A 72,089-nucleotide genomic window follows, 5' to 3' on the forward strand; every position below is an offset into this window, starting at 1 on the left:
AGACGGAATGGGTGTGTTAAGCAAAGCCAGTCCATATTTGGTTTCCCCAATGTGAAAGAAACTGCATAGTGAGCATCAAATACAGTACATTACAGTGAAAGAAGTATATGTTTCCATTTCACCTGAGTGTATGGAGCATTGGGATGGGAGGAGTTAAAAGGGCAGGTGCTACATCTCTGTTAGGTGGGGAGGAGGTTTTTGGGGTTACTGAGGGTTTGTGGAGGGAACAGTCCCTATGGGAGAGGAGAGGCAAATGTACTTGGTGATGATATCATGCAGGAGGTGGCAGAAATGGCAGAGGATGGTCCGTTGAATGTGGAAGATGGTGGGGTCAAGGGTGAAGACAAGCGGAACCCTATCAGGGTTCTAAGTGATTCCAGTTACAGAAAAGAGAGTATAGATTGGAAGTGTAGGTAGGACACATACAGGCTCCCATAGCAACATCTTCATTTGGAGGAGGTGAGTGGAGTGGAGGGAGATGTTGTTCAACGTAAGAACAAGTTCAGCCAGGCCGGGGAGGGTAGTAGTGGATGGGGTCTGGCTGGACTTACATTCATGGAGGAAGCAGAGGGCCCTATAGTGAGGGATGGTGGTCAAGACGTCCAGAAGATGATGGACGTCCAGAATGTAGAACCTACTCAAGTGTCAGTGAAACTTCTCAAATAATTATACCTTTACAATTGGCAGCTGATTTTGACATACACAGAAAGACAGAAAATAACTGTTTTATTTATTGTTTCTATGAACAGTTGTGTAAGCATGTATACTCATAAGTTGCATGATGATCTTGAGAAACACCTTTAATTGTTGGTAACCGAGGAGACAGCTTCATAATGTTCTTCTTTGGCTATTGACACGACCATCAGAATTAGGCTAATGATTACTATTGGGGTGTAAATTACTGGTTGTTCATACATACCCAAAGAGGGATTCTAAGAGTAAAAATTAGGACAGGTTTGATGTTTTTGCTTCCTATTGAAAGTTTCATAAAATAGGGTTAAATTGCATTATGTGTGTCAATATTTTACATGATGATAAAAAGCCTTTTAGGGAATATCTAAGAGTGAAACGAAGGAGGATTTATTTTCCATCAATTTGAAGAGTGGGGTGAGATTTTGACTTTGGCTGTAAGGTTAGGCCAAGGGTATCCAGATTCCTTTGTTGGATGCATATCCTAGAGACTTTGGGCCATGTATAAACAAAGAAATAAACTGTATGCGTGATGAAATGAATGAAAGTTGCTGTAGTCCCAGGGGCTGCAAAACAACTGGTGGTGAGTTTAACCTGAGGGTCACCACACCTCAGGCAGGGCCTTCATGAATTACCTCAGCTGGTGTGGGCATTGAAGCCACACTGTTGGCGTTACTCTGCATCGCAAACCAACTGAGCTAATCGACCCCCTAATATCAAGTGTGTCTATTACATTTGTAAAGCTCTGCTGACACTAATAAGAACTGAAATCTTGGACAGAAAGTAAAGTAAATGTCATCAAAGGTGCTGCTCACCTTTTGCCCCTTCTCCTGCTGACTGAATTATGTTTCTTCTTCATTGCTGCTCACTGATAATATTTCTTTTGCTTTTGTCTTTTTGAAAATCTTCGTCAGCCTGGAGTCTCGCTCATTGATGGAAAACACCATTCCTTCACTGACAGATTTAGCAACTAAATCTCGGACATTTTTTTCCATCTGCTTGGCCACGAAGTTCAAAACTATAAAGTTTGAAAAGGTAAAGCTAATTCCAGAAAATCTACACCTTGAGCATGCAAATAGAAAATGAGTGGCTCGGGGACAAATAGCTGGATTGGCCCTTTGGCCATAATTTGGATATCATAAGTCCTTGTTTGCTCTGGTGTGGTCGTGTTTTGCAAAGTTGGACTTTATCAAACTCTTCCACGTATACAACAGGGTTTTACAAGCAGTCAGAAGACTGATTAGGAAGTCTTAACTCTGATGGTGTGGGCCTCTCTTCACTGCAACCTCTAGGGTGCCTTCAGGTTGTCTTTTAAAAATGTGCATTCTTTGTACTTTGTCCAAAATGGAAGGATATTGTTTCCAATGAGAATTACTTTTGGGCAAATCCAAGGGAGATGTATCACTGTGCTTGTTTCTCTAGTAACTTTAGCAGATGTTATTTGTGTTCGCTTGTAAATTTGATAAAGCAGCTCGAGGATATTTCTCCAGGGGCTGCTAATCTCAACAGTATTGCTGTTTGGTGTTACAGTAGCTGCATTGTGTGTATGGTGAGGAACTTACCGTTGTGAGTTTTTCATGTTTTATACTGTATTAAAGAAATCTGACAGTCTTAATTAAAAAGTGCATGCATTTTATATTGGGATTGCATGGCAGTGTTAATTTTAGTTCAATGGGAAATCTTAACAAGAATTCTTTAGGTTAAGCTGCTCAGTCTGTCTATGAAACATACTCAGGCATCTTACCAGCTCCAGCCAGTTATGAAATTGTTAACTTCATGTCAATGTTTTTTTTAAAACTGTGGCAGATTTGTCTGCATCAACCAATATATCTACAAAAAAGCAATTTTCATAGCTACTTTAAAAATCATCAACAAGCATGGTCCAAAAATTAATTTGCAAAAATGAAATAATCACATGACCAATTGCAAGTTTTTTTATTTACCTGATGTGTTGCATCGCAAGAAAATATACCAGATGATAGTTTGTTTAAGTGATCCATTTGCAGACCCCAGTACCAGGTTGCAGATCGTGGTAATACATCTCCTAACAAGAGGCAGAGAATGTCACAAATGGAACATGTAACATTTCTGAAACAGTTCATTGAAAAGTGGGTTAAGTGAACTGAAATTGGGATTGTCCCATTCAAACTGATAACCTTATGTAACGCTCAACTGAATAATACTTCTAACAAGATTAATGAGCCCTATTAATCTTAAATGTTACTTGCAGTTCTTCACTGGGTTTGGATCTGTATCCGTACATCTACTGCCACCTACAGTGACTTATCTCGATTTGCTATGCAATCAAACTCATTGCCACGTTGCTATGGCTGTGGTAAATAATATATAGTCAAACCACAAGCTGGCAGACAATTAGATGGATGTGGATTATGTGTGCCTTTCCTTGGACTGTCCTTTAAAGCTGAACTACCAAATGATCCTTGAAAAGCAATCTAATTAACAAAGACAAGCAAAATGACTTTTATTGACTACCTAACTTCCCTTCCTGGTTCTCATGTTAGCTAATATTATTAATGGATCTCTCTCCACTGGTTCTCTCCCCTTCTCCTTCATATCCTCCATCATCACCCCTCTCCTCAAAAAGGAACCTACAGCCCCATCCTCCTGCCAACCTACTTCCCCATCTCCAAACTCCCTTTCCCCTCCTAAGTCCTTGCATATGTTGTCGCCACCCAAGTTCGTGCGCGTCTTTCCTGGAACTTCATGTCTGCATCTCTCCAATCTGGTTTCTGACTCTGCCACCATATTGAAACTGCTCTTATCAAAATCTCAAATGATTTCCTATATGACTGGGACAAAGGTAAGCTCCTTGTCCTTCTCGACCTGCCTGTTTCCTCTAATGTGGTTGATCACACCATCCTCCTCCAACACCTCTCCACTATCGTCCAGTAATCTGGGACTGCGCTAGCCTGGTTCTATTCTTATCCATCGGTTTTAAAATTCTCATCCTTGTTTTTAAATCCCTCCATGGCCTCAATTCTCCCTACCTTTGCAATCTCCTCCAGTCCCAGAACCCACCGAGATATTGGAGTGCCTCTAGCTCTGACCTGCACCCTGACTTTAATTGTTCCACCCTTGGTGGTTGTTTTTCATCTGCCTGGACCCTAAGCTCTGGAATTCCCTCTCTAAATCTTTCCACATCTCTACCTCACTTTCCACCTTTAAGATACTCTTTAAAACCTACCTCTTTGACCAAACTTTTGGTCATCTACCCTAATATTTCCTAATGTAGCTTAGTATCTTGCCTAAATACAAGTTGTTGTTATAAACAGGTGCGTGCAATGCTTATCATTTTTTTGATGACATTTGTTACATGTGGATGCCATTATAGTGGAATGCTTTGACCAGACAGCCCACTGATTTAAGCATTGACCATCCAAATGTCAGGAAATGGAAGCTATCAGAAGTTTTTCTATTCTTCTTTTCCCAGTAACCAAGAAGCTACATCTAGCATTTGACCATACAAAGGAGTGGTGGGAGATTTTGACGGTACGGTTGAATAGCTTATTAGTCAAGTGGAAGACCGAATGGGATAAAGCGAAGAAACTATTAAGGTTAGTGTTTGAGCTTAGCCTTTTTAAGAACATGCCCAAGAACTTAGATATGTATTAGACTGACCTTTACAGGCATTACTGAGAATTACTTTCAAAAGTCTCATTCTCCCATCAGCTTTGTGTTCGTCTTCCAGCTCCAGTATTGAAACTTTGTCAGGAATCTCCTTTATGCTTTGTTATATCTCAAATCTGAACATGCTGTGATGTATAGGATGATTATCACTCATACTGCACAGTGAAACGATTGGAATCGTGTTTGCTTTAACCAATTTATTTCAATATTTATTTCATCTTAAAGCAGTACAGTTACTGTTTCAGAGGAAAAGAAAGCACTTTAATTAAAGAAGAAAAAGCCCTTTAAAGGCACAGTTGTGGTTAGACTGTTCGGTCAAGAGAATCATAGGGCAGAATTTTTCGGATACTTGGGTTTCCCGCCCCACCATTGAAATAGTCGGTGGGGAACACACACCCACTCCTGACAGCAGCCAGTTAACACCCTGTGGAGGGGGAATTGGCTGGAGGCGGGCCTTCTGCCCAAATCTAGGGAGGAACTCCTGCCTCATATAGCTGCTGACCAATCAGATTGACTGGCAGATCTCTAGCCCCAGCAGCACCACCAGGAGACGTGGCCACTACTGGGACCACGTCCAGTCCCAGTGAAGAAGAGCAAGAATTCGAATGGAAGGTGAGGACTGTAGGTCTCTTGGCGAGGTCAGGGCAAGAGGCCTTTATAAGGGGGTGTATGCTAAAGGGACTGCAGACCAGGTGGTTCCAAACAGGGGGAGGAGGTACTGCGGGGCAGAGGAAGACCTTGTGTGGGATCTTGAATCGAGAAAGAGGACTGTGAGGCTCTCCCTCTCTTCTCATCTGGGGCCTGAGCAGGTTTGCCTGGGGGAATAACTTCCCTCCCTACCACCCCCAATATCCCTGACCTCCTCCTGCCACCGGAAAATTGTGGCTGTTGGGAAGCATCCCTTAAGTGGCGATCAATGGCCACATCAGGGCCTCAACTGGTGTGAGGCCGGGCATGCCACTGTAGGCCTTGCCCGTCCCTCGTAAAATCCCAGCCAGTTTGGGGTGGGTGGGTATAGCTGGCAGTAAGGACACCTGCAGAATTTTACATGACCCCTGGCTGCAACTGCCCATAGGATTGTAGAAATTTAAAGTACAGAAGGGGAACATTCAGCTCGTCATGCCTGTGCCAGTTGAAAATTAGACATCCAGCCGAATCCCACTTTGCAGCTCTTGGTTCATAGCCTTGTAGGTTATGATGCCCTAAATGCATATCCAAGTATTTTTTATATGTTATGCCTCTACCACCCTATCAGGCAATGAATTCCAGATCCCTATCAATCTCTGGGTGAAAACATTCCTTCTTGAATGCTCTATAAGCCTCCTACCTCTTACGTTAACTCTATACCCCCTGTGTATGGATCCTTCAACCAAGGGGAACAGGGCCTTCCTAAGCAGTCTATATAGACCCCTCATGCTTTCTTTCACTTCTGTTAGGTCTCCCCTCTGTCTCCACTATTCCAAAGAAAACAACTCTAGCCTATCCAATCTTTCCTCATAACTACAAATCTCCAGTCCAAGCAACACCCTCATAAATCTTCTCTGTATCCTCTTGAGTGCAATCGCCATCTTTCCTATAGTGCGGTGAGCAGAAATGTATGTAGTAGTCCAAATGTGGCCTGACTAGTATATTATTCAGTTCCAGGCCTGCATAACCTTCCAGCTCTTATATTCTATGCCTAGGCAAGGATCTCATATGCCTTCTTGACCCCTTATCTATCTGTCCAGCCACCTTCAGGGTCCAGGTCCCTTTGTTCCTCTACACATCTCGGGATCTTCTACTTATTGTTTATTCTCTTACCTTGTTAGCCTTCCCCTGTTACCTCACACTTCTTTCGACCAAACTCCATTTGCCACTGTTCAGCCAACCTGAGTGTCCATTTATAGCTTCCTGCGGTCTATAGTCATGTTAAGTAAGAAAGCATGGAACATGAAAAGAACACACCTCAGTGGACCATACCAAATCTGCATTGTCATAGGTCCTTGATATTTTCTCTCAGTCTCTCAATGGAAGTAAATAATCAGAGATAAAACTTACAACAGGAACATAGGAATACAGGGACAGGAGTAGGTCATTATAAGGTTAGAAGACACAATTCAATCCTTGACTAAAGATACAAGCTGCAAAAAACATTTTAAGAAGAATTAGGACTCATACTGCTCTGTATAGTATTAGACTCTGTGTGCCATATTTATTCACATTAACCCGAATAGGGTTTTGTCTTTACTTCCTATTTATAGTAATTAACTGTTGTTGTATTACCACGTGTTATTGGGAGTTTTTGTTACAAATCTAGTCCATAATACTTATCATTGCGAACAGTGCACACAGAGTTGGGAGAATCTGCTGAACAATGTTGGTGGGAATTTGGTGAGACTGGGAATTTGATGCAGAGCAGGAAGGAAGTACTGAGTATTTTAATGTGAGATGTAATAGTAAACAAGTAAATATAAATAATTAGAGTAATTAAGTTCCAAGGGGATAAGATTTAAATTAACTAAGTGGAGGACACCAATATTAAAGGTATCCAAATTCAATTCAATGGAAATTTGTTAAAAATAAATTATTGAAGAATAAATTGAAGTAATGGCATATGAAATAATACAAATATTTAAATATAAGTAGAATGATGGAACAGCTGAGAATTGACACCTGCAGTTCCTGTGCGATATGGGATCTTTGGGATGCTTCATGTGTCCAGTATAACCTTCTGTGCAGTAAGTGTCTCAAGTTGCCTGAACTCAAAATCAGGCTTTCTGAGCTTGAGAAAAGGCTGGACTCATTGCAGGGCATATGGGAATTTCACAATTTCCTGGAGTGCACATTCCAGGAAGTGGTCACCCTGCAGCTGTATAGATTTCAGGACAATAGTGCATGGCCATTTGGCAGGGTAGGAGGAGGCAGGCAATGTAGGAATTCGCTGGGAGAGTGGCACTCTCAAACCAGTTTTCAGTGCTGAATATTAGTGAGGGTGATGACACCTCAGAGGGGCTGCTATATAGATATACCATGGCACAATGGGGTGAATGACTGTACATGGGGGCACAGTGGTCATAGGGGGTTTGATTATTAGGGGATAGACCAGCATTTCTGAAACCATCAATGTGAATCCCACGTGATTTGTTGCTTCCTTGGTGCTAGGGTAAAGGACATCTCTGAAGGGGTGCTGAACATTTTGAGCAGGAAAGGGGAACAGCCAAAGTCACAATCCATGTGAGAACTAATGACATAGGAAGGAAAAGGGTTCAGGCCCTCTCGTCAGAGCTTTAGAAGCTCAGGGGGAAATTAAAGAGCAGGATCTTAAAGGCAGTAATCTCTGTATTATTCCCAGTGACACGTTTTAGTGAGTACAGAAATTGTAGGAAAAGACAGGTTAATGTATGCCTGAAGAAAAAGTACCGGAGGGCCCTGCTCTTCAAGGTGGACACATTGCATCTCAACCAGAGTTGGGATCAATGTGCTCCATGGGAAATTTAACTCATACTTTGAGGGAGATTTTAAACTAATTTGGCAGGTGGTGAGAAGATGAATCGTTTGAATGAAGAAATAAAGTTCACAGAAGACTATGGGAGACAAATGGCACCAGAGTAACAAATAGCTCAGAAATAGGAGGATCCAGGCAGGGAGAAAGATGGGGTTAGAGTGCATCTTTGTAATGCATTATTCAGCATGGTAAATACCGTTGATGACGTGCAGGCACAAATCACTTCATAAAACTATGATAAAATGGCAGAAAATGTTATAATTTGACCTGACTCAAATAAAGGGAGGATTGGGAATTAATTGACTAAATTTTTGCGTTAATAGCAGTGAGGCTAACAGTGCTTATGGCTATTATAGAATAAATGGGGCAGCAACTTCTGGAGCACCCACATATACAGTTCAAAGCAGAAATCCAGAAATTGCAGGCTGAGTTAACCTGCTCCTCCATTGGCAGCACTATAACATTACCATGGACAAAATAAACTTTAATTCGTTAACAATGGGTTAATCATGGAGAGCTAGCATGGATTTGTTAAAAGTAAACCATGCCTAACTAACCTGATTGAATTCTTTGATGAAGTAATGGAGAAGGTTAATCAAGGAAATGTATTAAACAATGAGGAGGATAGTAACAAACCTCAAGAGGCCAGACATACAGCAAATGAAATTCAACACAGAGAGGAATGATGTGATGCGTTTTGGTATGAAGATCGAAGAGAGGCTTTGTGAACTAGGTGGTACAATTTTAAAGGCAGGGCTGCTGAAACAGATCAACATAGCTATGTATATACACAAATCTTTGAAGATGGCAGGACAAGTTGAGAAGGCTGTTAAAAAAGCATATGGGATCCTTAATAAAAACAGAAAATGCTGGAAAAACTCAGCAGGTCTGGCAGTATCCGTGGAGAGAGGAACAGAGGGCGGGATTTTCTGCACCCGCCCGCCGCTGGGATCTTCCAGTCTTGCCGCAAGTCAACGGACTTCTGGCTGGGGTACCGCCTCACCCGTGGCAGGTCCCACACACGATGGGGCCGGAACATCCTGGCCAGAGTTAGCGTTTTGAGTCCAGTATGACTCTGCTTTGGATTTCCAGCATCTGCAGTATTTTGCTTTCATTATATGGGATCCTTAGCTTTATTCATAGAGACATGGAGTACAAAAGCAAAGAAGGCATGGTAAAACTTAATTAAACGTTGGCTTAGCTTCAGCTGGAGCATTTTGTTCAGTTCTGGGCACCTTAGGAAGATGTCGAGATGTTGGAGAGAGTGTACAGAAGAGACGTACAGAATGATATCATAAATGAGGAATCTCATTTATGTGGAGACACTGGAGAAGCAGAGATTTTTCTCCTGAGAGCAGAGAAAGTTTAAGAGAAAATCTTATGGAGATGTTCAGGATCCTGAATGGTTTTGATAGAGAAAGTAATGAAAAGGAGTTTCCAGCAACAGAAAGGTTATTAACTAGAGGACACAAATTAAAGGGATTTGCAAAAGAACAAGAGTCAGCATGAGAAAATATTTCTTTTCACAGTGAGTTGTTGTGAGGTGGAATGCACTGTCTGAAAGGTTGCTGGAAACAAATTTAAACGGGAAGCAGCCTAAGACTGGGTTTGAATGCATATGTGTTAATGCACTCAGCATAGTAAATAAGTAATTTTCAAAAGAGAATTGTATAAGTGCTCAAAGGGGAAAAGTTGGATAGCTCAACTAATGAGCCAGCGCAAAAGAAAAGGTTCCTTCTGTGCTTTATCACTCCAGGGTTCTCAAGATCCAAACTATATGACCTTTCCCTTTTTTGAATGAGAACTAATTCAATGTAATCATCATATTTTTAAGACACCGCATCATTTTTCTTGCCCTTTGAACCTTTGCAACGCTTAAAAAAGTTTTACAAATGAAGTGAACATGCAATTCTCCAAATCATCCTTTATCAATAAATGATACTAAATAAGTTGGTTAGACTTGGAATCTATTGCCACAAAAATGTATCTTGTATCTTGTTAATTTTTTTGTGACAAGGCTTATATTAATACTACTTGAACATTTGTATACCACATGCAAACCTTTTTCTCTTCTTGCCCTTTGTTAAGGAGCACCTGTCATGACTAGTTTATATTTTCTGTACCAGTAAAGATTAATTGATATTTTTACTCAAAAACATGATAAAGCATTCTCCAATCTGCCTTATGCTGTTCCCTTGATCATATATTGTTTGATCTTGTTGGCAAATTTGCGGATATTATTAGAGCTATCAAAGATCAGATTAATATTAAAGGAACATAGGAAATAAGTGCGGGAGTAGGCCATTCAGCCCCTTGAGCCTGCTTTGCCATTTAACTAGATCATGGCTGTTCTACCTCAATGCCATTTTCCCGCACTATCTTCATACCCTCTGGGCTGGAGAATCCCAAAGATTCACCACCCTCTGACTGAAGAAGTTCCTCCTCATTTCAGTCCTAAATGGCCTACCTCTTATTCTGAGACTGTGCCCCTTGGTTCTAGACCCCCCCAGTAAGGGGAAACATCCTTCCTGCATCTACTCTTTGAAACCCTTTAAGGGTTTTGTAAGCTTCAATGATATCACCTCACATTCTTCTGAACTCTATAGAATATAGGCCCAATTCCCTTAATCTTTTCTCATAGTACAATCCGACCATCCCAGGAATCAGTATAGTGAAACTTTGTCGCACTCCCTCTATGGCAAGTACCTCCTTCCTTAGGTAACGACACCAAAACTTTGCACAATACTCCAGGTGCAGTCTCACCAAGGTTCTATGTAATTGCAGCAAGACACCTTCACTCCTGTACTCAAACCTTCTTGCAATAAAGGCCAACGTACCTAATTGCTTGCTGCACAAGCATGCTACCTTTCAGTGACTTTTGAACAAGGAAACCCAGATCCCTTTGAACAGCATCATTTCCCAATCTCTCCCCATTTAAGAAATACACTGCATTTCTGTTTTCCATACCAAAGTGGCTAACTTCACATTTTTTCACATTACATTCCATCTGCCATGTTCTTGCCAACTCACCAAACCCATCTAAATTCCCTTGAAGCCTCTTTGCATCCTCCTCACAGCTCATATTGCAACCTAGTTTTGTGTCATCAGCAGATTTGGAAATATTACATTTGGCTGCCACATCCAAATCATTGATATACCTTGTGAATAGCAGGGGCCTCCTCGCGATATCCCACTAGTAACAGCCTGCCAAACCAAGAAAGACCTCTTTATTCCTACTTTCTGTTTGCAGTCTGTTAACCAATTTTCAATCCTTGCCAGTATATTACCCCCAATCCCATGTGCCGTTTTGCTTACTAACTTCTTGTGTTGGACCTTATTGGAAATGTTCTGAAAATCCAAATATACCACATTCACTGGTTCTCGCTTATCTGTTCTGCTAGTTACATCCTTAAAAAACTCCAACAGGTTTGTTAAACATAAATTCTCTTTCATAAATCCATGCTGACTCTGCCCAATCCTACTATTATTTTCTAAGTGTCCGGTTATCGCATCTTTATGATATATTCTAGCATTTTCCCTACTACTGATGTCAGGCTAATAGGCCAGTAGTTACCTGTTTTTTCTGTCCATCCTTTCTTAAACAGTGGGGTTACATTTGTTACCTCCCAATCAGCAGGAACCATTCCAGAATCAATAGAATTTTGGAAGATGACCACTAATGCATCCATTGACCTCACAGCCACCTCTTTCAATGCTCTGGCATGAAGATCATCGTGTTCTGGGGATTTATCAACTTTCAGTCCCATTAATTTCTCCAGTACTACTTTTTAACTAATACTTATTTCCTTCAGTTCCTCATTCTCACTAGTCCCTTGGTTCTCTAGTGTTTCTGAGAGATTTTTTCTATCTGCCTCAGTGAAATGTATAACACAGCAGATAATGTGTGCCAGGCAGATCAAATCCACGAGGGAAACTTGATCACGCTATCACAACAGTTTTGTAATTTGTATTTATTTTGAGACGTGTGCCCTGAATTGAAAAGTAATAAGTCCACCAAGGCTCCAGAGATTATTTTAAAAACTAAATTAGACATTTATTAACACAAGAAAAGATTTCAAGCACATACATAGGTCTACAAATTACTACTATAAAAACTCCTAAAACCCTAATTGATCTGGCTTCCAGCTACACCCCCATTAAGGCAACAGTAAAAAAAAGATAGAATTTAAACAGATCCATAAGTTAAACACAATACCTTGGACAGTAGAATTCAAAGTGGCTTTTCCCAGCTTCGGTTTCTGTAGTCAGCAGGCTTACTGCAGAAGTACAGGAGGCTTCTCAAACTTCTGTTAGATTGTACAATCCCTTCCTCCTGACACATAGCGTCATTCTCCTTTAAACACACTTCTCTATTTTAATGTAAGTTCCATTGTTTCCACATGTCTTTGGAACTCTACCTTTTTCATAATATAAATCTTTCATTTTGCCACAATATATTGTCAATAACCCTTGAGAAAAATAAACATATTCCTTAATTTGCTTGTCTGGCTATTTGTAAACAAACTGAGATCCCTTTGAAAACCAAATCCCTTTTTCATCTATCTACAAATACAAATTCCCATTGCACCTTACATGCTAAGACCACAACCATGTTTAGACTCATTAACATATTAAGGACACTTCTACACCTTACTCTTTTTGATATTTCAACTTGCAATCTGTTTGGCTACAAGATGTAATTAAATTACACACACAGAAACTATCCAAATCCCACTATTAACCTACTTTTACAATAAATCACAATAATATTATGAGAATCACTATATTTCCGTGACAGAAGACAGACACAAAGCAGCCTTATTCACTAATAAAAATTCTCCTATCTCTGCCTGTAATAGGCCCACATTTGTCTTTGCTAATCATTTCCTTTTTACATGCCATTAGAATCTATTACACTTTGTCTTTATGTTTTTCGCTAGTTTACTTTCATATTCTATTTTTTCTTTATCAGTTGCTTGCGCCTCCTTTGCTCAATTCTAAAATGTTCCCAATTCTCAGGTTTATTACTCTTTTTGGCAACATTAAAAGCATTTTCCTTTGATCTAATACAATCTTTAACTTCTCTTGTTAGCCATTGTTAGATCATCTTTCCTGTTGGGTTTTCGTGCTTCAAATGAATGTAAATTTGTTGTAAATTATATATTAATTGTCTAAATGCTAACCATTGCCTGTCTACCATGGTACATTTTACTGTTGTTTCCCAATCTACCACAGCCAACTTGCCTCTCATAACTTCCTAATTTCTCTTATTTAGATATAAGACCCTAGTTTCAGATTGAACTACATTACATTCAACTTAATGTAAAATTCTACCATATTATGGTCACTCTTCGCCAAAGGCTGCTTGACAATGAGATTATTAATGAACCCTTTCTCACTGTAAAATGCCCCAGATCTAAAATACCCCATTCTCTAGTTGGTTCCTGAACATACTGTTCTAGAAAACAAAATCGTATATATTTGAGGAACTCATCCTCCACAGCATTAATGCTAGTTAGGTTTACCCAGTCTACAAGTAGATTGAAGTCCTCCATGATTACTGCATTACCCTTGTTACATGCACCTCTAATTTCCTGATGTATACCATGTCCTACTACTGTTTGGTGGCCTATAAACAACTTCTAATAATGCTTGCTGCCCCATGCTGTTTCTTAGTTCCACTGAAACTGATTTTAGATCTTGATCTTCCAATCCAAGATCCTCTTTCACTAATATACTAATCCTATCCTTTATTAACAGCGCTACCCCACCTCTCTTTCCATTTTTTGCCTATCCTTCCTAAATGTCAAATACCCTTGACCATTAGGTTTCTAGCCTTGGTCACCCTGCAGCCATATCTCCATTATGGCTATCAGATCATACCTGCTTATTTCTATTTGTGCTGTCAATTCATCTACCTTGTTGCTAATGCTGTGTGCATTCAGATAAAATGCCTTTAATCTGTCTTTTTATTATTTTTGCAACTATTAGCCTTATCTGCTGGTGCACCCTTAAGTTTGTGTGCTCTGTCCCTCCCTGCTACACTCTGATTATCATTTCCTTTATTGTTGTCTTGCTCTCTGGCCTTGTCCTCGCTCTTCAATTTATCACATCTTCCCTCACTTGATCCTTCACCCTCATTCTTTAATTTAAATCCCTTTCTACCACCCTAGTTATATAACTCTCCAGAACTCTGGTCCCCTCCAATTTGCTTGTGGCTCAGGTAATAATCCAGAGATCATTACCTTTGAGGTCTTACTTTTTAATTTAGCTCATAGCTGCTCATAGTCTCTAAGCAGAATCTCTTTCCTAGTCTTAACTATGTAATTGGTACCTACTTGGAGCATGACAACTAGATCCTCCCCTTCCAACTACAAGTTCCTCTCCAGCCCAGAGCATTTTTTAAATTTGTTTCTGGGATGTAGGTGTCACTAGCTAGGCCAGCATTTATTGCCCATCCCCAATTGCCCTTGTTAAGAGAGTATTGAAGAGTCAACCACATTGCTGTGGGTGTGGAGTAACATGTAGGTCAGACCAGGTAAGGACAGCAGATTTCCTTCCCTAAAAGACATTCATGAATCAGATGGGTTTTTAATAACAGAGGGCAATGGTTTCACGGTCATCATCAGACTTTTAATTCCAGATGTTTATTGAATTCAAATTTCAGCATCTACCATGGTGAGATTTGCACATGGCTCTGCAGAACATTAATCTGGGTCTCTGGAATACTAGCCCAGTGCCAATACCACCATGCCACCACCTTCCTGGCATTGGCACTGGGCAGACAACACAGCCTCCAGGACTCTTGCTCTTGGCTATAGAGAAGTGTCTCTATCCTCCTGAATATACTGTCTTCTACTATGTCTACATTCCTATTAACTCACCTGACTGGAATGGCTTCCTGTATCACGGTGCCATGGTCAATGTGCTCATCTACTCTGCAGCCCCTGTTTTTGCCCATACAGGCTGCAAGAGCCTCTAATGTATTGGACAATTACAAGGGCAGAGGCCCCTCTACTTCAACCTTTGCGATCCCTATACCTGCTTCACTCGCAGTCACACCCTCCTGTCCTTGACCATGGACCAAATCCGACAACCTTATCCTAAGGGGTGTGCCGCCTCCTGGAACAGCATTTCCAGGTAAATTTCCCCCTCCCTGATGTGTTGCAGTGTCTGCAGCTCTGCCTTCAGCATAATGACTCCAAGCCAAAGATCCTCCAGCCACAGACACTTACTGCAGGTGTATTTTCTTTGGATCGTACAGGTGTCCACGCACTCCCACATTCTGTAACTGCCACACATCATCTGCCCTGCAATCTTTATAGCCTTTAATTAATTAATTATTTTACTGATTAAATTTGAATTAATGACTCTAGTCCTGCCTGTGCTTATATTCTTATTATTTCAATAAATGTTCTACTTACCCCTATTGAAATTCCATAGTTAAGATAAATAGGAAAAACTCACCAGCCAATCTAATAAGCTTTCCTACTATTAGTAGACCTTACTGCTACTAATAAAACCTCACAATTGCTAAAATAAGTCAAGTTTTGAAAGATAAATAAGAAAAATACTCACCAGTCAATCAATTTCCTGTTTTCTTGTGATGTAACAATTTGATTTTTCTCAGAATGCAGTCAGTCTGCTCTGGATCCCTAGATTGAATTGGACTGGACTGGATAGCTCTTCTAAGTGCTGCTGTCTGTCTCGGATCCCTCTTTCTCCCGCTCTTTGAGGTGCTGCTCTGGGTCCTCCTCCCTCCTGCATTCATCGAATCATTCATATTAAAATAGAAAGGGAAATGGCAATATGACGATTTGGGTGCGACAATGCTACGATTAAGATAAATGCAAAATACTGCAAATACTGCTCTTAAGAAGGGTCGTATGGACTCAAAATGTTAACTCTGTTTCTCTCCCCACAGATACAGCTAGAGCTGCTGAGTTTTTCCAGAATTTTCTGTTTTTGTTGTTAATGCTATGATTAAGATGGCTAAAATATTTTTATTTGTATCTTGTGAAACAATTATAATTCTGAATTGCATATAACTGTGATATGAACTAATTTATATAATGTATAAGGTATTATTTGCTAGAAGTTTACTGTGCTTATAAATGGAAACAGGTAAACTGACAATTATGTATTGAATTGTTTAATAGAACCTGCCAATTTGCACAGAATATCCAACATACTGAATAGTAGAATTGTAAATGAGCCATTGCCCTGTGTGTGGGCTTCTTTTGAAGAATTTATTTGGTAGCTAGAAAGGAAACAAAATCCTATGTTAATTTTTCAAATACATATATTATCTAATGAATGTTAATGATGCAAGCTTTCACCTAAAATTAAGTTAATTAAGTACCTTTAAATTAGGATCGTGGCTTCACAATCTAATAGCTGTGTTCCTCCACTTGTATGATTTTGGATTTTTAGTTTAATATTGCTTATCTTATGCCCTTTGTTATCCATAAAACCCAAGAAACCATGTACTCATTCTAACACTTAGAAACATACGAACATACAAAAATACATATGAACGTACAAATTAGGAGCAGCAGTATATCACTTGGCCTCGGGCCTGCTCCACCATTTAGTAAGATCATGGCTGTTCTGATTGTAACTTCAACTCCACATCCTCGCGTACCCCCGATAAACTTTCACCCTCTTACATATCGAGAATCTATCTAGCTCTGCTTTAAAAATATTCAAAGACTGCTTCCACTGCCTTTTGAGGAAGGGAGTTCCAAAGACTGACGACCCTCTGAGAGAAAAATGTTTATTCTCATCTCTGTCTTAAATGAGTGACCCCTTATTTTTAAACTGTGACCCATAGTTCTAGATTCTCCCATCCTCTCCACATCCACCCTGTTAAGACCCCTCAGGATCTTAAAGGTTTCAATCTAGTAATCTCTTACTCTTTTAAACTCCAGTGGATACAAGCCTTGTCTGTCCATCCTTTCCTCATAAGACAACCCGCCCATTCTTGGTATTAGTCTGGTAAACCTTCTCTGAACTGCTTCTATTGCATTTACATCCTTCCTTAAATAAGGAGATCAACATTGTACATAGCACTTCAGATGTGGTCTTACCCATGCCCTGTATAACTGAAGCATAACCTCTCTGCTTTTATATTCAATTTCTCTTGCAATAACAATAACGTTCTATCAGCTTTCCGAATTAATTGCTGTAGCTGCATACTAGCCTTTTGTGATTCATGCACTAGGATACCCAGATCCTTCTGAATCTCAGAGCTTTGTAAACTCTCACCATTTAGGTAATATGTTTCTTCTTTATTCTTCCTGCCAAAATGGGCAATTTCACATTTGCCCACATTATACTCCATTTGCCAGATCTTTGCCCACTCACTTAGCCTATCTATGTCCCTTTGTGGCCTCCTTATGTCTTCTTCACAACATACTTTCCTACATATCTTTGTGTCATCAGCAAACTTAGCAACCATACCTTACGTCCCTTCATCCAAGTCATTTATATAAATTGTAAAAAGTTGAGGCCCCAGTGGCACACCCCTCATTACATTCTGCCATCCAGAAGAAGACCCATTTATGCCAACTCTCTGTTTTCTGTTAGCCAGCCAATCTTCTATTCATGCCAACATGTTACCCTCTACACCATGAGCTTTAATTTTCCACAATAACCTTTGATGTGGCACCTTATTAAATGCCTTCCGGAAATCTAAGTACACTACATCCAACGGTTCCGCATTATCCACAGCACATATGCCTCCTTCAAAGCACTCCAATAAATTGGTTAAACATCATTTCCCTTTCACAAAACCATGTTGACTCTGCCTGATTGTCTTGAAGTTTTCTAAGTGCTCTGCTATAACATCTTAAATAATAGCTTCTAACATCTTCCCATGACAGATGTTAAGCTAACTGACTTATAGTTTCCTGCTTTCTGTCTCCCTCCATTTTTGAATAAAGGAGTTACATTTGCTATTTTCCAATCTAATGGAATGTTTCCCGAATCTAGTGAATTTTGGAAAATTAAAACAATGCATCAACTATCTCACTAGCCACTTCATTTAAGATCCTAGCATCAAGTCCACCAGGACCCAGGGATTTATCAGTCCGCAGCTCCAACAAGTTGCTCAACACCACTCCCCTGGTGATTGTAATTTTCCTGAGTTCCTCCCACCATTTCCTGTTTTACAGCTATTTCTTGAATGTTTCTTGTGTCACCTATAGCGGAGACCGATGCAAAATACCTGTTCAATTCATCTGCCATCTCCTTACTTTCCATTATTATTTCTGCAGACTCACTCTCTATAGGACCAACTCTCGCTTTGTTAACTCTTTTCTTATTTAAATATCTATAGAAACTGTAAGGGGAGAATTTTCTCCCTGTCAGGTGGGCCGACTGGGAACGGGCACAGCGGACACAGAGCTGATCACCGCCCGCGATTGGATGCGTGCTGCCATTTTACGTGGGTGGGCCAATTAAGGCCTGCCCAACGTGGTGCGCACCCGGCAGCGCTCAGTGCTACCTGTGCGGGAGGGGGAGGAGGGAGAGTTGGAGCATGGAGCTGCCTCAGGGAGATTAAGTTGAATTTGACAGTTCAGAATAAAAAAAGTTAAAAATCATTTACACATGTTCCCTCATGTGACAGCATCACATGAGCTGGGACATATTTATCAAATGTTTAAACATGTTTTATTAATGTAATAAACACTTCATGAAACCTCATTCCGCCCATGGTTGAGGTTTCATGAAAAATGCAAAGGTCGCCTGGGCTCCTCGCCTGCCCCCCGCCAACCTTAAGGTTGGACGGGCAGTGCTGACAATTACTTTAATTAGTTTATTAATGGCCTTAACAGGTCTTTGACAGTTCGGCGGGTGTGCAGCTGACTCCGGTGCGCGCCCGCTGACCTAAAGATTGGAATGACGTGCGGTGAGGTCGGGACGTTTGTCCGATGTCACCGTGCATCAATTTAGGCGTTTCTGCCCTTACAATCCGTCTTTATATTACTAGCTAGCTTTCTGGCGTACTCTAATTTTTCCCTCCGTATTAATTTTTTTGTCATTCTTTGCTGTTCTTTCTCTCTGTCCAAACTCTTGAGCTGCCACCCATCTTTGCGCAATTGTGTGCCTTTTCTTCAAGTTTGATACTGTCTATAACGTTTTTAGTTAACCACAGATGGTGAGTCCTTCCCTTGGAATTTTTCTTTCTCGTTGCAATGTATCTATTCTTTATATCCTGAAATATCCCCTTAAATGTCGGCCACTGCACAGCTATTGACCCATCCCTTAACCTCATTTGCCATAATGGGGCCTGATGCTGCCTTGCAGAAGAGAGGATGCACCACATCAGAGGGCTAGGAGTCTCAACATATAAAAATGTGGCCAAACAGCCAAATAGAAGGTAAAGCACATGATCTGGCCAAGATCCCTCAGCTCCTGAAATTTTCCAACATCAAAAACAAATTTAGCTTCTGCCCACTTTGACCCAAAAGCTGTGCACTGACGTTCCTGATTCAGCGATTTCAACTTTGATAATTCCCTTCTCACCCTGCCCAGTGCATTAACAAGCCCAATTAAATGGGCTGTTAGTTGAAGGCAAGGAGGTTTCCTATTCCCTTCTCTTCTGCCCTCGCTTTGAAACTTGTGTTGTATTCCAGAGGTGGTGAGATCCAGTGCTGCTCTTCAGGAATGCAGTTATCAAATTGCACCCGCACCCTTTCCCAACCCCACTGGCAAAACCTTGATATTGATGGTCCATCTGAAAGAGGCCATTTCCAATAATACAGCCCTTCCTCAGTCCTGCATTGAAGTGCAAACCTGAATAATGTGATCAAGTCCTACAATGGGGCTTGTGCTGGTCATGCATTCAAATTCAGTCACAAGTTGTATTTGCCTGTTGTCAGAGGTTTCCTTCACTCAGTATTGATGAATTGCTATTTGTATTTGAAAGGTACCTCATCCGCTTTCTTTGTTTCAGGATCTGCAGAGGTATTCACAAGCCACCAGGTCACAGATCAAAGGTAGGCCTACGCCTAGGGTAGTGATTTGATTGATGGTTTTTTGAAAGAAGGTAATACAGTTACTGGCTGGCTAGACTTTCCTTGATTGACTACTTGGGAACCAAGGCTTCCTCTCAGACTTGATCATAGTGAGGCTTGAGGTGAGTCATTGACCCTCATAGCTAAGATCTGCAAGGCCAATTTATTTTAAATCTGTGGCTTCTTAGCCACTGAGGAAGGCTCAGTGTTTGGATTTCTGTTTAATGGTGCATCTTTAGAGAGAAAACAACTTGTTACTTTGTTGTTTTATATATCAAGGAGTGTAGTGAAATATATAGCTTCCTGTTTTTTTTTCATGCATCTCTCCTTAAAACCACTGTTGCTTCAAAGCCTGTGCCTCAGCCAGAGAGTTTCTCCAGTCTAAAAAATAATTCACAGTATAGCCGGTATATTTTAGCAGCTGGTGTAAAGAATAAGGGTTCTCTATGATCCCTCAGTAACACTATGGCTGACTGGGTAGGAGGAGGTGCACTGCAGATATTTATGGAGTCACTGGTGCTGCTGAAACTGAGATAATATTGAGCATAATAATTAAAAATGCATAATTCAGTCTTAAACTCCTTGTGGTTATTACATAGAGTTTCTAGTTATTCAGTAAATTGACACTATTTTCTTTATGTTTCTCCTACAGTAGATTGACAGAAAATTTTCCAAATACATTAACAACGTCGAAAGTAGCGTACTTCAAGAGAAAATATGCAGAAGAAGAAGACTTACATAAAGTTTACAATGGGTACTTTCCAAAAGTAAGCACTTTTGGTCATTAAACAAAAAGCAATGAATACTCTAACTTTGGACACTTTTGCATTGTTACTTTAAACATCTGAGTGTTTTTTATTTAGAACCTGATCTTTCCAGAAGATCGAACATGTATTCTACGGCTTTCACTAGAAAAACTAAAGATTCTTGAAGACCCTGAAATCTATCTTCGAAGGGCTGTTTTAATAAACAACTTATTGAGGAAAATCCACATAGAAACAGAGAAAGAAGTGTATAACTATGCTGAAGAGTTTAATAAGGCCTCAAAGCACCTCTATTCTGATGCACAGAAAAGAATGAAGTGTATGATCAAGGATTGTAATGGATGTTCCCAATCTTTGTATTATGAAGAGATTGGTTCATACTCCATTGTGCCTTTTTCTTCAAATAATGTCATCTATGGACTTGGTTACCCAAATGACCATTTGGGAAAAAGTACTTCCTAAAATGAAATTCCAGCAGGATGATGAACTGTTACGTTTATACCTCTCTCACTCTGTGTTTGGCAGAGATAGTGCTTTGTAAACTGACACTCATTCACAGAAAAATAACAATGAATCTGCTTACAAGGCCCAATGGATATCCTCTGGTTTGGAAAATTGGTGACTTCATAAATCTAAAATGAGGGCACTTATGTTAAATTTTGGTTTTGATCAGATCTGCTTGGGACATTATGTATGTAATGTGTAGTGTGTTTTTTGTTGCCGAGTATGAGCTAAGTAGAGATTATTTTTAATAGGAACAGTGCAAAATGGTGATTTATTGGTGTTTCTTTGTATTTTTATTTTGTTACCTGTTTTTGTCATTGTTTTTTCTATTTCACCCCTTCCTTTAGTTAGGTAGGAGGAGGAGATGGAAGCTTCACTGCCACCTTCAATGCTGCTTCTGGAGGTTGGGTCCTGCCAGCTTTTTTCTGTCCCTGATGTTGCAGTGTCCAGTGACGTTCCTTGGAACCAATACATCTTACCTAAATAGGGGTAAGTATGCTTAGATAACCATTGAGGCTGCCATTTTGAACAATAACCTCCAAAGGGGTTTGGATGCTCTGTTTCTGGAGCTTTTTGGGTCATCATTAAAACAGCATTATATAGTGAATGTGGTTCAATGAATACTTCACAAAAAAAACTTTTTCGCTGAGAGGCGATTGCTTGGGAAGCTATGTCTGTGCAGAAATCGTGACATATATTATAATGCTAATTCACACAAGCATTCAACAATGTACAATAGTTTTTTTGTGCTTAGACAAAATCTCCAAAACAAGATTATAAAAAAGCAAAAATAGGTTTATTTTTTGAATGATCAGGCTTGGAAAGTGAAATAAGATCCAAAGACGGGAGAGTACATAGTGAAGAGAAAGAATTAAATCTACTGTGCAGAATTTTTGTGTAGGGTGGAACAGCTGGATAGGTACATCATTTGACTCCAAAGTCCTTATTAAAAGGAATTCAATCAACATTAATTGAGTCATTGGTAAGACACTGATTTGTCATCATTTGGCATCCTGTAACAAACTCCATTGACCTTTGTACCTTATCATGCTGAGTTTTTTAAAATTTTGATCTTGGATGGATTTCTTTTATCAACAAGCTTATTTTTTTAAATTGTACCTTTTAAGATAATAAAAGCTTAAACGTGTGTCCTGGGATCAGCTGGCATCCTGTACTATATCAGCTGTAATGTGGAACAGAGCCAAGCTGCATTTGTACCTGATACAATGCAGAAACAATAGCAGTTTAGGTACACTTGTGCACTACCAGGGACTGAATAGAATTTAAGAGAAAACAATAAGTACATTTGTCAGAATGTGCATTTTATTAAAATAGAAACTTAAACACTCGGATGAGCTGCAGCTTATATTGTAGTGCAGTGGCAGTACTATAACTGTGCCAGGTGTAGCTGTAGCTTGGTTGTGTAACACATTAGAACTGCTACATGATTAAGTGGTTTAAAAGGCACAGTTTAACAACCAGATGTGCTGATTGTACAGGTATTGCTAAAAAAATTCCATTAGCTTCTATGCTTTATGTTCATCCGAGTGCATTTCAACAGCAATTAACTGTTCTTATATTTGACATGAACTTGCCAATTTCACCAGCAATCTCACCTATCCCAAAATGTTTGGATAACAGATCCATAACTCATCACAAACTATAATCACTGGCAAACACATGTCTCTGAAATTCTGCATGTTTTCTCTGTAGCATAACCTGGAAAAGACCACAAAATACTTGGAGACCAATTCTATGAAGATTTTCTTTTTTGCTGACCTTGTCAATGAGTTCACTTTATGATACTGTTGCTGCATGCTCTGGTTAGCTGGGTGCTAGAGGGTATTCATTCCACTGCTCTGGTCCTTGGCTCAAGTCAGGAGTAAATGTGGCACAACCCCATCTGTGTTTTTCCATTCATTAAAGTTAACGGATTGATAATCAGGGGTTGGGAATGCATAACTTTGCAATTGGCTTATAGGAGCCAAGGATTGATCAAGCAGAGTTTGTACCCTTAGAGTTTTACATTGATTTGCAACTTTTGAATATTTTGCTTTTTGCAATTAGACAGTATTGTATAAACTTTGGCATGAATCTCCCAATGTTATATCCTTCCCTTTTGCTTCTTCACCTAAATGCTACAAATGTTGGGTTCCGCAGTGCTGGCAGTCCGCTGCTACTTCACGCAGTTGGTTATTCCTTGTGAATGAGACTAGACAGTGACTTTTGGCAGTATCACAGTCAGTCCAATCCCTGTCTTCATCCATTATGTATTTTCCAGCAGTGGTCATTAGATAACAATCAGGACTGGGAACCCTAGCTGAATTTCTTTCTATTTCCCTGGGCCAAAGGTACCAAGGTCATTTGTGGCACTTGTACTGAGGCCCTGAGGCTTTTTTTCTTAAAAGCCTGCACTTGTTTTAATCATTTACTTGATGTCAATGCATGATAGCTTCATGAAATCATTTGCATTGCTTGTGAACAACAACATTGTGTTAAATGATGTAAGGCTGTTCTAGCTTCTCTCTCTCCTTAGTCAATGATCCTCCTTTAAAGAAACAAAAAATTTCCATTTATTTGGTGCCTTTCAAGGCCTCAGGAGGTCTCAAAGCACTTTAGAGCCAATTAAGTACTTTTTTGAAATGTAGTGACAATTGTAATTTGTAATTAAAACTACTTTAGATTTTTCTAAATTAGTCTCCTTATCAGATTCAATGCAATGAAATAAGCTGCGGTTAAAATTAATTACAAATAAATAAACTGGGACATAAGAGACATTGGAGGAGAAATTCAACTCATGGCCATCCATTTGCCTCCGAATATCAGGCAGTCACGAGTCAGAAATCAGGAGAGTGGGGTTCACCTTGATAACCCCATTCATGCCCAAGGCCCATCTGATGCCATATTCAGGCCATCCTTTAAATAGGCATTTGGCCTGCCCACCTGAAACAGGCTGAATGCACCTTAACTATGCAAATCAAAGTCCTCTGCAGGTTGTAGGACCATGAAGAAAAATTCAGGTAACAAATGGGTGGAGCTCCTTTCACACAAGCTTATCCTAGCTGTACAATGTCTTGAGTGGCCTAATCAACCAATTGGGCGGGCTGCATTAAGATGTCCATTTGGTGCCTGCAGTCTGCTGCTTCCATTTAGTGAGGACAGACACGAATTTGGTTTGGTCCTTAGGCACGTATGGAATGAGCTGCTCAGTTTGGATGCAAGCTGAATTTCTACCTGCAATTATTTTAATAAACTTTCAAGTTAGGCCTATGCAAAAATGCCAAATTTACATTTTGAGGCACCATTTTGCCCCAGCTTTTTTCTTGAACCACTGTTGTCAATCTGTACAATTCTCCAAATGTACATCATACCACAGGGATCATTAGTGTTTGTTACATGCTGTGTGCATTTTAAAAGCCCATTTAGTTCTCAGAAGATAAATAATCTGACCAGAACTAAACATCCAATGGGATCATTATTGCAATAGCATTGGGAATCTATTCACATTTCATTTTTGTTCCATCATCTGAATGTGTCTTAGTCTCAGGTTTGTGTCTGAAGGCAAAAATTCTTTCAGGAGTTTTCATTCTAAGAAAATGGACAATCTGTAGGCACATGTGTTGCACTCTTCAGCACTAAAGCTTCTGAAGTTCCTCATGGCTTAGTTACTTTCGTTTTCAGTTACTACTAGTTTTAAATTCCCATCTTAAGGTATAATTCAAATTCACTCGCAATTCTGCCAATTCATTTTATAAATGATTAATACAGCATTATGCAAACCAGTATTCAAGCCCTAAATCAAGATTTAAACTAGTGATTTGCTAGACCTCCAACCCCTGTAAGCTGGTATTGGATTTGTCTAGTCTTGTATAACTATACAAGATTAGTACAACCACACAAACACATTTGTGCAATTAACTTTATGTGGACCTATTGCCAGCAAAACATGATGGGTCAAAGGATTGATTGCTTTGCTGACATCTCCATAACTTAGTCACATCTTTTTCATTATAATAAATATTTCTCCGTCTCATTGTAATCTAATTGTGTGTTTCTCATAAAGGTCATCAAATAGTTGTAGTAACGCATCATAATACACCCATTCTGTAGATCAGAGTTCCAATGGATCTGCTGCATTGTAGACTTCAGTTTGACATGGATATTTGCTTTATAGCATGTTGCAAGCAGTGGGTTGGTGTTACAGTCCTGGTTCTACACTGTTGTTTGGTCAGAAAGAGCCAAAGCTCTTTGGATGAATGGTCCATTTTCTGGTCTCCAACTGCTACTTACATTTTTTAAGTGAAAGGATAGTTAGCTCATTAAAGGTTTAAAAAGTTGGAAATTTTCAAGTTTATTCCCCACCAGGTGGTGTTACTTTAGTCACTATGAAACAGAAGTAGTGTGAGACAATCTCCTTATGAAGCACTACTTCTGTTAAACTGACTTGGGTAACAAACACTGCACAAATACAAATTCTCTGGAATGGATAAAGCCATAAAAGAGCAAAGAGATAATGAATCTTTAAGGCAATGATTAGACCACTGTTATGGCACTTTATGCAGTTTGGATACTCCAGTAAACATTAAAGGCATAGAGAGCACACACAGTGTAGAGTGACCACGGTATCCCATTTGGGGAACTACAAAGATTGGGACTGTTTCCAAAGTAGCAGAGCAGTTGAAGAGATTTAATTGAGATCTTTTTTAAATTATGTAGGGATTTGATAAAATGAATAGGAAAAGATTATTTTCTCTAGTTGGTTATTCAGTGGTGTGGGGTCATCAACTTTAAACGGTTGTAATAAGGGAAGGTAATGTTTCCTTTTAAGCAGCTGGACAGCTTTGCCATAGGAAATAGTTGAGAAAGAGACCATTATGTCTTGCTGAGAAAATGGAGAACTATTTCAAGCAAAGGAAGAATACGAAAATGGGAAGGAGCTAGGCAATGACATTAGTTTTGACTTACCCCAGATGGTATAAACTCAATGGGCTAAATGTCTCCGTTTCCTGCTGTAAGCTTTTATGGTTCAGAAACTATTATTTCTGAAGTAAAATCTGCAACATATATGGTCCACTAGTCTTAGCTATTGTTTCAGGTTGGTAGACTTGTTAGTAAAATCTGGCTTCATTTGTTACATTTCTTTTTACACTCCGACATGCATTTTGAACCTGCCTTCTCTTAGATAATTTTACTGGGCCCTACATTCTAATATGGTCCTATTTTACCTTGTTTAATAATGACGCTTTAAAAAGTACTGCTTGTGTTTCCGCACTCTGGATATGAATGCTGCATGTTAATCGGTGCAAAGTTCATGATCACCTTTCACCATTTTACTTCAGAATCATGTGAAGAAGAACAGATGTAGGATAAGTATGGATAAAGAAGACTATTTAGCCTATCCTAATTCAGCCATCCAGAAAAATTCAACGACCCCATCACAGAATCCAAATAGTTTTCAATGTTTCCAGGTTTTTGCCTCCGCCACGCTATCTTAATGTCCCATTCTATGTGTTGCTTACTCCTTGTTACATTCTTACATTAACTCTAAGTTTACATTTTGCAACTTTGAACCCTTGCCCCCTTATCTTTGACATATATTGAAATAGCACATTGGGTTTACCTTTCATATTCCTTTCTGATGTCATCTAATCACAGAATGGCCTTGATAGTTACTGCAGGATAATCCGAGCCCCTCAGCTGTACAGGGAAATTGAGGTGAGTGGTAATTATGGAGCTCTATAATGGGGGTTGGGGCGAGAAGGTGGGAAATAAAGCAAGTCAGCCATTTTTTCCAGAAGTGTTTCTATGAAATAGTCATTTGGATTCTTCAGCCTTTGACATTTCACTGAAATCAGCTACTTTGCAATTATTAGCTTGAAATGAGAGCATTTGATCTCAGCAAAATATTTTAAAGACACAAAGTCTACAATTAATGCAATTTCTTCAGAATATTTTTAAATTGTAAACCCAGATTTCAAAAATCAATTCAATTCATGAACATAATGTGATGTACTGGGCATCTGCATAAGGTGCTACCCCTTCATGTCTTGCCTCTTCGTTACAAGTTAATTCCAAGTACATATATGTTGTATGTGTATGAAACCAATGTGCACATTACCACCAGGTTAAGTGCTGAATAACATTATTTCATGATGAAAAACTTTCTCTAAGCATTTACTATCGCCAGCGTGCTTTTTGTTACCTGCTGTGCATGGCCTACAATGCATATGCTCTTCAGATATGGTAATGTTCAGTACTTTTGTAAAGTAAATGTGCCTTAATGTAATCAATGTGATCAGAATTGGTTGTTATTTATGTAAAATGTGCAGAGTGGTATAACTATGTGGTAATGACATATATAAACTGTTTCATTAGTTGCTCCTGTGTTAGTTTTTATTTTCATATATCACAGAATCACGGAATTGTTACGGCATAGAAGGAGGCCATTCGGTCCATTGTGTCTCGACTGGCTCTCTGAGCATTTTAACTTAGTGCCAATCGCCTGTCTTTTCCTCTGCACATTGTTTCTATTTAGATAATCATCCAACGCCCTCTTGAATGCCTCAATTGAACCGGCCTCCACCACACGTCCAGGCAGTGTATTCCAAACCCTAACTACTCGGTGTATGAAAAAAAATTCTCACCTCGCATTTGCTTCTTTTGCAAAACACTTTAAAACTGTGCCTTCTGGTTTTCTATCCGTTTATGATATGGGAACAATTTCTCCCGATCTACTCTGTCCAGGCCCTTCATTATTTTGAAAGCTTCTATCAAGTCTCCTCTCACCCTTCTCCTCTCCAAGGAAAACAGCCCCATCTGGTCTAACCAGTGTCTTATATAAGTTCATCATAACCTCCCTGCTCTTGTACTCTATGCCTGTATTAATGAAGCCTAGAATACTGTATGCTTTAGAAACAGCTCTCTCTACCTGTCCTGCTACCTTTAATGACTTATGTACATACACACCCAGGTCTCTCTGCTCCTGCACACCCTTTAGAAAAGTATCCTTTATTTTATACTGTCTCTCCATATTCTTTGTACCAAAGTGTATCACCTCACACTTCTCCGCATTGAACTTCATCTGTCACCTATCTGCTCACTCCACCAATGTGTCAATGTCATTTTGAAGTTCTACACTGTCCTCCTCACAGTTTATAATTCTCCTAAGTTTTGTGTCTTCTGAAAACTTTGAAATTTCCCCCTGCTCACCATGATCTAGATCATTTATATTTATCAGGAAGAGCAAGGGTCCCAATACCGACCACTGGGGAACTCCACCTCAAACCTACCCATTAACCATTACTCTCTGTTTCCAATCTCTCAGTCAATTTTGTATCCATGTTGCTACTGCCCCTTTTATTCCGTGACCTATAACTTTTCTCACAAGTCTGTTGTGTGGCATTGCATTGAACGCCTTTTGGAAGTCCATATACACCACATCAACAGCCTTGCCTTCATCAACTATCTCTGTTACCTCTTCAAAAAACTCCAGCAAATTAGTTTGACAGGACTTTCCTTTAACAAATCCATGCTGACTCTTCCAAATCAATCCAAATTTTTCCATGTGACTATTAATTCTATCCCGAATAATTGTTTCTAGAAGTTTCCCCACCACTGAAGTTAAAGTGACTAGTCTGTAATTACAGAGCAGATCCTTACAACCTTTTTGAACAAGGGCATAATGTTTGCAATTCTCCAATTCTCCGGCACCTCCCCTGAATCCAGGGAACATTGAAAGATTATTGCCAGTGCCTCTCAATTTCCACTCTCATTTTCTTCAATATTCTTGGATGTATCTCATCCGGTCCCGGTGCCTTATCAACTTTAAGTACTGACAGCTTATCCAATATCTCTTCCTGCTCAGTCTGCTCTGTGCCAGTTGACTATTCTTACTCTGGATTGACAAATATCTTTTTCCACCATCATCCTAAACCTTATGATACACTGTCCCCTAAATATCCCCCTATTGTCACTTGATCTACTTGGCCCACCTCATTCCCAAGAACTAGGTCTAGCAGTGCTTCCTTTTTTGTTGGACTGGACACATACTGCTTTAGGAAATTCTCCTGAACACAACCTAGAAATGCTCGTCCCTCACTGCCCCTTACACTACCACTATCCCAGTCTGTATGCAGGCAATTAAAGTCCCCCATTATAACTACCCTATGATGTTTACACCTCTCTGTAATTTCCTTGCAGATTTGTTCCTTTGTATCCTTCCTTATATTGTGAAGTGTTATTGAGGAGAGGTAGCTATCCTGGGGTAATTATAGAATTTAATGTACTATGATGTGTTCTATAAAAAAAACTTATGTTTCAGTGTCAGGGTCTACCCTGGAACTTAAATAATACATTTCAATCTACATTAAACTTGATTCTTAACAGCTCAGATGCAACATATTGTTGTAAGAAATACAATTGTTCTTGACACACTGTCTGAGGAGATACATCCTGTTGAGGCATTTTTAGGAGGTGTATTCATCTCAGGATCTCTTGCCATCCTCTTTCTTTCTTGTGAAAAAGCTGATGAGCTCTTGCTCTAGTGTCCTCCCCATCCCTTGGTTGGCAATGGTAGGTAATGTGGAGCTGGAGTCCATCTCTTGCTGCTCAATGGTGTAACACATGGAGCCACAGTGCTCCACTTGAATTTGAAGCTTATGAACTGAAATTTTACATTGGGGGTGGTGGCTCCGCCCCTTGCATAAAGTCAGGGAGGAGCCCACCTCTGCTTAGCTGGCTTGCCCTGTAGCCATTAAATAGCTGACAGACCTTTAATTGGCTAGAGGCAGGATGTGCACTCCTCACCAAGAGGAAGTCTCGTCTATCAGAGCTGCCACCTAATTTGGAGGGCCAGCAACTCTCATGCCCCATCAGTGCTATTGGGAGAAGTGGCCACTGTTGAGACTGCAGCAAGGCCAAGAGCATTGGAGCTGGCATGTAAGGTAAATCTGGGGTCTCACCAGGCTGGCAGGCCCGGCAATGGTGGAGGGGGTGACGGCATGAGGGTATGGTTAGAAAGGAAGGATGGGGGGGGAATGCGGAGGGGTGGTGGGGAGCTGGCTTGCAGTTTGGGAAAGCCTCCGATTGGCATGGAGTGCCCATCAAGGAGCCATGCCCACCCCACAGCCTAGCATGAAGGCTCACCAGGTTTTACCTGGTGACCAGGTATCAGCCTCTCCCGCCATGGGTAAAATTCTTGTTGTGATGGCCATTAATTGACTAACTTAAGGGCCTTGACTGACGAACATGCAGCCTCATACCTCCCCCACCACTGGTAAAGTACCCGTGGGGCGGGTGGGCAGGTGACAGGCACAGTGCTGCTGGCCTGACACCCAATTTTATGTCCCCTGCCTGCCATTCCACACCCAGCGGGAGCATAAAATTCAGTCCCTCAGGTGGGACTTGGAGTGTCAGGAAGAAATAATAATTTTCATATGTTATTTGTAATTTATTGTAAAGTAGAGTAATAGTGGGGTCTGTGTGTGCACGTGTGTGTGTGTGCGTGACTTAATTGAACTAAAGACAGCCGGTCTGGAGGCTTTCATGTGTCAGAAGAGAAGCTAGGTTTGAAATGTTAAATAGGTAAACATGGGCCAGAATTTTGACCTTGATGGGTGAGCGGGCCCCACCGGCTCGGCGGCGGGTGGGCAGCCAAACTCCACCACTGAAACGGGGCCGGCTGCCACTTTACGTGGGCGGGCCAATTAAGGCCCATCTAACGGCCTGGCCGACAGGAAGCACTATGCGCTTCCTGTGTGGGAGGTGGAGGGAATCCCCAACTGTCAATGTGCGCACTTTCACGCATGCACACGAAAGAGCGCACTGCTCCCTGAGACTAAGTGCTGTCTCAGGGAGAGCGCTGAATGTTTAAAAAAAACTTTAAAAATAGAGAAAGAAAAACATTATTAACATGTCTCCCTCATGTGACACTGTCACACGAGATGGGACATGTTAATAAATATGAGTGAAACTTTAATAAACATTTTAAAAACTGAGATGAAACCTCAGCCCGCCAGTGGATGAGGTTTTATCTTTTTTCAGAAGCCCGCTGGGGCTCCTGGCCTGCCCGCCAGCCTTAAAGTTGGACAGGCAGGTCTTTCAATGAGCTTAATGATCCTGTCAATGGCCTCAATTGGCCATTGACAGGTCAGCGGGCGAACAGCTGATTTCGCTGTCTGCCCGCCTACCCAAAAATTTAAATGGACCAAGATGACGTCGGGAGTTCCTCCCGATGTCATCCCGTGTCATTTTCCCGTCGGTGAGTGGGCCCCGCCCCCAAAGCGCTGATGGGAAAATTCTGGCCATTGTTGAAGTTGTGTAATGTGAGGTGTAAAGGGAACATTTGCATTTTTAAATAAACCAGGGTAGCGTGACTTCCAAAGAAGGGGTGAAATGTTACATTTAGCCAGGAGAAGTTAAGAAACAGTGTGTTTATTTTTCCCTAAAGGTTATTGGTAAAATTGATATTATGATAGATTTTTATTATTAGAGAGGTAAAGTCCAAAGACATAGTGAAATGATGCAAATTTGCATTCAAAGGGTAAAATATGTATAAAGGAGAGAAGGCTGTGTGCAAGGGAAGACATTTTAAGATCTAATACAAATGTGAAAAACCTCCAGCAGCTAAACATCAAGCTGCTGTCTACAAGGAACCAAAGCTGAGGAAAACTCACTTTGAATTTGACTGTTCAGGGTATCATGTTACTTTGCCTGGGCCTTTTAAAATCTATGTGTCTTACTGTTGCCTTAACGTGGTGTAACTGGGAGTTAGGTTGACTAGGGGAGCTAGGGGTTATCGCAGTAGTAATTTATAAACCTACGTATGTGCTTAAAATTTTTTTTTTATTAATAAAGGTCTAATATAGTTTTGTATGAAACCTATATGACTCGGTGGTCTCTACAGAATTCAAGGCACGCATCTTGAAATATATTCAAATTGCGAAACAGTTGTAACAGTTGTTTCAAGTTTCCCTTTGGGATTTGAATAGCTCAGCATTTACCATCGACTGTGCCATAACAGGAGCTTTTGTGACTCAGAGGCATAAGGGCTATAAATTGAGCCATGACGGATACGTACGTGGAGAGCTTAGAGAAGTTAGTATTGCCCTCCTTAGAGCAGAGAAGATTAATGACAGAGATAGGTAGAGCTGTTTAAAATCACAATAATCAGAATAAACGAGGAGAGGCTGTTTCCAGTAACAGGAGGATCAGTTTGTTTGTTTCTTTTCTTCAAACACTTTTTCCCTTTGCGGAATAATAGGCAAGTTTTAGAACGACTAGTAGGCTGATTATCTGCATCATGAACACTCCTTCCGTGGCCAACACGTCCTAGGGCAGAATTTCACCCACATCAGGTGGGCTTGGCAGGGGCGCTCAGGAAGACTCGTGATCGGGGCCAGAAGGCGATTTTGCCCTGGCAGGCCAATTAAGGCCCGTCCAGTGTGAAAGGCGAGCGGCAGTGCTCAGTGCTGCCTGTGCCTCAGGGAGATGAACAGATTTAAAAAAAAAGATTTTATAGATATTATAAAGCATGTCCCCTCATGTGACCCTGTCACATGAGCAGGGACACGTCATTAACAAAAATTAAAGTTTTTATTTTATTTGCTTTTGGGAACCTCGTCCCACCCGTGGGTGAAGTTTCCAAAAATGTGCAAGGGCCTTTTCGCCTGCCTGCCTGCCAACCGTAAGTGGAACCAGAGTGGAACTTGAACCTAGATTCAGGGGTACCATGCACTTAGCCAGAAGACCTCCAAGAAGGACCAGAAAACACAGTCATAAGGTGATTGGAAAAGAACTAGAGGTGATGTGCAGAAAGGAAAACAATGCTGTGACTTGTTATGATCTGGAATGCACTGACAGAAAGGATATTTGAAACAGATTCAATAGCAACTTTCAAAAGGAATTAGATAAATATTTGAAGGGGAAAAGATTCAGGCCTATGGGGAAAGGCAGGCAAGTGAGGATAATTAGATAGCTCTTTCAAAGGGCCAGTACAGTCAAGAATGGCCTCCTTTCTATGAAAATAAAAGTACTTGAAGCAATGAAGATTTCCAAAAGCCTCAGTGTTGATTAAAGTTTCAGTTCCTCTTTCTGCATATGTACCATGATACTGATTGGCTTAACAAGAGAGAAACTGGTGAAGCAAACAAAAACACATGTTAAATATTAATCCACATCCTGGGCTGAATTTTACGTGCTCCTGGCGGGCATGTTTCCCGTGGGGGGCAGGGGAGCTGGGGAAAATAGGGTGGGCGCATACCCCCACACCCAGCGCCCACCCCCACCCTGCACCCACCCCCACCCCACCACCTTCCCGCCCATCCCAAAGCTCATCCCCATATTGCAGGGGCAGGCAGGCATTAAAATCGGCAGCCTCGCCCACCATATTAAAATGAGTAATTAAAGGGCCAAATGGGCTTGTTATCAATCCTATTCACCCTAGTAATACACTGTCAATGCTAGAATACATTTGGCAAGGGCAGACAGGCAGGAGCTGGACGCCCACGTTTTAACCTGAAATGGTTAAAGGACTGGAAGGAAGTGGGGAGTGGTGGGGGTCGAACTGCGGCAGCTGCCCTTTGCCAATCGTGGGCCCCCTTATACTGAACCCCACTTCTTTACCACCTGCTCCCTTTCTTAAACCCACCCCCTCCCCCCCACATTCCCAAACCCTCCTGGCTCAAGGCCCCAGACTTACCTTCTCTGGGGATCCTAGGTCTTGGACTCCACTCCTCACCTGTAGTCCCAGCAGCTGCCGCTGATGCCTTCCTGGCACTGCTGGGACTAATGGAGCTGTCGGCCAATCAGAGAGGGCAGGACTTCTGCCCCAATGAAAGGCAGAAGTCCCATTCAGCCCTGGTTAATGAGCCGCAAAGCACTTTATTGCTGTAGGGCGGCTTGGTGTGTTTCCTGCCACTGTGGTTTCCGGGGGACAGGTGTGCTGCCTGCCTCTACCCCTGAATGTTTCAGCCCCTAATTTGTTTGTTATGACCCCTATGCCTTACAAAAAATGCAATTAAAAGGCAGGGTATGTCCTCACAAAGAGCAAGGGCAGAGCATAGGAAATGTTGCCTCCTAGTCGCTACTCAGTGGTCAGTGCAATATTGGCAGAGATCTGTCTGCTCTCTTCTCTTAGGGCTGCCGTGAGGAATCCAGGATGAAAGGGAAAGAAACATAATATAAATCTTCAAATAAGACAGTATTGTAATAACAAAATGAATGAAGATTTCTGTCATATGACTCATTGAAAAGATTCATATTGAAACACTATCAATACTCCTACAATAGGGGTAATAGATCTCCAACTACTTGTTAATCAATGCTCATTAAAATGGGATACCATTGCAAACAAACTTCTTGTAAAGTTACAAAGTCAGAAATTGTCTGAAGTCATTAGAATTCAAAGAAAATCTCTCTTGTCCCTCCATATTTGTCTTTTGCCAGTCATGTAATTGATATTGTTCCCTTTCTTAGGTCAAAATTGCATAATCAGCATTCACATTACTTCCTCAGCAAGACACTAGAGATTTCCAATTATTGCTCAAATGGCACATGGAAAGAAAGGAAAAGAGTGTGTCATTATTTAGCAATGAAGTTGAAAGATTCAGGTAACACATTGAGCTGCTCAGTGTTGTTCACACAATGCATGATGTAATCTAATTGCAATTACATTGTTAGTTTGCAGCTTCTTCATATTTGTCTACTATTCTCTCCAATAATGACAAAAGACTTCATGTTGAACAGCTGACTTTTAATAATACATTTCTATTTTTGCTGTTTTCAATTCTGCTTTAATCATTGTAAAAAAGAGACATGCTGTCTGAACTTTTCGTCTGACACTCATCAGGACAGATCACAAGAAATTATCAACAGAAAAGGGAACAATTTATACTGCATGAAAATAGAATGCTAATTGGTTGGCAACTGGACTGTAACAGACAGAAAGAGCATGTCCACGCATTGTACCCTCTTCAATTAAACAAAAGCTTGGGGACATCCATTCCCTGGTTCATTCCCCATGGCAATGCCTTGACCAATGAGTCGACCTGCCTGGTTTGAATTTGAACAAAAGCTTGGCAGTTAATTGTTTGCCTTTACCAATCAGCATTCACTTGCCAACCATTCAGCATTTTCTTCTCATGCCGTATAAATTGTTGCTCCCTTTACTGTTGGTGATCTTGCAATCTTTCCTGATGAATACAAGATGAAAAGCTCAGGCAGCATGCCTCTTTATTTAGCAACATTCAAAATCTGTGCTATCAAACGACTATTTGCTTTAATTTTTATATGTACATAAAACCTACTTCATTTTAGTGTTGGGCCATTTGGCCATTTCTTCCTGAAAAATATAATAAAAATTGTGTTGTCATTCACTGAAGTTTATCTGGAGCTGACATTAGCACTTAATATGGAATTTAAACTCAGAACTCTTAAAACCATGAATTATCAATTTTACGACCAGAATCTTTTGAAATTTTGAATTTTTGGAACTAAATCAAAAGTTGTGTGTCCGAATTGTGCTTTATTAGTGAAGTGTCTATGTTTTATTTGCAATATATAGTTCTTCGAATGGTACAGTTTCAGACATGACAACTTTAGCCGTCAAACAGAAAGCAATTCACAGCAATTGCAAAGAAAGATAATGCTGGACTAGCTGTTGGTGTCCAATTTTTATCTGGTCATTGTTCAATAAGGTTTAGTCGATGTTGCCATTGGAGGTAAATACCATAAACCCTCCATTTAATGCAAAATCCTGCTTCATTTACTATTTCTATTTGCTACTGCATGTGCAAGTTTTAACCCATTTTTTAAAAACTAGCTCTTCCTCCTGAAGGATATGTGATCCTTTCCCCCCTAACAGGTGAGATTGTTTATCTCAGTGTGGGTTAGACTCCTTTATGTGTTTTAACCAGAAAAGGGAAGAGCTTGTTGCCCCAAATGATTTTTCCTCTTCTTAACATTTCCAGTGTCATGACAGGATTGTAAATTTTCATATGCATAACTTTTTTTATTTGTTCATGGGATGTGAGCATTGCTCTTGAGAAGCTCGGTGAGCCACCTTCCTGAACCACTGCAGTCCATCTGGTGTAGGAACACCCATTGTGCTGTTAGGAATGGGGTTCCAGGATTTTGACCCAGCGATGGTGATGGAATGGCAATGTAATTGTGATGTAATTCCAAGTCAGGATGGTGTGTGGTTTGGAGGGGCAATTGCAGATAGTGGTGTTCCCATGCAACTGCTGCCCTTGTCCTTCTAGGTGGCAGAGGTTGGGAGTTTGGAAGATGCTGTGAAAGGAGCCTTGGCGAGTTGCTGCAAAGCAACTTGTATATGGTACTTCATGCTACCACTGTGCTGATGGAGGAGGGTGTGAATGTTTAAGGTAGTAGATGGAATGTTAATCAGTTGTGCTATTCTGGATGGTGTCGAGCTGCATGAGTATTGTTGGAGCTGCACTCATCCAGGCAACTGGAGAGTATTCCACCACATTGCTCACTTGTGCCTTGTAGATGGTGGACAAACAGGCTTTGGGGAGTCAGGAGGTGAGTTACTTACCACAGAATTTCCAACCTCTGGTTTGCTTTTGTAGTCACAATATTTAGATAGCTGGTCCAGTTCAGTTTCTGCTCAATGGTAATCTCCAGAATATTGTTGGTGGGGATTCAGCAATGAATGTCAAGGGGAGATTAGAATATCTCCAGTCGCAGATTGCCATTGCCAGAATATAATTTTTAAAAAGTCTGAATGTCTATTAAGCTTGCTTTCAACTTCATCCCACTGTAAGTTCCATGCCCCTGTTTATAATGAAATAACTTCTGAAGTTTATCAAGCTGTAATTAGTAAGACTACATGGCATTTGTTGGATAGCATTTGACCAAACATCCTCTCCTAACATTGACTGGCTAATTGGACATTGTTGAGAATTTTGAGCACTACTTATAAGTATATCATTTTTTACCACTTGGTGCTGGAGATTTGAAGAGGACTTTTGATATCAGGAGACCTTCTGAGGCGGTTTGTCAGAACTTCACCAATCAGGTATTCCAGAAATTTTCTGAGGATGCATTGCATCTGGAGTATGCTCTTTGCTGTGGTTTATATGGTTGTTGGGACTTCTCACAGGAGGTGTGAGCCTTCTTCTGCCAAAGCTCACCCTCATGATCCAGTTTTATGCTTTTTCTGCCTTATCTTCCTGTTGTGATCTTCATTCTGTCTGTATTTTTATATTTCCATGTTAAATTCCTATGTTCACATTTATAATGGAAACAGCTTATGCAAATGTGTTACATTCTGTCTTTATAATTTGTATAATTCGATAATATATTATTTATAGTTAAATAGTAAAGCTCACAGCAATTTAGGAAGCAGATAAGTAAGCTTGGTTTGAGCATAATGTCCTCATTTTGGTGAAAGGGTGAAAATAGGCACTAAATGTGCTACTAAGGCTGCTTGAAAGTCCGGTTTTAGCATACAATTTTAGCACTCATTTATCATCTGTTTTCACCCTTTCACCAAAATCATTCCCTCATGCACAAACTAAGCTTAACTTCTCTTTTTCTGCCTAATTGCTGATTACCGCAATTTGAACTGGCCTGGAGATGTTAAAAAAAAATTCTTTCAGGTTTTACACTCAAGCGTTGATTAGAAGCAATTTCTGTGGAACAGTACATGTGGGCTCCACCATTTCCCCTGAAGGTACATGGCCAAATTTTCATCTGGGTGCTGAGGTGCATTTCAGTGTGCGAATGGCCACACGTTGAATTTTTTGGAGGAAACCTGATTTTCGTCCATGTTCCTGACCCTGTGCCATTTTCCTCTGGCCTTTTCGTGGGCCTGGAAAGCCTAATGTGCAAAACGCACACCCCCCTCCCACCCCGCAATGTCAGGTGCCCATTTTAAATGTGGGACAAAAAATTGAATTTCCTCGTGCACACCATTTTCACCTGGTGGTGCAGGGTTTTGGAAACCCATTCGCAGCACACCAGATTTGAGAATTCACAAAGAAACTGAAAAGACTGCTGAAGAGCCGGGAACATTCTGAAAGGCAAGTGTAAAATGTTTTCATACTTCAGATGTCTATTAGATGTCATATCGTAGTGTAGGTGTATTTTTAATGCAGTGATTCATCATAAGAAACTGTCCTGCAAAGATAAGTTGACCCTTATATTGACTAGCATTGTGTAATTGTTCGCATACATTACAGTAATTTCCAATGAATAAAGTACAATAATGTAGTGAAAAATGTTATAAAATATCTTGTCAGCCTGTGTTGTCATCTTTTGTTGTGTAATTTTAATGGAGTGAGAATTCTAGCTGAGAAATAAAAAAACTGATTTTGATGCTTGGAAAACATTTAACCATCTGTTTACATTCATTGATTGACAGGCACTCTGCTTTGCAATTCAAAGTTCTTTCCATCTCAGGAAGTACTCTATTGTTGAGAAGACTGTAGCCATTATGAATGCTTGGCTGAGTTTCCAGTGCTAATAGGTGTTCCATTCATTTGAGAATGAATCACAGTTTTAACATGTTGTAATATCAGATTGTACCTTTGATGTGGTTTCTGGTTTGTCGACACAGCTAATATGAATATAAGCATTAAAAGGATTTTTCACGTGGCAAGATGCATTTTGCTTAGTGTCAATTATAATGTGTTTGTTGGAGGTTTTCATTAGATGGTGAGAGGATTATTTTTTCCCAAGGAATGTAAAATATTTTACATTGGAACTTGAGGATTGAACAAGCTATGGAGTTTATGTGGAGGATGCTTGGAGGAGGCAAGTGGTGAGGTGAGCTGGGGGTGGGGGGAAATGAGGAGTGATGCTTAAGGGCCTTTTAAACAACGTTAGGAGCTGTGCTGCTATCACAGGGAACTGAGGCGGGCATTCTCCTCAATATTTTCCCTGCACTTACATTCCTCCTGTACTGGCTCGTGACTTGCACTACAAACCTAAACCCTGCAGGAAAGGGCAAAAATCCCAGGCAATGTTGCAAGGATACAGTTTCTGCATTGCAAAATGACCTGATTTGTGAAACATGCTCCTAAGAGTCCAGCCTTCAGTGCTGTCAACACACAACAGCAGGTTTTAGGGTGGCTTAGGGACTGAGGGAGAGAGCACACAGGTTCTTGGACACGGCACTGGAGTTTCTGGTGTTGCAGGTGCAGAGGAAGAGGGATGTTCTGTACCCATGAGGTTGGGGGAAAGCATCCACCTTGCCCTCCTGTCCTTCTCTTCTGAAACAACTGTTCTTCCTCTGCCTGGCCTTAAATTTTCCTCTCATTTATTTTGCAGACTAATAGGGACCCCTAGCAAAGCCTCCATGACCAAATACTTCCCTTTTCCTGATGATCTCTAGAAGATCTCCAATTAGGTAGACTAGGACATCACTTATTCTTTTTAGTTGAAATCCTCAGGGCCTCAGGGAATCTTCTTTGTTCTTCTTCAAATTGTATCATGGGATCTTTAACATCCACCAGCCAAGGAAGAAGTGACCTGGGAATAATGGCCCTGAGAAAAATGGAACCTCCAAGGCTGCAGCAATCATCAGTATTACACTGAGCTCTCAGTCTGGATTACATCTAATTCAGTGGAGTATTATCACTGAGACACGTGTGACACCATTTGTAGCAAGAATGTTGGGGGTAAAGATAAACAAGGTTGGTGTGGTACAACAATACATTTAAGTTGTTGGAGAGGGATATCTGACTTAGTGATATACTTTGGGATTGATTGGTATAATTTATGGGAATAGGTAATAATATCACATGATGCACCCTCAATTTTCAAGTATAAGAGATACATAACGTAAGCTTTAATTGATATTATTTTCAACTGACTATTCATTTATCATTCAAGATGCATCACACACCACACATGAGTACATATCACATCTGGTCCTATGCTTATTTTGGGCTGCTTTGTGCATTAACGTCACCAGTCCACATACACATTCAAAATACATAAAGAGGGCTAAAGGTAGAGCTCGTACCTCCACCATGCTGTGTTAACTTAATTTTATTACAATTGCACTGTGCTTCCTTGGGGCTTTTCCCTGCCTGGTTTATGCTCTATAACTACAAATCTGAAAAAAGAAATCTTTTCGTTATGAGATCCCATCTCACTGAGGAAGCTTCAGGCCAATCTGTATCTAATAACCTGCTCTGAAAACTCTGCGCACTTTTTGGCAGCTGTAACAAATTCCATCAGAGCAGCTGAGACATTCTACCACATTCTAAAATGTTCTAAATAAAGCGATCCACCATATTCTTAAAAAAAAACTCAATCCTCCAATCTCCCAGAGTGTTAACAGATCCTGTAAAAAAAAATTCTGGGATCTGGATTGGGGTCTGCATCTTTGCCAAAAACTAATCAGTTCTTTCTTGGACCATACTGTATCTGTGTATCATGTTTTGTTGAAAATGACCCAATAGTTTCTGAGATATGTTATTAGCAAACGGGACCAAAACATTACTTCCGCCCACCTTCACTGGCAGAGGTAGTGAACAAGGGACACTGCACACTCATTCATTAAACCTCAGCAATTATTTGAAACCATTAATAATGTTACATAAAGATGTGAGGGCAAGTAACTGAAAAAACAAAATTCATATCTTCACCTGTATGGCATCAAATCCAGAGAACGTTTATTGACAAACCAGCTTTAACTGCTTTTCTCCGCAACTGAAGATGGAAGGAGACAATGTTTTTACCTCTATCACCCTGCTGCCACCCATGCCGAGGTGGTGAATTCTGAAGGCTCGAGGTTATCCTGCAAGGCCATCTGCAGTCTCCCCCACTGAATGCCAGCAACCTTTCACTAGTCATGCTGTAGTCATGGAATAGCACTGTGCTGAGCAGGAACACTATAGATCAGGCAAAGGCACCCACAAGGAAAGCATTAAGGGCATCCTCAAGGCTGATTGCGGTGATTTTTGTATGAAATATTGGATGATTTGTTGTTTTGGAATGATTGGGGAGTGGATGTGGCATAGTGGTATTGTCACTGGACTAGTATTCCAGAGGCCCAGGGTAATGTACAGGGGACCCGGGTTTGAATCCCACCACGGCAGATGATGAAATCTGAATTCAATAAAAGTCTGGAATTAAAAGTCTGATGATGACCATGAAACCATTACTGATTGTCATAAAAACCCATCTAGTTCACTAATGTCCGTTAGGGAAGTAAATCTGCCATCCTTACCTGGCCTGGCCTGGCCTACACGTGATTCCAGATCCATAGCAATGTGGTTGACTCTTAAAAAAATGCCCTCTAAACAAGGGCACTTAGAGGTGGGCAATAAGTTCTGGCCTAGCCAGAGATACCTGCCAGGCTAGATGATAAGTATGCCTGGCATGTGTGGGTGGTGAATGGTCCTATGGATGGGATGATGACATTGAAGGTATGTATGAGAAAGTAAATGGTGATCTCCCTTGAACTGGCAGCGAGTGAGGGTCCTGTGGATGTGTGATGGGTTTCTGAGTGTGAGTTGAGAGTGATGAGAAGATTGACTTACCCTGGCAGAAAGGAGGAGATCATTCACCCTCTTGTGGCACTGAGTGGCCGTCCTCTTTTGCTAGGTGTTGGTGCTAACCACCGCTGCCACCGCATCCCAAGCTGGATTAGTGAGGTTGCTTCCCATCCTGTGGCCAGAGTGGGGGTTGAGGACATCACGACGAGCCCCCACTGCATTCAAAAAACGGTCGAGGAATGCGCCATTGAACCTGGGGGCAGCAGACTTTTTGCCTTTCAGGGCCATGTCTTCTTTGCAGCAGTCATGGGCTGGAAGCACTGAGAGGTGTGCGAATGAGGCCTTTGAAATGGCGTGTTTCCTGGAAATGCGTAATTAATGCATTTTGGGATATGGCATGAAAAACCACCATTGCAGCCAACAGGTAAAGCCTTGTTCTAACCACCCTTCAGCCAATAGGAATACTAAGGCATTGTACAATGGGGATTTGGAGTTGTATTCACAGGAACCATAGGTGAATGAGGGTGATCATGCACAGGGGTGTTCTGGCTGGCTCCTCCCTTCTTCCTCCTTCTCCTGTTCCACCTGAGCTGATGGCAGGGATTAGGTCATGGTGGAAATGGCAGACCACCACGAATCAGGCACAGGTTTCATCAAATACTGGAGGGCTCCTTCAGACCGATTTGAGCAGTGGAGCCATTACTTCAGCATGCCAGTGGTGTGCTCTATGAGGTTGTGTGTGACAGCGTGGTTCTCAATACGTGCTGGCCATAGGTGGTCAGATTGTGGACTGGAGCCGTGGCCCAGGTGTAACGTGGATAGCCCCTGTTGCCAAGCAGTCACCCTCGGCTTCGAGTTGGTGGCTGAAGGACTGAGGGAACACTGGACCGGAGCTCAACAAAAGCATCATGACTGCTGTCAGGATAGTGGACATTCCCCAGTAAAATGTGCTGATCAGGTCACACACCAACTGCAGAATCAGCAAGTGGTAACGTTTTCTGTTGGAGTCCACCTCAGCAATGAGGTGCAGCACCTGGAAAGCCAAGTGTGAGTATTGTCTGGCACCGCATGCCATGGGGAAGACCCCTATCCTGGCAAAGTGAAGTGCACACTCTGCCTGCTTCTCTCCATTCAGAGAGAACATGATGAGCTCCCTGCTACTTGCATAGAGAGAGTGTTTTTCACCTCTCAGATGCAGCAGTGGATGATGAACTGGGAGATGTCACATTATGTCACCTATCCAGCCTAAAAGGATCCCGACATGAAGAATTTCTCTTCTTTGTTTTACCATGGATATTATTTAGGCCTCTCAATTATTTCGCAGGTGTCCACTTTTTGGGATGGCCCATTCATATAGATTCCACTCTACTATTACCTTTTTGAAGTCTTCACGTAAGTCTTAAACTCTTCATATATTGTTCAGTAACTGAAACTCAGAGGAATATATTATCCAACACTGCCATCAAGTGACTCTCCAAGGAACGTCCTCTTAAAGTCCAAATCTCATGTTAAGGAGAGAATTTAGGGGCAGGTTTTTCGGGTCTTTGGGCGGGCGGGCCCAGGAGCAGCCTGCTGCCTGCGATCGGCCCCAGACCGCAATTTCACGCTGGTTAGCCAATTAACGGCCCGTCAGCATCAAAGGCATGCTGAGAAGCTCAGCGCTGCTGGGGTGGGGTGGGGGGAAGAGTGCAAGTGCAAAAGCCTGCGCATGCACGGGGTTGGGGGGGGGGGGTGGGGGGAAGCACACACTGATTGCTTCTTGGAGTTGAAGAGTTTTAAAATCAAGAATAAAGATTTTGAAAATGTGAAAAACATGTCCCCACATAGGACTCACTCCCATGAACAAAGACATAGGGCGGGACTGACCGCGCTCGCCAGCTGCCGGGATTGTCTGGTCTCGCCACAAGTTAATGGACTTCTGGCTGGGGTGCTGCCTCGCCCGTGGTGGGACTGTAAAATCCTGGCCAAAGTAAAAATCCTGTCAAAATGTTTTAATTAAAAAAAATAAATAATGTTGGAAAAACCTCATCCCACCCATGGATGCGGTTTCCTCAAACATTCGAAGGCTGCCTGGCCCATTCACCCACCCACCAACTGTAAGGTTAGATGGGCAGAGAAGAATAGCTTTTAATTAATGGATTAATGGCCTTAACAGACCTAACCTCTAAATTGTTGGTGGGCACCCTACCAACTCTCGCGTGCACCCGCTGACTGAAATATTGTGTGAGTGAGTGATGATGTTGGGCTGCTCGCCTGACATCAATTCACGCTATTTTATTCCCAAATGGGTCAGGCGGACATCCATTCACAGGACGTAAAATTCTTCCCCATGTGTTCTTTTATTGCCCATATCAATGTGTTGGCATAGAAAGAGGTATGTGTTTTCTTACCGTGGAGTTTGTATTCCTATTAAATAATTCAGCATCAAGCTTTTGTGAGTTTAAAAGTAAAGGTTATTTATTGTCTCACACTTACCCAACATTAGTGCAACATCACATACACTTGGTCTCATTCATTCACCCACACAAAGATTAAATACAGATAAGGATCATACACTTTTACAGATTAAAGTTCTCAGTCACTGATTTACAATCTTGGATCTCCCGTATGGCAGGCCTGTGGACTTCTAAATGGATTTGATGGTTTAAAGTGAGGGTTTGGTAAAGTGAAGGGTTCACAGCAGGTTGTGTGGTTCCTTGTAGTCAAATAGCTAGGAGGTTGGTTTTCAGGCAAACTTTAAACTGGAACAGGTTACATATTCTGGCTGCCTGATATCTCACAGCTTGTTTCTTAGACTAGTTCACAGACCGGTCGAACTTATTTTTGATGACCTTTTGACATCTTGTTGTTGACATCTTTTGATGATCTGCTTCTATTACTGCTTGTTTGTCCCTACAACCACACCCCCACTCCACCTCTCTCTCTCCGACCCCCACACACATACCTTAAACCAGCTTATATTTCAACTCTTTCTTGGACTCGAACTCAAGTTCTGTCGAAGGGTCATGAGGACTCGAAACGTCAACTCTTTTCTTCTCCGCCGATGCTGCCAGACCTGCTGAGTTTTTCCAGGTAATTCTGTTTTTGTTTTGGTTTTGGATTTCCAGCATCCGCAGTTTTTTTGGTTTTTATTTTTGTTTTTATCTCTGAACTTATGCTTCTGTTGGCTTTGGTGGAACTGCCTGTATACAGCTCCTTGATGATTTCTTAAGCAGACAAAGGAAAAATGGCTGTCTTCATGTGGTTTTTCACAAGATCGAGGTCTTTTCCAAATAGGATATGGTGTTCATGTTGATACCATATCCTGTGTTGTGGGTTAATGTCTTGGAATTCCACCCAGTCTAGTTTGGATGGAGAAAATCATCATGATACAATAGGAAGTTGATAGTGGCCTTTCAGTTCCATCTGCAACAAACTGAGTTTTATCCTTTCCTTTTGTTCAGTATGAGACATGTAGTGAGGCAGTCTGCTAACTCTTTAGTCTTTTATGTTGGCCTATACTTAAAAAAAGAGATGTGCGAGTTCCCTGAATGGCTGTGGATGTCCATATTTAATTAGGTACTCGACTAAAACTTGTTACTGTCTGCAGCCCAAATGTCAAAAGTCACATGATTTGCAGCAACCATCTGAACAGTTGATTTGTGTCCAATTTTTAAAAGCATTGACTGAAAGTTCATAACATGACATACCAGTACAGGGCAGGACACTTGGGTAATGAATATGGGCAGAATTCTAATCATACTTTCTTGTATTAGATAATCATGTTTTAGTAGTTGATGGTTCAGTATACTCTGGGTATTAGATTGGTTTGGATTTGAATCTTGTGCCTAGTCCTAGGGACCTACCAAAGTCTAATAGCAGTGCTGTAATCAAGCAAGGTGAACGGTCAATCACATTGAAGGTTTCTTTCAGACAGCAAACCAGAAAGTTAAAAGCCTACACTTCAGTCACTTTTTAAATATAATTTTACAGAGAGCAAAATAAAGATTGGGATACATACATGGTATTAAAGTAAAAGCTGAAATATAAGCAAATTTTAAAAAATTATCTTTAAAAGTTTAATTTTGTTATATGGAGAAATTTGATATTCCACAAATATGAAATTAGTTTATCAAAGCCAGAGAGGCTGTTCATCAATAATTATGAACATATTATGCTGCTGAAAACTCAATTAAATCTCAATCAGCAGCAAACTTTTAGAGGATTTTTAAAAACAAGACTAATAGTGTAAAAGTGGAAGTTCTCACCAGTTCAGTCATTTCTAATTGTTTTCAATCTGTGCAAAGTTCAACAGCACAGCCAGGAAAGGAGCTCCAGGTCACTGAACATTTACAGGCAAAGGAAGAAAGTGGAGCCAATCTGTCTTCAACATAAGCTTATTCACAAAACCCAGTATAACATAAGCGCAGACTGCTTTTCCCTTCTCCACAGCACCCAACCCCCATCACAGGTGGAAACTAATTCTTATATATGTGCCTTAACCTTTCCCCAATTAGTATTGGCTGCACTTAATCACAGCTAAAGCCTGTATTCAATTGTCACAGCATTTGCAATTAGCCTGGATAAGTGTAAATTTATTGACAGGACATTCAGGGTTTCTATATTTATGTGCTCTTGTGCAGCCTTCAGAAGTTGCTGCTTCAGAAGAGTAATGATGGCAAACACTGACAGTTTCAGTGCCATTACTACCACAAAATCCAGCCATAGTCATATCGCCAAATCAGTTAGGAGATCAGAGGCTTTGTACAGACACATTTTGGGGAGAGGGCAGTCTAAGTTTCAACTAGACCACATATCGGGTCCTCTGTCTGACCCTCACCAAAATATTTTGCGAATGGTGCCAGTGCCTTATAGTGTACATACCAGCACCTCCCCATTGTGGGCTGGGGGTAGGAGGGGGTGGTGGGGGTTGGGGCGAAGAATGTGTTGAAACTATTGGTTCAGCCGTGGCGCTGAGCCCGATCGTAGGCATTGAAGCAAGGGAAGGCAACCCATATGTGGATGAGGGAGCAACAATGGCTGGCAGAGGGCTTAAAAGTTTTTGTGGAGCCCAGCTGAGCATCCATGTCTTTCCTGGGCCAACAGAAATAACTGCAAATAGGTTTTTGTCATTTTCTAAATAGTTACTAGCAGCCCCTTTAAAAGGAATGCCTGTCGCCATTGGGTGGAAGGTGCATGGCACACACTGCCCATTAATGCTTGAAAAGGTCAGCCTAGACCTCCTGATTTAAATGTTTTAATAAGGCTCCTTCCTGGTTTAGATTGGGAGCCGTAGCCATCCATTTCTTGGCCTGCTTGAAAATTTAGCTGGTGTGCTTCAGGTGGGCCGTAGTAGACAATAAGCCTGAATTAAGGATGGGTGTTCCTGTTTCCAGGTTCTGATTGAAACTTGGGGGAGAATTTTCTCCCTGTCAGGCGGGCTGGGCGGGAGCGGGCGCTTGCGCAGCCGATATTGTCGCCCGCGATTGGCTGTGCGCCACCATTTTACGTGGACGGGCCAATTAAAGCAAAAGAGCGCAGAAATCTCCCTGAGTCACGGAGCTGCCTCAGGGAGATTACTCTGCTTATGAAAAATTGAAATAAAGAAAAAAAAATGATTAAGACATGTCCCCTCATGCGACAGTGACATATGAGCTGGGGCATGTCAATGAATTTTAATAAAAATTTTTATTATATTTATAAACCCTTCATGAAACCTCATCCCGCCCATGGATGAGGTTCCATGAATAATACAAAGGCTGCCTGGGCTCTTCACCTACCCGCCAACCTTAAGGCCTTTGACAGTTCGGCGGACGCACAGCCGATTCTGGTGTGTGCCAGCCGAACTGAAGATCGGAATGACGGGTGGTGATGTTGGGACACACGCCCGACGTCACCCCGCGTCATTTTACACATCGGCGAGCGGGGCCCGCCCCCACATGCTGACCAGAAGATTCAGGCCTTGGATATTCATGAAGCCTAAGGCAATGGTTGGTGCATGATAATCTTTGGGCTGTCTGTGGAAGAATGAAACAGAAAAAAATCAAAATACTGCAGAAGCTGTAAATATGAAGTAGATAGAAAATGCATCTGTGGGGAGCGAAATAGAAGCTTAATGCTTCAGGTCAATGACCTTTCATTTAATAGAAAATGCTGGAAAAGCTCAGCAGTTCTGACAGCATCTGTGGAGAGAAAAACAGTTAATTTTTCGAGTCCATATGAAATGGACTTGAAACGTTAACTCTGTTTTTGTCTCCACAGATGCTGTCAGACCTGCTGAGCTTTTCCAGCATTTTCTGCTTTTGTTTCAGATTTCCAGCATCCGCAGTATTTTGCTTCTACCTTTCATATAAAGCTGGAAGATGATGTCGGTGAACAACTTTTAAATAGGCACAGAGCCTGTGAAGAGGGGACAGGAGACTTCTGTAATATAATCATCTCCTGCCCTCCACCCAATTATAGAGCTCTCTTTTACATTAGTTCCTCCACACCACACCCCACCCCCCACCTCAACAATCCTTTTCTGGCAATTTTGGTTTTATTACTAACTCAATTCCCCAAACTGCCAGGGAATAGAACTCCATGCTAATATCTGTGGAGGTCCTGCGGTGGAGTGGGTAGCATTCCTGCCTCTGAGTCAGATGCTTGAGTCCCACCCCACGAATTGATGGCTATGGAAGGTGTGTTAATAACACAGACAAAGAGGTCGATTGTCAAATCGCAAATCCTTCCAACACACGCCAATGGCAGGTGGTAAGGGCGGGAGAGGTTCCTGGTCATCCATGTGATGGAAAGAACGTTTGAGCCTCTACCATTGCTACCTATAGCTCCCGCCCACAACATGCGTATAAAAGTGTATGTTGCCACAGCATCTTAGACTCCTTGAGTGAGCTGTAACACACCACCATCACCACTCATATCTACAGAGACAGCAATCTGCCGGATTGTTAGGTTGAAACAGGATTTAACTGTGCAGAAAATTAATTATTTCTATGTTTATCAAGGCAATAATGTCAAACAAACATAACAACTTTTGCCCATTGGATTAAATGCCTTCATACATAACTAAAAGATGTGGTGTTGAACAAAGATTGGGAAAATGATTTACACTTGAGCACTCTAATCACACTAATTAGCAGCATTAAGACTAAATGATTCATGCATTATAAAAGTTAGCATCAAATATTTGGCAGAGCTATGACAACAAAGACCAAAAAAATCCACAATGTTAGGTGAGTGGTATGGATCACATCCAAAAGGTAACTGGTTATTTTTAGTAATTTACGCAGCTCAATCTGTTTAGGTATAGAATTCAGAGCTTTGTGATCCCAGCTTTGTTTAAAGTTCATTGCCACTTAAGGAATACACCAAGATGCCTTCTTGACATGAATTCCACCTTTGTGTGGAAAGAAGAAAATGCAAGTCTTGATTTTAAAAATAAAAGTATTTATTTTTATATCTTTCAGCAATCATTTTCAACAAATGGACACAGCATTAGTTCAATTACAGTAACAATTCAGAGATTGACGAAATACTCTGTCAACAGTCTGATAAAGTTAATAGTCCTGGTGGATGGCATTATAATGCTGGGCTGTTCAATAGGAGCAACATTCCAAGAGATGGAAAGCACCAAGCAGTACAGAATTTTATTTATTCTTCTTCATTTTTCTCATAATTGTGTTTGATGTATTTCCGGTACCACTTGCAAGTATAGATAATGCAAAGTTCTAGGGAAACATCCAGGCTTACACAGACTATATCAGGAGTACTTCTGAACCTAAACAATCCTTCAAGCTCTGAATGCCACTGGTATTCAGAAGTGTGAATTCTTCAGCTAGACCTAACATTTGGCAAAAGTGGTTACTCTTATCTACAAAAGAAGCCTGTTTTCCCTTCACTAGCTATGGACTGGGAGGTCTTGTGGTGCAGTGGCAGCATCCCAACCCCTGGGGCAGAAGCTCTGGCTTGAAGTCTCACTCTGGGATTTGATGGCCATGGAAGGTTTGTTCACAATGTGGCCAAACAGGTTGATTAGCAACCTGAAAATCCTTCCGATACGCCTGATGGCAGGCAGCAAGAGTGGGAGAGTTTCTTGGTCAGCTGTGCTTCAGAAGACAATGGCAAAAACACTGCCAAGCATAATGATGACCCAGTCTAACGGAAGTCCCTGATTGCCAACGCCCTTTTAGAGCATGATACCTGAAGGAGGAACAATGAATTGATAATACATATCTATATGTCATGCAATTAACCTTTCAAGTATTTCTCATGTTTAAACATCCTCTGTCTGATGTGGAAACAATAAGCTTCTGTAACTTTGAATATCCTAATAATTTAGTAATAATTGCTGCTTCAATGGCTAGAGAACAAAAGTTAAATTTCATTCCAACACCTGCCCCTTTATTTCCCCTCTCCTCACCATCCAAGGGCCCAAACACTCCTTTCAAGTGAAGCAGCATTTCACTTGCACTTCCCTCAATTTAGTCTACTGCATTCGCTGCTCCCAATGTGGTCTCCTCTACATTGGAGAGACCAAACGCAGACTGGGTGACCGCTTTGTGGAACACCTTCGGTCAGTCTGCAAGCATGACCTAGACCTCCCTGTCGCTTGCCATTTCAACACTCCATCCTGCTCTCATGCCCACATGTCTGTCCTTGGCCTGCTGCAATGTTCCAGTGAAGCTCAAAGCAAACTGGAGGAACAGCACCTCATCTTCCGACTAGGTACTTTACAGCTTTCGGGACTGAATATTGAATTCGACAACTTTAGATCATGAATTCTCTCTTCCATCCCCGCCCCCTTTCTGATTCCCCCCCCACTTTTCCAATAATTTATATAGATTTTTCTTTTCCCATCTATTCCATTATTTTTAAATATATTTCCATCCATTGTTTTATCTCTACCTTTTAGCCTATTTCGATCATTTCCCCCCACCCCACCCTCACTAGGGTTATCTGTACCTTGCTCATCCTGCTTTCTACCCTTAATGTCACCTATTAGCACATTCATTAGATAATATCACCACCTTCAACACCTCTTTATCCTTTTGTCTATGACATTTTTTGGCTATCTCCACCTATCACTGACCCTCTATCCAGCTCTACTTGTCCCACCCCCCCTTAAACCAGCTTATATTTCACCTTTTCTACTTTTCCTTAATTCTGTTGAAGAGTCATACGGACTCGAAACGTTAACTGTGTTCCTCTCCGCAGATCCTGTCAGACTTACTGAGTTTTTCCAGGTATTTTTATTTTTGTTTTGGATTTCCAGCATCCGCAGTTTTTTGCTTTTATCAAATTTCATTCCATTGCTCTTGAGAGAAAAAGAAACAATTAGAAACTTGTTCCTAATTCATTTTTGCCTTGGAACCAAAATCCTGCATATTCTCAAATATCCATTTTTAAATCAAGCACTTGATGAATCCAGATTGAACTGCATCCTGACTGATGATTCTAGTGAGACAATTTTGAACTCGAAATGTTGATGAATATTTTAAAAATTTTGGAAAGGCCAGCATTGCACAGCAGCAAAGCCCTGTTATTGGTATAAGTGGACTAGTTTCTATGGATTTTCCTAATTAAGTTAGTTTTGCCCCTTTTTTAACAAAAACCACAATGTGTTTAAAAACAAAAAAAACTGCGGATGCTGGAAATCCAAAACAAAAACAAAAACAGAATTACCTGGAAAAACTCAGCAGGTCTGGCAGCATCGGCGGAGAAGAAAAGAGTCGACATGAGGACTCGAGGCATCGACTCTTTTCTTCTCCGCCGATGCTGCCAGACCTGCACAATGTATTTAATGCGTGTAGTGCTGGGCATATTGAAACTGTACTGTGAGCTCCACCTTTTGGTCACAGTGGATGTATTGTTAAAAGCCCTGGCTTGTCAATATGTTGTATAAACAAGAAATTAGTAAAATATTGTGTTCAAAATTAATGCCCATTGACACAATTGTAATTTTCAGAGTAAATTGCTGTGGTAATTATTACAATGATGTATGGAGAAATATAGTTACTGTTTAAGAAAAACAACTAGTAGAACCTTCTATTTTTGCAGCGCAGTTCAAGTCTTTATCAGATGCACCTCAGAAATTGGCTTGCTATTGTCGCAGTGAACAGTCTTTCTAATAAAGCTTTAGGCATGCTTATAAAAGCACAGTGATGTGTAGAGAATGTGGAATGACAGAAAGGGTGGGCGTAAATGACTTTTCAAAGGTGTCTTCATCACAAAGTGTGGTATTCACCTCATCTTTGTTTTCGACTTTATGTTCCTCATGAGTTTTTTGTACCGGGGCTATAATTATTCTATGTTGGCGGTAGATCAAATCCTATTGTAAAATTTACAGATGTTCCACTTTTTTATGTAACTACTTGGTAGATGATCTCATTCCACCTTTTTTTTTGATGATCCATTAAGGTGTTTGAAGCCATGCGTTGTCTGTGTAATGGATGCAAGTAGTCCTGGGCCTGCACAGATATAAACACAAAATATTAGTTTATGAAACGATCAACTATTTTGGCATATTCCAGCCTCACAAAGAACATGACTGATTCAATATTACGATAAATTATTTTCTCCTCTCCTGAGCCATTTGAATTGTGTCACCATGACTGGGAGCCGAATTTCACTCCTAAGAAGCAAAGGTTCCACAGATATAATTGCTACTGCTGTGTGGTGATTTTTCTTCACACTTGCACCATTTGCTTTATGAATGTAATTTAAACCAAAGATGGATTGCGACTGAAGAAATAGGAAATCTGTCTATATGGGTATAATTTTCGGGTCGGCGAGTGACTGCGATCGGCAGGCCCTGGAGTGGCCAAGGAATGGGCTGCCACCCGTGATCCCCGCCCCCCCCAACCCCTCCCCCACCCTCCCCCAACCCGGTTGCCATTTCAAGCTGGCCAGCCAATTAATGGGAAGCCAGTGCGAAATGCGCACTGAGAAGCTCAGCGCTGTCAGGATGGGGGCGGGGAGAGGGCCAGCGCTGAAGTCAGTGCGGGGGAGCTGGGAAGGAAAGCTCCCGGAGGGCGGAGAGCCGCCTCAGGGAACTGACAAATTTAAAATCAATAAAGACCGAATTTAAAATCCGGAAAAAATGTCCACACATCAGAATCGGTCACCAGTGTTATAAAAATTCTGTGCATAGGTTTTTATTTTTTAAAATTTAATTACTGAAACCTCATCCCGCCCTTGGATGAGGTTTCCTGAAAAATGGAAAGTCCGCCTGGCCGATTTGCCCGCCTGCCAACCGCAAGGTTGGACGGGCAGCAAAAAATCCCTGTTAACTGATACTTTAATGGCCTTAATAGGCCTCTTAATTGTCGGCGGGCGTGCTGCCAACTCTCATGCGTGCCCGCCGACTGAAGTATCGGGCGAGTGTGCGATGATGTTGGGATGCTCACCCGATGTCATCACGTGCTATTTTACACCCGATCGGGCCAGGCGCGCGCCTGCCCATGTGGCATAAAGTTCTTCCCTATGTGCATCCATAGAGATCAATGGAAACAAAAAAAATGGGGGAGATGTAAAATGGGCGACCGGTGGTGAAATTAGAGTCAAAAGTCACTCAGAATCTCACAAAGCAGCATATGCTAAAGTTTTTGGAGAAAATGAGACTAAATACTTCACATACACTTATGTTCTGTATGCAAAATGCTGACAATTTAAAAAAAAACTCTATTTAGCGGATGATTAATTGATACCTGCCTTGTATCACCACCACCCTTGTAGCAGGTGCTATACTTCAACTGATTTGATGCTGATGTATTCTGTGTGGTAAAACCTTTTATCAGTAATGCCTTCTGGGTACAATTAAATTAATGGCGCTACTTGAAAACGGCAATCTCCTTAATGCATGATGCCCTGTCAATAAATAGAAAATGCTAACCTTGATGTAGTTAGTATGCAGGAATTTCAATACTTGGTGCTCTTACCCTTGAACCTGCATGAATCACTGGCAGATTTAGGCCGGCATTTTACCCTTGGTGGGCACGCACGATTGGCGGGCCCGCGAGTGGTCCGGAAAGAAATGCCTGACCACAAAAGGTCCACGACCATGAAAGGCCCACAACCGCCATTTTCACGCCGGCTGGCCAATTAAGGTCTGTCCAGCCTGAAATGCACCTTCCCAATGGTTGGGAAGGGCCAGGCTGGGACCTGACAGGCACCAGGTCCAATGGTGATCTGGCGGGTGGTGTAACAACGGCAAAGGCAGCTCCTTGAAGACCACCAGGGAATAATCATATTCAGCCATCTGGAGACTGAAGCCATGGCCTCAATAGTGGCTGGAGATGCCAGGCGGTTGGGCAGGTGAGGTGGGCACTTGGCCCTTCCCCGGTTTTCAGACGAATGCCTTGCGATGCTTTCGGAGGAGGTGGCTGCCCGTTCCCAGAGATGGAAGGAGGAGGCCACCGCACCAGACTATAAAAGCTTGGGAGGAGGTGGCAGCCGAGGTCAGCAGCCACGATGTTGTGCGGCGCACATGGGTGCAGTGTCACAAAAGGTTTAACAACCTGCTGCCTCGGCAAGGGTGAGTACCGTGTTGGCATGGATCACTGTGGTGAAGTGCTAAGGGCTGGCCATCCGCCCGTGGAACTCAGGGCTATTAGAGTCTGAATGCCAACTGTCAATGACGCTGGAGCTGGCCAAGGGGGTGAGCCCTGGACTGAGTGCCTTGCGGCTCGAGGGCCATGACATGGATGTGCCCTGCAAGGTGCTCCGCAGGTGGGGTTGGTCAGGCTGCAATGGTGCTGCAGGTAGAGAGTGGACTAATCAATACTCCTCTGTCCTTTCAGGAGAAGACGAACCATAACAACATAAAGAGGTTACGGACAGGCAGAGGCCCCCCAAACCTGCTAATATCGATGAGATTTGAGCAGGACGCCTTGAGCTGGAGAGACGCCACACACCTTATTCAGCCAGTTGTGGAGAGGCTGGGGTGGCAGGCAAAGGTAAGAGGGCAGTGCACAGAGGTGAGAGTTTCGGATGGTGCAAACATTCTTGTGCAGCTTCATCATTGATGGGAGCCTCAAAACTGGAATCCCCATTGATCATTGGAAGACGAGTGCCCCATGATGCAGATCTCCATGGTCTCACCAGGGTGCCTGGCATGCACAGTGACGATGTGATGACTTGAACCAATGACATGTCATTGTTCTCCCTCAGATTCGCTGGCACGCTCTCAATCGTAGGACCCTGAAGAGCCACCCCTGATGCCAGAGGACCGCTGGGCTTCAGCTGCACCTGCGTCACACCCGCTCTCTAAACCAGGCACCAGTGCAGATACCAGCACCTCGGTGGGCATTAGATCTTCAGCTAGAATGTTTGTGCACAGCGGTGAGGTCACTTCACACTTGCTTGAGGAGCATGTGGAGGCAGAGAGTACCCAGGGCGCTGGCAGTCGGAGGGCTGCTGGAGACCAGGACAATGCTTATTGGAGGCAGATGAACCTCTGAAGTTGTCCATTAGGTGGCAGATGCCGGATGTCCAGCAGGATGTGCGGGTGGATCTGGTGGAGATCCATGAGGGTATGCATGCTGTGGTCTCTGTTGTGGAGGAGTCCATGCAGACCATCAGCCTAGCCTAGCTGAAGGACCGTTGGATCAAGGCGTCCCTGGTGTCCCTGCCTCCCTGGAGGATACAGACGTCTATCTTCATGTCCTCAGTATTCTCCTCACCGTTCTCCTCTTCTGACTCACTACTGGATTCATCCTCTGTGGCCTGTGGAGCTGCGGCAAGATCCTCTCCCTCCAGTGGGTTCCCTCCTTGCCAGTACCAGATTATGGAGAGTGCAGCATGTAACCACTATCATTGACACATTGCAGTGTGCCCCCTGAATGATCCAGGCATCAGAAACACATCTTCAGAAGACTTATGATCCTCTGTTTCACTGCCCTTGTGGAGGCATGACTCCTATTGTACCGCTGCTCTGCCTCTGTTCTTGGATGGCGGAGAGGTGTCATGAGCCACCTTTTCAACAGATAACCCTCGTCACCCAGCAGCCATCCATCCAACCGAGGAACAGCCTCGACACCTGGGAGTGTCTCAGAATGTAAGCATCATGGGAGCTGCCTGGATACCTTGCACAGAATTGTAGAACTGCATCCTGTTGTCACACACTATCTGCACGTTCCCGTGGAATCCCTTCCTGTTAACAAAGGCACCCACTGACCCGCTGGCACCTTGATGGCCACATGTGTGCAGTCTATTGCACCCTGGATGCGAGGGAACCCAGCAATCATCGGAAAGCCTCTGGCTCGCACAGCCTGGCTGGCCTCGTCTGCTTGGAAATGAATAAATGTACCCACCTGAACAGAGCATCTATCACCAGCTTGATGCAACTGTGGACAGCTGATTAGGACACTCCACAAACATCCCCCACTGACCCCTGGAAAGAGCTGGAGGCATAGAAGTTGAGGGTCACTTTGACCTTCAAAACCACTGCCATGGGGTTTCCACCCACACAGTTAGAGCTGATCTCAGGCCCAATCATCTGACAAACGGAGGTCACAGTCTCCCTGGAGAGGCAGAGCCTCCTTCGGCACTGCACCTCGGACATATTGAGGTAGCTGCATCGCTAACTGTAAACCCTGGCAGCAGGATAGTGGCATCTTCTGTGGCCCCTTCTGCCCTGGACTGCCTGCTATCCCTGTGCCCCTTGTGCCAGCGCCTCTCCTCCCACAGGTCCCTCCCCCGGAAGCTGCAGTGGGACACCTGGCCTCCTCTCCCTTCTGCCCCTCTGTTCCTCCTCAGAGGACGTGCTTCCAGCAGAGAGCAGAATCCCCATTGCCAGGGTTACAGAAAGCTGGCTGACACCTGGAAGGGTCCACATGGTCAAAATCTTCTGGGGGCCTTGGAGTCACCAAAGAGTCCCAAAATGAAGCCTGGAAATGCTAAGAGTGAAGCTCAGAACTGAGATGAAGCTGTCAAGGTCAATTAACCAACCAGCAGCAAACACCTCATTACTCACAATGGCAATGTTGCTGAAGCCTTTTACCCTGCCCTTGGATGAGGTGGGCTGCCTGCCTGCCCATTTTGCCCTTGCAATGAGCGCAAAATCACATGGGAAACATAAAATCGAAATCAATTGTGTTTTTAATGGCCTCAAGTGGCCTTTTAATTGATGGCGGGCACGGGGCCGACTCCCACGTGCGCCCGCTGACCTGAAGGTTGCGCGTCCGCAGGATGACATTGGGAGTCTCGCGTGACGCCATCTTGCGTGATTTTAGGCCCGATTGGGTCAGGCGCGTGCCCGCCCGCGAGGCGTAAAATTCCGGCCCTGGAGTTAGTGGGGCCCTGTGCTCAGCTTCATTATTCGGGCCAAGCCCCCGTAGCCCCCAACCACCCCTCGGTTGGGGGCAGGAGGAGGGTGAGAGGGTGGTCAGTGCGGGCGCAGGGCTGTGCTCACAGAAAGCTCCCTGAATGCAGAGAACCGCCTCAGGGAGCTGAAGACTTCAAACGTGTCAAATAAAGATTTTTAAATCTGGAAAAAAATGTCCATGCAACACAAGCAGCCATGGACATTATAAAAATTCTGTGCATAGATTTAAATTTTTTCAAACTTAATAACGGAAACCTCATCCGCCCTTGGATGAGGTTTCCTGAAAAATGTAAAGGCCGCCTGACCGATTTGCCCGCCGCCAATCGTAACATTGGACAGGGCGGCGAAAATCTCAGTTAATTGCGCCGTTGATGCGCCTAATAGCCCCCTTAATTGTCGGCGGGCGTGCTTCTGAGTTTAGCGCGTGCCCACTGACCGAAATATCGCCCGAGTGCGCCAATGACATCGGGACACTTGCCCGAGGTCATCACTTGTTATTTTACGCTCGAGCGGGTTGGGTGCTTGCCCGCCCACTCAGCGAAAAATTCTGGCCACAGTTTCTTTGTAAACCTGTAAATATTTTCCAAGAGGCCCGTAGAGTTTTCTACCGCTCCCTCATTATGAATAGAAAGCCAGAAGTTTCTGCTTTACTCAATTGCTGAAGTTCCCACTTGTGCACATTCCAACTCCACAGTTTCTCCACTCCTCACCCTGGCCTCTGCTCACCAGCAGTTCAAACCTCAGCCTCTTTTGTTTTTGCATCTCCAGGCTGTACTAGAAAAAACCCATTTACCATGTTCTAACAGCATCAATAGTGAATTTACTCTAATTAAATATCTTAAGGAATGTTTTACTGTTTGGCTGTAATCCATACTGATTAGTCTATATTTAACATAAGCTTGTAAACTCGGTAATACAAAAGTCAACTACTGAACAAAAACGAACAGCAACCATAAACCAGAGGCATTAATTTGTTGAGGAGACACTAGTTTTCCTTTATTTCTGTTCATTGTTAGGACTCAGATTTTTGCTTCTGCAATTACCTTTGGCGCCACCTAAATTCGATTTTTGGAAATTAACATAATCACAACTGCTTCTGTTATTATTTGTCAATGCTATCAGTTACAGAAATTTGTCACTTCCATGAGCTGAAACAGAAATATGACCAGTCATACAAGGGAAATTGACATTTGTGCCAACAGAACTGGTGGTTTGCTTGGATATGTTTGTGCAAGGTGATTGTAATGTCCCTGTAAATTGTTTGGCATCTTCCCAATAAAGTATGAATAGTTAAATGGCTGGCGGCAATCTGTTGTTGGAGGTTTGTGGCAATGCTGGAAGTTAATAAGGTACATTTGCAGTAATCTCAGCACAATGGGGTAACCAGTTGGGCAATTGCAACCTGCCATGTCAGGCACCATCATATTTATCTTGGTTTCTGGATCTCAAACATGAACACAATACAAAAATAATAAAGCAAAGGCTTTGAGCCCTGACAGTTTCTGGGCTGCAGGACAGAGGATTTATGCTCCAGATCAAACTGAGGCCTTAGCCAAACTAATATGAAAATGCTAAAAGATTGGCACCTACCCCACAATCGGGAATGTTGTCCAGGTATATCTTGTCTAAAGCAAGCAGAAGAAATCCAACCCAATGAATGATTGCCCCATCCATCTACTCTCAATAATGTCGACAGCGCTATCAAGTGTCACTTAGCAACGATCTGATGAGCAATGCTCAGTCTGGGCTCCACCAGGACCATTCAACTCCAGAGCACAGTGCAGGCTTGCAATGAACTCCTCATCCTCAATGGCAAGAAAAAGAACCACAATAAATTTTGTTTCGGGAGGCCGGGGGGGAGGAGAATGCAGGAGGGGATAATGGGGCTGAGAAGGGGTAATAGAATGGGAAGGGGAAGTGAGGGAGTGGATGGCTCATAAGGGAAGGGTAATGGGTTGTGGGGGGGATAAATGGGGGACTTAGTACAGAAAGGGCCTGGCAGTGAATTAATAGGCGTATACAGGATTATATAGTGTTTGATGGAGTAAATAAACAGAAACGTATTCCTATGGCAGGATTGTCAGTAACCAGTGGACAAACATTTTAAATAATTGGCAAATAAGCCAGAGGGTGAGATGAAGATTATTACTTTCACACAGAAGATTGTTGTGATCTGGAACTCTCTGTCTGAATGGACAGTGGAAGCAGATTGAACAGGAACTTGCAAAAGTTAACTGACTTGCATTTGAAGTGGATGAATTTACAGGGTGCCGGAGAAACAGCTGGGGTGGGCTGGATTGCATTAGAGGGCTCTTTCAAAGAGCCGGCAAAGTGCTGACTGGATGAACGGCCTCCTACTGTGCTCTAAGATCCCTGATTGTGTAATCACTGCAAATACCAATGCGAGCAGTGATAATGCAAATTCCTCATGTAAGCAGGTAACGATGTAGTCACTGGCTGTGACCAATAGGCAGCATTGTAGACTCGATGTGTCCTAAACCACTGCATCCTCAGTCTCTGCTTGTATCCAATTAATTTCTGTGCCCGGCAACATTGAAATAGCTAACACATAAATGTTCCGGTGATTTCTTTCCAGGCTGATTGAGAGCCTGAAATTGAGATGAAGAATGTGCAGCTGATGAGGAGAAATGGCTTTATTAAATCAGAACATTGTTGCTTTCTAAAGCTTTCCAGATGCTCATGTAATCCACTCCTTATTGTGGGATCTTGCTGTACACACATTCGTCGCTGCCTCACAGCAGTGACTGCATGTTGAAAGAGATTCATGGACTGAGAAGGGCTTTTTGATGTCCTGAGGTGGTAAAAGGCTGTATTGAAATGGGAGCCCTTCCTTTTAGCTGTTTACCATCACTCAGTTCAGTAAATCCACCACTGGCACGAATCACTTCCACTTATGCGTTTTCTTTCTGTTTAAAATCAGTAAACTATGTTATTATTGTTCCCTGCTTGATTCTGTGTAAATTCAACTTAGCGTGAAGTTATTTTGGTGTGGAGAGCCATGCTAAGACCCTGAGTTTATCCTTGGCCTTTGTGTAGGAAGAATCCAAAGTATAATCTGTAGAAACTTTCAAGCGAAAAGATTTTAATCTATGAACAGAGAAAATCATTGCCAGTTCAACTACTGCTTAAAATGTTGCACAATCGCTCAAATATTCCCTTTTGTGCTTGACAAAAGAAATGTTTGTAACAGGCACACATGTAACAATATTACAGGGCACCTGAGTAAGGGCAGTGGTTGTACTGTTGTACTGTGCCAACACCGATGATTTATTTTTAGAAAAATATACTTTATTCATAAAATATCTGAAAGAACATTACAAAACATTTCTAAATCACCATCATATTCAACTTTTACACATGGAACACAAGGTGCTTCAATATAATCAATGAATATTACAGTCATTTCAATATGGTCATTACAGACAGTCAGTCAGTGCAATGGTGTTGGAGTTATCAACATACATCATGTTGCACTCTGAGGTGCTTCAATACAATTATAGTACATTTCGTATTCAATGCAGACATTCATTGTGAGCTGTACAGCCCAACACCGATGATTGATTCGTGGCCAGTGACACCTGTTTTACAGTACCTGGTTGTGTTGCATTTGTTTAACCTGGCACAGTGCAAGCTGCAACATTTTACAGTCAAGGTGTGCTTTACTTCAATCCAAAGAGTGGGTGGAATTGTCTCAGATTTGCACTAAGGGGGTGGAGTTGCCCACATTAGGCCCCTCACTCATTTTGAGGAGTGTGCCTTCGTACTGGATGGTGAGGATATGGATCATGCCTGCGGCGATGGTGAGGTCGGCGGTGAACACCCCCGTAACTATCCTGCACCACATCATCTCTCTCTCAACGCAAATGTGAGTGCTCTCTCTCCTGCTTTTGACTTTGCTGCCATGCACTCCTTGTCTCCGCTTTGGTTCACAGGGAGCTCTGCCAAGTGACCAGCACCTTCAGCCAGCCAGTCCCTCTGCTCCATCCAGGTCTTCACCACCAGCCAAGAGGACACCTCCCCCATTGAAGAGTTGGAAATAAGCAGCCTGGAAGACCTATTACAGTGCTTACCCACACCCTGCTTCAGCGCAGAGACACAGCCCTTGATGGGACCTAGATCTAGATCTAGATCGGGTTCACAATCTGGTGGTCACTACACGGACACAGGTCCGCAGCAGCAGGACACAGGTTTGTCCAAGCTTCCTGGCACTTGGGACCAGGCATCTGTGAGGTCTGAGTCAGTTGATGAGCCTCTAGATTTGGCCTTCCAACTCATCTTGGAGAGTCAGCAGAAGACATGGGAACATCATGCAGAGCTGTTGGAAGCCCCCAGCAGAATGGCATGTGAATCAAATTGTGCATCTGCTTGTTCTCTGATGAAGTGGTGCCCACATGTATGTGTACAGAGGTCTCATGGGGAGGATGGAGGATGTAAAAGGTTAAATTTTCCATTTGGATTACTCCAAATTTTTTAAGCTCGGCGTCTGTGATTATGGCCAGAAGGACATGGAATAAAGTATTACACCTTCCCAATTTTCCATCATCTTTTTCTGGTGGCTGCAGGAAGCATCCATCTATCCTTTCCACTCCATTGCGGGAGTCATTGGTGAGCTCCTGCAATGGTAACGTGAGAGGGAAACTTGGCACCTTGACGTCCCTCCAGGTGCTCCTTCCCTCAAGGAGTTAGGCCGGGGCCCCCACCACCCATAGGGGGAAGGAACAGCAGCTGGACACCCCGGGTCATCCACTCAGCAATCTCAGAGGCTGTCCTCTCCATAAAAGTCCCCTTTGCCTGTGACCCCCTCAACCTCCTCCTCCGTCACTGCAGAGAAAGCAGCTGGCCCACGGGTGATTCTGGAGGGAGAAGTGTGTGTGTGTGTGTGTGTATATGTGTGTGGCAGGGCCTTTTGGAACCTTGTGCAAACACTCTCCAACACACACTAATCCCTTCACATATCACACTCACCTCACTGTCCCAAGCATTTTTAATGCTGCCTGCTGGGGTTCGCTTTCAGTTGTCCATCAGAGCTGACCTGCATCTCCACCCACCCACTGATCACACTCCCATGCAGCACCCAATCTCACTCACAACAAATGACTTTCAATTTGGACAGCATAATCTGGGTTCAGTTTTACTTTTGTTCCCCCATCTTTTCCCCTCCCCCAAGTCATCCATTTCCTTTCCCCCATCACTGTTGACCCCTCTGCATTACCTTCCCCCTCCCCTCCGTGACCTACCAACCACAACCCTTTTCCTTTGGGGAAGCCTGGTGAACGTGCAAGTTGCCCTCATTTTCAAAAATCCCACCCCCATCCACATTCACCTCCCAGACCCCCTCCTTCCCACCTACAGGGTCCATGTCTGCCTCTGAGTCCCCACCAACCACCCTCGCCGTCCCTTCTACTACTAGTGTCGAACCCTCACCCTCCCACCCCAGTGCCTCACTCTGCCCTCAGTCGTTCTCGCCTTTCCCTCATACCACGCACCCTCAATTCACTCCCCAAGAGGCAGTCATGGACCCTCAGACTCCTCCCTCGCATGTTCACCTGGACATCCCCCTCTCCAGGCCCTTTCCCCCATCAGAACACCTTCCCCCCCCCCAGAACCCCTACCCCCACCCTTGGATCCCTTCCTCCCTTGGGGCCCCTTCCACACTTTGGATCCCTTCCCCCCGCCACCCCTTCCCCCATCCAGACCCCTTCCCTCCCAGAGCCTCTTCCCCCCTCTGGACCGCTTCCCCCCTTAGTCCTCCCCCCACCAAGGCATCCCCCCCTGCTTAGTCCCTCCCCCTTCCTGACTCCCTCAGATACCCTTACTTCTTCCGCCACCCTTAGTCCTCCCCCACTCCCGACTCCTTTCTCCAGCCTTACCTCCTTCTTCAGTCTCACTTCTTCCTCCACCCTTACTCCCTCCCCTCTCCACACTTCTTCCTCCCCCTGGACTCCCTCCCCTCTCCACTCTCCTTCCTCCCCCTGGAATCCCTCTCCTCTCCACACTCCTTCCTTCACCTGACTCCTTTCCCTCTCTGCACTTCCTTCCACCGCTCCGATCTCCTTCGCCTACACGTTCCACCTCCATACACCTACCTCTCCAGTTGCCATCTTCACCCCCGTTACCCCCTCTTCCAACGTACTTCCTCCCCCATCCCAACCTCACCCCCCCGACAACTTAATTTCCCTGCTCCCAACCTCACCTGGGGGGACACCTCATCTTCTCCCAGTCGATTCTAGGCCTTCCTCCCCCACCCCCTCGACCATCTCCTGTTGTGAGCATCAACGGTGACTTTCCAACTTCTGTGAGCTGATTTGCAGCACAGCGATGTCCATGAGAATCCGCCCAGCATGCCATGGATGTTCCTCCAGGATCCTGTTGCAGTCGGCTCCAGCATCTTCTGCTCCTCAGATGTCCGCGACCTGAGCAAGGCCCTGGTGGTAAGTCTTGACTTCTGTACGTCACAGTTGTCAAGACGTGTTCTACACCGGCGGGTTTTCCTGCCGACATGGGTGGATGATCCAATGGGGGGATGGGGGAGGTGGGGGGGTGGTGGGGGGGTGGGTGGGTGGGGTGGCGGTGGTGGGGGTGCTGGGGGGGGGCATGGGAGGATGAGTCCGGCAGACTGGCCTTGTAATGATATACTGCTGTAGCACAATGATGTTCCTGAAGTTTGATGGAGGGGAACGCAGCCCGCCATTGGCAGGTTGAGCGGATGATTACAAACTGCTTTCATGACGTTGTGAAACCATTTTTGGCTTTCTCACCGTATTGTCCACTCACGTCACTGAACACGCCCGACGCCAACGGGCATGGACAATTTTGCCCACTCTAAGGAGTAAACCAAGTTAGTTTCTTTGTCCTCTTGCAATGTCTAGTTTCTAACCTGGCCATATAAGATTTTTGAAGTAAAAATTCAGCTTGCCCAGATTTGTCATTGACCTTTACATTCCCTATTTAAGATTTAAATTTCAGTCATCTGACAATTTTTATAATTAATTTAAAAGCGTTTGTGGCAATTTGTAGTGCTTTTCTTTACACTCTCTTTTCCCTCAACAACATATACCCTGATTATGTTTTGAGAGTGAACTAATTTCATGGAATGTGTGAGGTTGGTGGCACTGGTGAGGATCATGATGGTGTGGCTTATGCCTGAGTGATATTAATGTGTAATTTCACCAGCTGACCAAACATATACTGAACTGTTTAAGAAGAACTTTTTAAAGACCAGAAAAGACACTAACTAAAGATGGCTGCCTCAAGTCACCTGACATCTGGTATTGCCAGTGACCAGTTTCTGGAAAGTTCCAGCATGGAATACAATTCAGGCATGCATCCTTCTATGGAATTTTACACCTGAGGAGATCAAGAACCACTTCAAAGGAATCTACTGAAATGTCCAGGGATTAGCATTTACATTTCTATAAGGCTACCTCTCCATTGGAGACAAAATATCTGCTAGAACAATGGTTATATGTTGTCCTATCTCATCAAGATGGACAATGACTCATTCAGGGTGTTGATGGCTGGGATACACCTTCTGAAATCACTATGGGGAGAGAGAGATCATGTGACCGAAGTGGCCATTTTGAAACCTATTTAAACAGCATACAAGTTGCAAACATTTGAGTAGTTTAGAAAAGTTGCCAATGGAGCAGTAAGGACCACCCTTCTCTCCGCTCTCAGGTTAAGACCCTATCTCTTACAGTTTAAAAATCCAGCATAGAAATAGTGAATTTTCCATCAAAAAGAACCACAGGTGCAAAACACATCAACTTCTGGAAGAGACAAATATACAGATTAAAAATAAATTTTCTCCATCAATTGCAGTTACATGAGCTTCAGCTCAACTCCTGCAATCTAAAGGAACCTGGAAAAATCTCTTCCATAGCCACAGTGATGCAGTCAAGGACTCTCAACAGTGAATCTCAATTTCTTTCCCTTTCAGCATTGAACTTCAATTTGGTTAAGACCATAATTACCTACAGTATAACTTGTAAATTTTGCATGAGAATGTTGTTCACAAAGTTTGAGAAGCGTGGGTTTACCTTTTTAAATATTTTGCTATCTTTACCTGGGTGGATTTTTAACTCAATAAAATCTAGCCCCTTTTTGTTTTAAGTCTCAAGAAAGCATGTCAGACTTGTTGCATAAAAATTGTTAATCACAGGCATTAGATCAAATTCCTATGTTCATCTAAATCTTCAACAAACCCTGTTACTGTGAGACTTAGGATGGTAAGATAAGGGAATCATATTTACCCCTCCTTACATGGGCTTAAGATAGAGCACTCACAGCTGGCAGTGAAGCAGATGTGTTACCAGTGGAAATGGAGGTTTGTGTTACAAATACCATGAATGGTGATTTTGTTTTATGTACATGAATGCTCATGATGAAATATATTTGCTGTTTCCAGATTGGTTGTGGAAATTGGGAAGCAGATGATGTAGTCCGACATGAGGAGTGGGACTAATTGGATAGCTCTTTCAGAGTGAAGCAAAGGCTAGGATTTATTTATCTCCATTCACAACCTCAGGAAATCATAAAATGCTTGGCAGCCAAATTGGAGTTACTATTGTAATTGTTAGGAAATTAGAGACAGTTTGAGAAAGTTATATTTGTGTTTGTGGATGTTAGGAATGAGTTTTAGCTTTAAAGTTTAAGTTTGATTTGTATTTCTGTATTGTGTGTTAAGAAAAGTTCAAGTTGAATTTTAGTTTCACTTTAAAAAGTGCCTGCATTTCTAATGAGAGTTTTACAATTGTTGGAGAGGTTAAGCAAACACAAGGGTAGAAAAACCAGGCTGTTGCCTAGCAACAGCGGGCCAGAGAGGTAGGCACGCAGCCACACACACAGACACAGAGGAAGAAACAACTGTTTTGAGTTCAGTTTTTGAAGTCAACTGCCAACCTAGAAGGGGCAGATAGACAGTCCCAAGCTAAAGTTGGTTGAAAGTAGCTGTCAGAGAGAGACTGGAGCAAAGGAGACAGATGGCAAGTCCCAAGCTAAAGAAGAAAGTCCCCAAATCCAGGGCAGTGGAACAGGAGAAAGTCCCAAGCAGACCTTCTGGTCAAAGGAAGGACTGGAACCTGGAAAAGGTCCTGTTAAGTGAAGTTCAGAGTGAGGGGTAGAGAAAGGTTCCAAGCTTCAAGCTTAAAGCTTCAAGTTGCAGGAAGCAGGGTTAAAGAGATAAAGGCTTGTGAGAAGCCAGAAGGTCCAAAGAGACAACTGAAGACCTGTAACTCTTTGCTATGGGCATACGAAGCAGTGGTGTACTGTTGACAGCTGAGTCAGTGAGAGAGAGTGTGTGAAAGTAAGCTTGAATGCATGTAGTGACCCAGGGAAGAGGAACATCAGAAGGAGAATTTGAAATCCTGGAGGTGAACCCTTGTGGAAGGTGCCTGAGAGAAAGCATTGGTTTGGGAGAAGATTCCAAAGTGAGTTCTTAGAGAGTGGAGATAGGAAATCCTTGTGTGAAAGACGGAGTGCAGTGAGACCAGTTGGCTCATGATGTAACAAGTGTCTGGGGGGAGTTGATGAGAGATCCATAGCATCTGGTTGAGGTGGCATCTGTCACTCGGTTTCAGGGTGTGGTGTGTCTGACCACATGTCGCCTATTGGTTTACATGGACTGTGTACTTACTGTGAATATTAGAGTATAAGTTATCTTTTAAAACTTGTGTTGTCGTTACAAATCTGTATACATCTGAAAAGGTACAGTTGTGGATGAAGGAGTATTGTAATATTGTTCATCTTTTCTTGTTTAATAAATGCTTTTTTTCTTTTGTTAAAAGTTAATTAGCTGACTCTGGTGACTCTGTTCAGTAGCCATTCTCCATATATCTAACCAAACAAATAAGATTTAGGATCTATCAAATCTGGGATCAGGCTTGTTCATTTGTAACATCAGCCGGGCTCGTAATATAGGGAAAATTTTCCCCCAATTGGGGGAGATGTGCAGGAGTGAGTGCGGGCGGGTGCGACTCTGATCGACACCCCCTGATCTGGGGTGCGCCGCCATTTTACATGGGCGGGCCAATTAAGGCCCACCCAGCTTGACATCCGTCAGTAAGTGTTATGCGCTCCCTGTGTGGGCAGGGGGGAGATTCCCTCAGCCGGGAGTGTGTTCTTTCGCACATGGTCATGAAAGAGCACACTGATCTCCCTGAGGCTAAGTGCTGCCTCAGGGAGATCGGCTCTGAATTAAAAACTGTAATACGAATGATAGAAAAATTTTGCTGACATGTCCCCTCATGTGACACTGTCACATGAGTTGGGACATGTCCATAACTGTTTTTGAAACCTTTATTATTGAAATACCCTCATGAAAACTCATCCCGCCCGTGGATGAGGTTTCATGCTTATTCTGAAGCCTGCCAGGACCTGAAGGTTGGACGGGCAGGTCCATTAATAATTTTAATTAGTTTTTCAATGGCCTCAATAGGCCGCTGACAGGTCAGTGGGCGCACAGCTGACTTGGCTGTGCCCCCACTGACCTGAAAACTGAAATGACGTGGGGTGATGTTGGGAGTTCTGCCCGACCTCATTCCGCGTCGTTTTACGCGTGGGCGAGCGGGTCCCGCCCCCGCTCGCTGACGGAAAAATTCTTCCCATAATGTAGGAGAAGAGCATGGGCAGAGCAAGATCCCACAGATAGCAATGTGATAATAGCCAGATGTTTTAGTAGTGATGGCTAAATATTGGAGCACTCCATTCTTTTTCTGCAAAACATGCCATTGGAGGTTTAACATCCACCTGAAAGGACGGATGGGGTCTTGGTTTGAAGTATTTTTAGAAGCTGATACGAGGGCTGCATGGCCTCCTACTGTGTAGGAGGATTCTGTGATAGCATTATTAATTTACAAAAACAATTTATTGAATCTTATGGTTGCATACAGTGCTAAGAATAGACAATTCACAACTATTGTTGTTTTCCAAATTGTAGACTGGGAAAAACAATGATTGTGTCGTGGTTCGTTTCAACATTTACCTAAAGCATTTCCTATCAAGGACTATAAAGAATCAGATCTGGTGAATCTGATAGAAACTCGAACAACCACACAAAGATCAGTCTCTGCTCGCACTGAAACAAAAATAAGTTGGCTAGGCTTGGAATTTAAATTGCCTGACCTGCTTGTGGTGGGAGGGATTGTAGAGCCTGGGGACCCTGGAAGGTTTAACTCCGCCCGCAGCTATTTCTGACGTTCCATTCTGACCTGCAAACCAGTCTGGCTGACAGGCCTGGCTTCCAGTTTTCAGGGGAACAGGCCAGAGAGAAGGCTGCAGGACCAAGTAAGCTAGTTCCCAGAAGTGGTGTGGGGATGCATTCCAAACAGGCATGCTGAACACAGTGGAAAAATACTTAAACTCTGGGATCCAACAATCCTTCCCTAAGTTTATTTGATGGGTTTCCCAGGGTCCAAGGAGCCCAGCTGTCTGCAGTTAAATTAAAAATGATGAATACAAATTAAGCTTGCAGTTTTGAAGTATCGACCCAACTCCTTGGAGCAGGTTGGTCAACAGCCTCCATAAAAACTGGAAGTTGGTCTTGGATTCAGACTTTTTAACATCCCACTTGATTCAAACCCATCTGCTTTCATGGGGTTGATGGTATTTAAAATTTTCTCTTTGGCTTTGCTGAATTGTCAGTCTGCCATCCAATACAGTTCATAAAATTGAAACATATTTTATGATGAACAATTTTAAAAACAAATTGATAGGGGAGAATTTTTAACTCTTAACCTAAGTATAGCCATTACAAATGTTAGAAAGAAAAGCAAGGCTGTTTTGCAAAGCTAACTTGGCCCATGACTGGGTTAAAGTAATACATTTGTAACTGTTGAAGTAGAGCTGTACAGACTGGTTGTGAACCATGCATGTTGCTGAGGCTTTTTTTCTTTATTCTTTCAAGTTCATTAAAAGTTCATTAGCTAACTCCGATGGCTCTGCTCAGTGGCTACTCCCCACGTATCTAAGCAAACAAATAAAATTTAGGATCTATCACACTGGGTTCCACCCTGCGATCAGGCTTGTTCAATTGTAACATCAGCTGGAGTCGTAACAAAATGGGGGCTCTTGCAGGAATTGAAACACAGACAGTGGGTGACTAGATGCGGAATAATAATTGATCCAGGATTATCATTTATAAGGTGGGATCTATGCACCCTGAAACCCAGTATGCTGAGGTAAAGAGGTAGTGGTCATGGCAATTGGAGTTGCTGTGAGGTATATTACAAAACTAGGGATCCAAAATGGCTTTGGAAGTTACTAAGACTTTTTTACAGATGGAACATGTTACTTTGACTGGTTTACAGAAATTAACCAAGAGTAAGCCAATGGAATTGTTGGATAAGCAGGAGTTGAATTACCCAAAGAGTGGAGGAAAGTAGACAGAGTTGAAGTAATAGCAGAGAATTTGAAACTGGAAGAGATAATGGAAAGACTACATCCTCCATGGGGTGAGTCAATTGAGTTAGCTAAGATCCAGTTGCAAATGAAGCAACTTGAGTATTCAAGAGAAGAAAATGAAAAAGAAAGGGCATTTCAAAGGGAGCAAGCAGAAAGGCAGAAGAGAGAAAGGAAGCTGTAACTGGAATTTCAGGTGAGGGAGTAAGAACAAGAAAGGGAATACCAGCTTAGAAGATTGGAAGTTAAAAATGAGATTTCAAATGCTGAGGAAAGTTCTGATGATGAAAAAACCTTCAATCGAAAACCTAGTGGGGAGGTGTTTAAGTTTGTGCAAACTTTCCCAAAGATTGAGGAAAGGGATGTAGAGGCATTCCTTACTTCGTTTGAAAAGTTGCTAAGCAAATGAAGTGCCCAAAAGGAATCTGGACGTTACTTCTACAATCTAGATTGGTAGGCAGAGCTTATGAGATTTATGCATCACTTTCAGAAGACTTATTGGTGGATTATGGTCCTGTAAAAAAGGCTATGCTGGGTGCATATGTATTAGTCCCTGAGGTATACAGGCAGAAATCTTGGAATATAAGAAACCAGCCTGGGTAGATCTATACTGAGTTTGAGAGGGCAAAACAAATTAATTTTGACCATTGAATATGGACATTAAAGATAGAGACAACAGATGAAGCGCTTAGGGAAATAATCCTCTTTGATGAATTTAAAGATTCACTTTGTCCGGTAGTTAGAAGCCATGTTGAAGACTAGAGGTTTAATACAGCTAGACAGACAGCAGAGATAGCAGACCATTATGAGCTGTTCCATAGATCTAAGCCCTTTTTCCATCAACCACGTAAACTCAAAAAGGATAGAAGATGGGAAAGTAAAAGGAAGGCACGTAGCCAGGGGAGAGAAGGGACAGTTGGGAATCCCCAGGAAATTTCTCCTCAGACCAGAAAGGAAAGTGCTGAGGTTGGAATTGACATTCTAAAGCCTAAGTGTTTCCATTGAAACAACTTGGGGCATATGCGGGCAGATTGCTGGAGATTAAATGGTAGCACTATTGCAGGAATAGGAATGTCTAAGGAATCCTCAGGAAAGGTTGCATCAGAAAAGGAAATGGTTGTTAAAACTGTAGCAGTGGTACAGGTGAAGCATGTTCCCTCAGAACATATAGAAAAGGGGCTATGGTTCAGAATAGTCCAGAGAATTCTTGTTTGATTACTGGTGAAGGAAGTCAGAGATTCTGAGTGTTTTGTCTCGAAGGGAGAAGTATTCCCTTACTCCTCCAATAAAATAAATAAACAGATTAAAATTTTGAGAGAAACAGGGACAGATCAATCATTAATGATGGCTGATGATAAAATTTATGTTCCAAATAGTTTTATGAAGGAAAAAGTATTAATAAGAAGTATTAATGGAATTTATGAACCTGTTTCTTTGTGTGAAGTCAACTAACAAAGTCACTTTGTAAATGGAATTGTTATGGTGGGAATTATTCCTAAATCATCTTTTGAAGAGGTGGATTTTATTCTGGGTAATGATTGGACTAATGGAAACTGTAATGTGACACCGACCGTATTGGAGCAGGCAGTTGATCGTGTTGATGTTCACCAACTTCAGGCAGCTACTATGGCCAAAAATGAAACACTTATTGTAGATAACAAGAAATTGAAGGAAAAGCTGATTAACGTAGAGAACCAACTTTCATGTATGAAAGAGGAGTTTGCCAATGAAAGAGGAGCATTGGTGAGAAAAATTGATTATCAGTAACAGAACGTAAAGAACTTGACTGAGACATTGAAATGTCTAAATGATACACTTGTAGAAGCAAATTTAACAAAGGTCAATCTTCAGTTAAAACCTGATGAACTTCAAGTATCAAAAGTTGCTATGAAATATCAGGGAAAATGCCTTGAACAAGAAAGTGAATTGTTGGTAAATCAGAATAATTGGTTGAATACAGAATTAAAAATTAAGACTACTGAACTATTAGAAGTTTGTTGTGAAAAAAGTAATGAGATTCTTGAACTTCAATGCAAACTGGAGAAAATGAAGAGGAGGATGTGTGGTAAGGAGTGTTACAATTCCAAAGTTGTTCCCATGAATAAAGTATTCTTGCCAAATTGTGATCCAAATAAAATATGCCACCCTCAGTAATGGACAATATGAAAGCAAGTAAAGTGCCTGCAGTAACTTAAGAAGTGTCAACAAAACGGACTTAAATTGCAAAATGACTCTTCCAGTTCAACGACCAGGACGATTGACTTAAAAGTGATTTGCAGTGTTAGTACACACAATACAGCAGTTGGAATCCAGGTAAGTGAAGAGTTTGCAAAAGACCATTCAAAACCTGTAAAGGAGCGGAATGATATAATTTGTGGATTATCTGAAAGAGTTGAAGGGTTAGAATGAACTACGAATCTTTACCAGAAGAAAATAATTGACTTTGCTCAAAAAGTAGTCGAAAACACCTATTCGAAGTGGGATTGTGAGAAACAACAATATCATAAAAACTTTAACGATCAAACCAAGCAGGAGTATGAAACCCTTTTATGTAAACTTAAAAACCAACTCAATAACATCCTGGAAATAGCAAAAAGAGATTTTGACCAGCGAAGGAATGAGATGTTAACTCACAAAAATGCCATTTTGACTTTGCTAAATTGAAATGAGAATTTAGCACACCTGACTTTGGAAAATGAGCTTGAGGATGGAATTATGCCTACAGTGAATGAAAAGGATGATTGGGTTGTAGACTTAAATGAAACAATTTTTGCTGAGTTAAAGTCTAGGAAT

The 72,089-nt window shown here is 42.3% G+C and overlaps 1 protein-coding gene across 1 annotated transcript; it reads left to right on the forward strand.

Annotated features, from left to right (window-relative positions):
* Nucleotides 1-273: 273 nt before the first annotated feature.
* LOC121292356 lies at nucleotides 274-27,487 on the forward strand. The gene is made up of 7 exons (XM_041214206.1): nucleotides 274-409; nucleotides 2,921-3,025; nucleotides 4,142-4,265; nucleotides 19,708-19,824; nucleotides 20,495-20,609; nucleotides 20,706-21,599; nucleotides 26,450-27,487. Exons 1-6 carry the CDS (start codon nucleotides 274-276, stop codon nucleotides 21,066-21,068), a joined length of 960 nt encoding a protein of 319 aa, XP_041070140.1. The 3' UTR covers nucleotides 21,069-21,599; nucleotides 26,450-27,487.
* Nucleotides 27,488-72,089: the final 44,602 nt, after the last annotated feature.

This window comes from Carcharodon carcharias, chromosome 20 (assembly GCF_017639515.1).
Source record: "Carcharodon carcharias isolate sCarCar2 chromosome 20, sCarCar2.pri, whole genome shotgun sequence".
In the NCBI taxonomy this organism is placed as follows: Eukaryota; Metazoa; Chordata; class Chondrichthyes; order Lamniformes; family Lamnidae; genus Carcharodon; species Carcharodon carcharias.

Coding starts and splice junctions, on each gene's coding strand:
- LOC121292356 (XM_041214206.1), top strand. CDS start 274: ATGCAGGAGGTGGCAGAAATGGCAGAGGATGGTCCGTTGAATGTGGAA. Junction 410..2,920: donor AGAGAGTATAGATTGGAAGT/GTAGGTAGGACA, acceptor TGTTACTTGCAG/TTCTTCACTGGGTTTGGATC. Junction 3,026..4,141: donor GCCACGTTGCTATGGCTGTG/GTAAATAATATA, acceptor TTCTTTTCCCAG/TAACCAAGAAGCTACATCTA.